The sequence below is a fragment of the Bos javanicus genome, chromosome 15 (genome assembly GCF_032452875.1).
Source record: "Bos javanicus breed banteng chromosome 15, ARS-OSU_banteng_1.0, whole genome shotgun sequence".
NCBI lineage: Eukaryota > Metazoa > Chordata > Mammalia > Artiodactyla > Bovidae > Bos > Bos javanicus.
Genome location: NC_083882.1, coordinates 25,005,082 through 25,077,170, shown reverse-complemented (window position 1 = coordinate 25,077,170; position 72,089 = coordinate 25,005,082). Strand labels below are relative to the sequence as shown.

At 40.5% G+C, this 72,089-nt stretch overlaps 1 protein-coding gene and 1 pseudogene across 1 annotated transcript; one reads left to right on the top strand and one right to left on the bottom strand.

The window, feature by feature from the left end:
• The first annotated feature begins 25,779 nt into the window (after nt 1-25,779).
• LOC133261764 (M-phase phosphoprotein 6-like) lies at nt 25,780-26,871 on the top strand (annotated as a pseudogene).
• Nucleotides 26,872-35,869: 8,998 nt separating this feature from the next.
• Nucleotides 35,870-46,689, bottom strand: REXO2 (RNA exonuclease 2). Its single transcript, XM_061440371.1, has 7 exons — nt 46,413-46,689; nt 45,313-45,396; nt 41,595-41,672; nt 40,877-40,988; nt 39,446-39,554; nt 38,206-38,259; nt 35,870-36,309 (listed from the first exon to the last, which is right to left on the bottom strand). The coding sequence occupies exons 1-7, from the start codon at nt 46,557-46,559 to the stop codon at nt 36,180-36,182; spliced, it is 714 nt and encodes a 237-aa protein (XP_061296355.1). The 5' UTR covers nt 46,560-46,689; the 3' UTR covers nt 35,870-36,179.
• Between the last annotated feature and the right edge of the window lie 25,400 nt (nt 46,690-72,089).

The following is a 72,089-nucleotide window of genomic DNA, read 5'->3' as shown; positions in this document are numbered from 1 at the left end:
GTCCGTGGGGTCGCAAAGAGTCAGACACGACTGGGTCTGACACAACGACAACAACAAATGAAAATACTAAAAGGTGCTTAAGAAGTTAGCATAATAATTCCAATGTTCATTTTAAAAGAAGGAACAAGTTTTAATAGCAAAAATTATTTTAAAAGATAATAGGACAATAGTAAAAGATGTATAATACTTGTTTCAGCAAGTATTAAAATATACTATAAAGATACAGAAATTAGAATAACAGAGCATTACAACAGGAAAATACAGAAAGAATCAGAACCAATTAAATATAATCATTTTCCTCTATGGTAAAAATGCCATCTTGAATCAAAACAATCCTCCATGGAAGGAAAATAAGGAATTAACCCCATTTAGCAGAGGAGGAAACTGAGGATCAGAAAGTAAAGTTATTTGCTCTAAGTCATCCATTAAGTTTATGGCAGAAAGTGAAGAAGAACTAAAGAGCCTCTTGATGAAAGTGAAAGAGGAGAGTGAAAATTTGGCTTAATGCTCAACATTCAGAAAACGAAGATCATGGCATCCAGTCCCATCACTTCATGGCAAATAGACGGGAAAACAATGGAAACAGTGGCTGACTTTATTTTTCTGGGCTCCAAAATCACTGCAGATGGTGACTGCAGCCATGAAATTAAAAGACGCTTACTCCTAGGAAGGAAAGTTATGACCAACCTACACAGCATATTAAAAAGCAGAGACATTACTTTGCCAACAAAGGTCAGTACAGTCAAAGCTATGGTTTTTCCAGTAGTCATGTATGGATGTAAGAGTTGAACTATAAAGAAAGCTGAGCATCGAAGAATTGATGCTTTTGAACTGTGGTGTTGGAGAAGACTCTTGAGAGTCCCTTGGACTGCAAAGAAATCCAACCAGTCCATCCTAAAGGAGATCAGTCCCAGGTGTTCATTGGAAGGACCGATGTTGAAGCTGAAACTCCAATACTTTGGCCACATGATGCGAAGAGCTGATTCATTGTAAAAGATCCTAATGCTGGGAAAGATTGAGGGCAGGAGGAGAAGGGGATGACAGAGGATGAGATGGTTGGATGGCATCACCAACTCGATGGACATGGGTTTGGGTGGATTCCAGGAGTTGGTGATGGACAGGGAGGCCTGATGTGCTGCGGTTCATGGGGTTGCAAAGAGTTGGACACAACTGAGTGACTGAACTGAACTGAACCCATTAAGTACCCAGCTAAAAACATTACTGTTATTGTTTTCTGGAGATGAGATTACAAATGATTATTTTTTTCCTACTTTGTGATGATCCTTTTCTATAATACAATAATAAGGATGATATGTTTGAAATGTTAAACTGATGTAAATTTCACTTCCCATTTGTTGTGTTATCCTGGCTCATCAACAGCATTCATAATTCTGAGGAGGAAAAGAAGTATTGCTCAGTTTTGATCTTCAAACCAGAATTCTAACATACTAACAAGAAGACCTGAAAGCTAGGTTTGGTTCGTTGTTTTCTGAGTGGACCTGCAAAAGGATATTTAATATCTTTCATATTTGAAGAGACGCCAAGTCTAGCCAACTTGATCGAAGTCTTACAAAATCCATAGAATAGGCAAGAAAGAAGATACAGCATTCCTATCACCTAGAGAGGAAAAGTAGAAAGCCCTTTGGCCACTGGGAAAAGCAGCTGGGAGAGAAGAGAGAGAGAAGTTATCAAGGAGAGAAATCAGTTCTGCCCCATACCTCCCACAGTCTAACCCTGGATAAGGTTTGCAATAAAAATACTCCAGATAGTTTGAGGTCACACCAAAAGCAAAGGGAGGACTCGAAATTTCCTTTCCATGTGGAACTCTGATAGAAGGATAGCTTGCAGGTGCACTGTGCCAACATACAGTAGAATGAAAATGATGACATAGGCAAACACCACCAAGAGATGGGGGAGGGAGAGGGGACCAGTGTTGTGGGGTCACATAAGAGCATCAACATCAATAGGAGTCAAGTAGGGGCTCAGGCATCAGTGAGACAAGATGCAGAACTTTCCCAAGAGCAACCATCTTGCATTTCCCTTGATAGAAAACAAGCTACACTGGCCACAAAGCCATCAACAGCAGCTGCAGAAAGGACAGAAGCAGACACTCAGAGATGACATGGCCTCTAGTTGTTTAACTCAGTTTGTTAAACCATAATTTTGACAAGGCCAGTGTTGTGAGTGTCCAGGTCTGTTAACTACCTTGTTTCAGAGCCAAAGTTTGCTTTCCTAACCTCAGAGTCAGTGGTGAAGAGTTTGGACAGTATTGTCTTTCACATTTGGAGTTACCCTAGGCTGTGGTCTACTTAAAGGCAGGAGATACTTTTTGCAGAGCGATGGGGCAGTCACTTGACAAATGGGTGAGGAAAAAGCAGGCTTGCAACCACCACTTGCCAATAAGCACAAATGGACATGTTATTTAATGTGTCTTTCAGCTGAAATCTATGCATAAATATTCTTAAAACAGTAGCTGTGCTACATTCCTCTACATGCCAAGGTAGGAAAAACACATCATTGATCTTTCTGATACTTGCAATTGTACAGGAAGTTCTGTAACAAAAACAGCGGTGCTGAATATTGTTTATGATGGGTGTTTGTTTTACCAGAGAGTGAAAAGATGGGAGCAAGGAGATTGAGGTAAGTTACCGGCTCCCAGTGGTGGCTCTGTGGAAGGGAGGACAGACTTCAGAAATCTGCAAACAGATTGAATAAAATGCCATCAACAACCCTCCGAAAGAAAAATCAATTTATACCTCTTATGAGATTCTACCCCAGGGGGTTGACTACTTCCCAAGAGTTTTTGAAAGTACATTTCTTCTATCTCAACTTTAAAATTCAAAGATTTTTTTAAAAATTTCTTTAAATATGATCTTTCTATGCTATTTGTCTTATTTGGGCTCATCCACCTTTTCAACTTGTGAATTATTTTTATCACTTCTCCTGTCACAAGAAACATTAAATATATTCTTCCTCTTCAAGTGTTCTAATAAACATATCTGTCATTGTAGTTTTAATTCTTCAGAGCTAGGGTTCTGCCCTTTTTAGGCAACATGCTCAAAATTTGATTATCTTATCATGTATTTTAAAACCTTACCAAAATCTGAGATGAGTTTCTTTTCAGTGCTGGGCTTACGTTGAAATTTGTTAAGCAACGAGGTGGAAATTTCAGGACACCAATCAAAGGGCAATGTTCATTCATTTCCAAGGCAGGACTAGGCAATAGTAAATATTACTTCACAGTTTTCAGCTGTCTGCCACAGTGACACATTTCCCCCACTCCCACAGTAAGCTGGGAACTCACTTGGTACCAAGGGTCAGATACCCAAGTTCTGTGCACACTATAAGGTAAAGGTTCTGACTTTTTTGCTCATCCCCTGGGACAGAAATAAATGGTCCTTAGCTAATCCAATCATAACTCTAGAATTTCATGTGAGGCAAGTTCAGTGGGCAGAGTTCCCTGTCTGATCTCTACTTAAACATTAAAACAGCAAGCAAACATCATTTATAGAGAGAGATTTCTCAAAATAATTAGCAAATATTGTATATTCTCTTATTGTAATAAATATCATTTATTTTCCTGAAAAGGAGCATACTGTTCTTAAGTAACTTAAAATTAAGTTATAATTTGATAATCCCTTTTTTGTTGTTGTTAAGCATAGGGGAATACAGTAGTGGGCTTCAGGCCCATAAAGGATGTTTAATAAATACCTCTGAAAACATTATAGAGTGAATACTCATCTACCAGGTCACTGAATTAATTAGGACTCTCAGTTGTTAATGACAACAGTCCACCTCCTATCAGTTTAAGGAAGGGTATTATCATGTTAAGTGGGATGCAGAAATTAAAAGTGAGAGCTGGACTCAAGGCTCACACTGTTTTCGAAGTTCCTCTCTCTCCAACTCTCAATTTTGCTTCTGATTGTGGGCCAGTGTCCTTCAGAGAAGCCCCTCACCATGTATGCAGCAGCAAAGGCAGTTACCCACAGACCCAGATGTATCCTTCTAGCTTAGCAACCACAACAGGAGCAAAAGATGTTCTTCCCCTAACATCCACATACCTGTTCTAGGAAGGAATCTGTATGGGCCATGTGTCCATCCCTAAACCAATACTTGGCCTAGCGGACCCTATCCATGTGTCCACAAGCCATGTGGTGGGGAGGCTGAGCACCAGGCCTGATGGACTGACAGTGCGACAGCTCACCCGGTGAAATAACGAGGGACTGGTTCCTTGAGCAAGTCAGACTTGGCAGATATAAGGCTACTACAGTCAAACATTTTAAAGTGATAAATGCTATCCTAAAAAAAAAAAATCTATTGTTTATCTATGATTAGCAACAGTTACTCATATGCGTGTGCTTCTACTGTCATGGAAGTGGATTACTTAAGAAACGTGTACTTCTGATAAGAAGCTGATATCCAAAATACGTTTAAAAACTCAGGGGGAAAAAATAGCAAAAAAAAAGAAAAGAAAACAACCTAGTTAAAAAATGGGCAGAGAATCCGAATAGACATTTTCCCAAAGACAACTTACAGATGGCCAACAGGTGCTGAACAGCACTAATCATCAAGAAAATGCAAATCAAAACCACAGTAAGGCATCACTTCACATCTGTTAGAATAGCTATTACCAAGAAGACAAGCAATAACAAGCACTGGCAATAACAAGGTTGTGAAGAAAAGGGAACCCTTGTGCACTGTTTGTGGGAATATAAATTGTTGGTTCTTCAAAAACTAAAAACTGAGAATTTCCTGGCAGTGCGGTGGTTAGGATTCTGTTCTTTCATTGCCAATGGCTTGGATTCGATCCCTGGTAGGGGAACTAAGTCCCTGAAAGCCACATGGTATGATCAAATTAAAAAAAAAAAAAAAAAGAACTACCATATCACCCAGCAATTCCACTTCTGGGTATTATTTGAGGGGATACATGCATTCCGATGTTCACTGCAGCATTGCTTACAATAGCCAAGAAATGGAAACAACCTAAATGTCCACCAACAGGTGAATGGATTAAAAAAAAACCTGTGGTATATAAACACAATGGAATCTTTTTCAGCCATTAAAATGAATGAAATCTTGCCGTTTGGGACAACGTGGATGGACCTTGACTACATTATGCTAAGTGAAGTAAGTGAGACAGAGAAGGACAAATACTATATGATCTCATGTACGTGTATAATCCAAAAACAAAGCAAGCCAGAAACAAACCAACCAACCCTGAGCTCATTTTATAGATACAGAAAACAGGCTGGTAGTTGCCAGAAGTAGGTGGAGGTGGAGGAAGCTGGGAAAAATGGGTGAAGGGGATCAAAAGGTACAAATTTCCAGTTGTAAAATAAGTAAGTCATGGGGATATAACGTGTACTACAGTGACTATAGTTAACAGTGTTACTATTTTGCTAATAGAGTAGATCTTAAAAGTTCTCATAGTAAGAAAAAAAAATTTTTTAACTATGTATGGGTACCAATATTAGCCAGACTTACTGCAGTGATCATTTTGCCATATATATCAAATCATTCCATTGCACACCTGAAACTAATTTAATGTTATATGTCAAATATGCCTCAATTCTAAAATTAATTTAAAAAGAAAGGAAGAAATGCCATTTCTCTGGTCCCACTCCAGATACTGGAGGTGTGGCCCACCAACCTGTATTGGACCAAACCTTCCAGGTGGTTCTGACCTAGACTAAAGTTTGAGAACCACAGACCTAGCTGTCTTTCTTATTTGAGTGAAAAGATTTGTTTTTCAGTCTTATGTAGTTAAGATCAGGGATTAGAAAATGTTTCCATAAAAGGCTAAGTAGTTAACATTTTAGGTTTTGTGGGCCAAGAGGCAAAATCATGGTTAGGTAGGTATTTATGTAATCTCTTAAAACACAGCCATTTAAAAGTGTAAAAACCATTCCTGGCTGGTGGGCCATTCCCACCAGAGCAAGTGGTGGGCCTGGTCAAGAGCTTGGGGTCAGGCAGACTATAAAAATATAAAAAATATTTTTAAAGAAAAAAGAAAAGAAATATGTGCTTCTAGATGCAGGGGGGAAAAAATCCACATGCAGGAGGAAAGATAAGGACTTATCATCCTGAAGAATGTCTCAGGAAAGGATAAACATCACCCAGAAACAGACCCAAGAGCAGCAAATAATGCAGTCATCATCATCCCCCTTGGCCAGCACTTCAGATCCTTTCCTACCAATGTTTTCATTTACAGGGTCAAAAAGCCATTGAATGTCTGCTCTGGAGAAGTCCAGACACCAAAATGAGATGGAAAATATCAATGATGTGCATATGGCTTGAGACTTGGACTGCTGGTGGCTGTGTTAACTCACTTATCCTGAAGGACATGTTTTAAGATCTCAATGTGAATGTGACTAATGCCTGGTGTCGACTTAAAAAATAATCACAACCTAAAAGTTGAGAGTTACGTTTTATCGAGTGAGAATTCTTAGGACTTCAAGCCCAGGAGACAGCATCTCAAGTAACCCTGAAAGAACAACTCCAAGGAGGCTGGGGAGGAGCAGGGTTATATAAAAGTTTTACAACAAAGGGCAGGTAGTCTGCACATCAAAATGTTATGATCAATTAAAAGAAGCCAGATATTTCAAACTAAGGAATGTAGTGCTTTTCTACGTATGGGAAGATGGAAGAGTCTGGGCTCCCTGAAATCATTCCTTTCATATGCACTCCCACCTATCTGGGGACGGAACCCTGTGTTTTTCACATCCTGAGCTCCCTTGGGGCTTACTTTAGAGAGTGGCTGCAATCTGATGGCTGGTAGATTACAGGTATTGTTCTTCTTTCTGAGTGCCCTTAGGGCTCACCATCTCACATCAGAGGGCTGTAATCACTGATGACTATGACACCCTTGTTTACTGACATGGCATGCAATAGTTAATTTCTCACTGGGATAAAACCATTGTATGTGGAACTAAGAATATCCACCCTCTGGATTGTGTGATTGGAAATAAGACTGAAATTTCTTTAACTTGCTTTTGCCAAATTACAAATTTAAGAAATCACTAAGGGCTACTAGCCACAGATGTCCACATGGGTACGACAGGCTCCCAGTTCACCTACCATCACCCTGGCCATTCCTTGCAATATCAACTGCTGTATATTGAAACACCCTGACATTGCTCACGCTTTGTTCCAGACCTTCTTCCCTTCTCATCTATAGCCTTTCTTTGGGTGATTTCATCCTTTCCATTCAATTACCATCTATCACCTTGTTGTTGCTGCTGTTCAGTCATCCAGTTGTGTCTGACTGCTTGTGACCCCATGGACTGCATTACGCCAGGCGTAATGCTGTCGTTCACCACCTGGAGTTTGCCCAAGTTCATGTTCACTGCATCAGTGATGCCATCCAGCCATCTCATCCTCTGATGTCCTCTTCTCCTTCTACCCTCAATCTTTCCATCAGGCACTTTTCCAATGAGCCATCTGTTAGCATCAGATGACCAAAATACTGGAGCTAAGGGCTTTAGCATCAGTCCTTCCAGTGAACATTCAAGGTTTATCTCTCTTAAGAGTGACTGGATTGATCTCCTTGCTGTCCAAGGGACTTTTAGGAGGCTTCTCCAGCACCACAGTTCAAAGGCATCTGCCTTCTTTACAGTCCAGCTCTCACAACCATAATGACTGCTGCAAAGACCATACCCTTGACCTGACCACACTCAAACCCCCAAAGAATTGCCAAGAGATCCTGAGTTCCAGACTACTGTGTCCAACTGCCTTCTAAACATCTCCCTGCGCCTGTCTCTGGGTCCAAATATAAACTTCTCAACACTACCCCTCAACTCCAATATGCTCTTCCTCCAATGTTCATTACCTCAAGTAATGATATGACTTTCCAGCCCATTGCCGGGATATGAAATCTGGGAGTCATCCTTGATACCTCCTTCTTCTCCAGCATCTCCATTCACATTCAAACGATTACAAAATCCTATTCCATCTTGTAAATTTCTTAAAACCATCCACTTCTCTATCCAAGCCACCATCATTCTTTCCTTAACTACTGCAGTAGCCACCTAAATACCCTACAACCTTTCTTGTCCCCTCCCTCCAGTTATATCAAATCCAGTTATATCAATCTCTGCCTTTTAAATTTTTCAAAGGTGATGAAGTCCAGAGAGTCCCAAAGGCATGTGTTGGGATTCACGGCTCCAGACCGCGCAGAGGAAGGGGGCTGGGGGATGGGGAGGGAGGCCAAGGGACAAACTCGCCTCGTGTCAGGCCAAAGGAGTCTCCTCCTTTTTGTAACCCAGGAAACCCCGCTCATGCATGTGAGGATCACGGATGTGCGTCGAAGCAGCCACCGTCCCTTGACATCTTCCCCTCCGTGGGAGGAGGTTTTCATTCCTGCCTGCCTTCAGAGAGACAGAAAAGGAGGGAGGGGCAGAGCGTTCCTCTGGCGCTGGCCGGCTCTTAAGTCACTTGAAACACTCCACAGGGCACCGAGGTTCATGTGCGGTGGGGTGAGGTGGGGTGGGGTGGGGACGGCGGCCTACTTCGGACCCCAGCAGTTTTCCCTCCTCTGACACTTGCCTGGAACCCATGAAAAGCTGAGCTGGTAACTGTGTGTGTGAGTGCATGCATGTACGCGTGTACGTGAGAGACGGCACGTGTGCGTGTGCGTGTGCGTGTGCATGGACGTGAGAGAAAAAGAAAAAAAAAAGGAAAGAAAGGGATTCACGGCCCCAGAGTCCTATAGAAGAGCTTGTTAAAACACTGGTACTTGAGTTGCATCAAACCCCCCAAAAATCAAAATTTCGAGGGGGGCTTTCCTGGTGGCTCAGTGTTTTAAGTGTTTTAAGAATCCGCCTGCCAATGAAGGAGATATGGGCTCGATTCCTGGTCCAGGAAGATCCCACATGCCATGGAGCAACTAAGCCCACATGCATAACTACTGAGCCCATGCTCCTGAGAGCCTGTGCTCTGCAGTAAGAGAAGCCATCACGATGAGAAGCCTGCACACCACAACTAGAGTTTTCTCACCGCAACTAGAGAAAAGCCTACAGAGCAACAAAGACCCAGCACAGCCAAAAATAAACAAACAAAATTTTCAAAATCTCTAGGGATAGGTCCAAGACACTGAATTCTTAATCCCAAATCCTCACTAAAGTTTACAGGCCCTCTGTAATCAGACCCCTTGAGGTCTCAGGCTAAGATACATACTTTATTCACCGACTACCCCAATACTTCTAGACCTGTACTCAAGGGCATTGATTCCTACATGTTAAACTGAGGCCCTGCCAGAGAGTAAGTTCCAGGAGGGAAAATACTGTGGTTGCTGTGTTTACCATTTATCCCTAGTGCCCAGGACAGTGGGGGCACAGCATCTGCCGTTTAATATTCATTGCCACTCAGAATCAAAGAGAATTTAGTGTAAAGGACTTTCTCCTTAAGCATGGTTAGTTAAACATGCCTGAAAACATCTTCATTTGTTGATCTAGTGCACAGACCAAGAAAAGAAAGGGCTCAGATAACAATGACTGGAGTAATTAATTAGTGGCCTAAAGGAGAAAGTTTAATCTTCGAAATCAAAGTAATTATTTGGAGGTTGATAACAAGCTCTCCTCCTGTCTCCAATGAGATCAAATGAAAAGAAAGAAGCTTTGGACTATGTTCAAAGACTTTCTGATCCTAAGTACTGTAACGGCACATAGGGGAAGACACATCCCCCCCTCCAGTTCCCTTTCAGAAAACTTGTAATCATAAATTCTTTCTCTGTCCTTTTGAGATATATGTAAATCCTTTTAAAAGCTAAATAAGCTTCTTGCCGGTTTTACAACTCTGGAATGTCTTTCTCAAGGACCTAGGAACCACCTTTTTAAAGTGTAAACATCAAGGGAAAGAGGGGCCCCCATCTCCCAGTCTCCATGAGAGTTCAATTTAGCCCTCTGGCTCCAAATTCTACCTACCTACCTGTCAGAGAGAGAAGAGAAACTTCATTATTCTTCCAGATGAAGATAATTAACAAACACAGGTGGTCACCCCAATTAACAAGTGAATCTAGGAAGAACGGTTGGTGATCAATGGTGCTGGCATGTCCTCTAACCTGAGGACTGCTTACCATTTATCTTGAGAACACGGATGTGGAGGGTTGTATCTGCCTGGCTAGATGAGAGGGGGAGACTTCCTTCTGCCTATACTTTCTCTTTAGCTGACTGCCTGTGATGTGCATTCGATTCTGCTTAAACCCTCATTCAATAATAAACTGGGGGTAGGAATAGAGGGAGAAGGCAATGGCACCCCACTCCAGTACTTTTGCCTGGAAAATCCCATGGACAGAGGAGCCTGGTAGGCTGCAGTCCATGGGGTCGCTAAGAGTCGGACACGACTGAGTGACTTCACTTTCACTTTTCACTTTCATGCATTGGAGAAGGAAATGGCAACCCATTCCAGTGTTCTTGCCTGGAGAATCCCAGGGACGGGGGAGCCTCATGGGCTGCCGTCTGTGGGGTGGGTCGCACAGAGTCAGACACGACTGAAGCGACTTAGCAGCAGCAGCAGCAGAAGGGTGGGATGGGGGTGCAGAGTGGAAGGGAGGCTCACGAGGGAGTGGATATATGTTTATTGATCACTGACTAACATCAGCTACCCTAGTGGCTCAGACGATAAAGAATCTGCCTGCAATGTAGGAGACCTTAGTTCGAGCCCTGGGTAAGGAAGATTCCCTAGGGAAGGAAATGACCACCCACTTCTGTATTCTTGCCTGGAAAATTCCAAGGACAGAGTAGCCTGGTAGGCTACGGTCTATGAGGTTCACAAAGAGCTGAACACAACTGATCCACTAACACTTTCATGGCTGACTCACATTGTCACACAGCAGAAACTAACACGACATTGTAAAGCAATTAGACTTCAATTAAAAAATTAATTAAAAAATAAAATAATAAAACTTTTCATCTTCAGCCTTTGTGGAACAGTTTTGTGGAACAGTTTCCTGGTGTGGCACGAGATTTTGTTTTCAACTCTTATTTTCCCAACAGTACCAACCACCAGCAAGACTGACCAAATGAAAGATGGGGAATTTGTGTCTGAAAAACTGTATACCAGCAGAGAAAGCAAACTGAAGCTGCTTATGAGTTTCTTCAGATCTTGTGCACCCAGAGGGCCCTACAGAGCTGAGTTCAGGTGAGATAGCCTGCCCTTAGGAACCAGTCTTTTCCACTTGCAGGTTACTTGCTCACTATACTCCTGTTCCACTGACTTCTCCCTCCTGGTCTCAGAAAAAAAAAAAAATTTTTTTTTAAACTTTGGCATATAATAACAGGCAGGGCGCACTCAGACCCAGATCCACAGAGGAGCAGATAAGCAGCCTGAGGGACTTAGTGAAGGAAGTGGTTATGATGAAAAGGATAAGATGTCCCAGAGGGACTGATAACCACAAAAACTTCACATTAAATGAACCCTCAGAACTATTTCACAACATAGAAAGAGGAAAGGCTGGAAGGTTGGAAGCTGATTCACAAATGTAGAGAAGAAGGCAAGCACTGTTCAAACTAATCTTGGTACGTTATAGAGAAACTAGCAAACACTTTCATCTTTAATGTTTCTAATTACAGTGTACTATAAATATTAGCTTCACTCATTTATTTCATTTCCCAATACATTAATAACTAAAAGAGCTAGTTAAAATGTTGAATGTTTTGACAAAAACTTTAAAGGTCACAGAACATCATAATCTTTCCCATTGATTTTCAAGATTGCTTTACATGGTTTTAGCGGGTGTGGTATTATATTATCATGCAAACCAAAGACCTGCTATATTTGTTGTTTCTCATTAAACAAGTTGGGCTTCTCCAGTGGCTCATATGGTAAAGAGTCTGCCTACAATGCAGGAAACCCAGGTTCAATCCCTGGGTCAGGAAGATCCCCTGGGGAAGGAAATGGCAACCCACTCCAGTATTCTTGTCTGGAAAAATCCCACAGACCCGTGGGGTTGCAAAGAGTCGACACAACTGAGTGACTTGACTAGCACTTTCACTTCCACTTTTCAAACAAGTTAGTACAAGTGCCTAAAATACCATCTGTCACACAGAAGTACTCAATAAATGCAACCTATTATTTCAAAGACATTACATTCTATTTATCACTTTTAATATAAAACATTTTAATGTCTGTATTTGTTGATCCTATTTCTCTCCTTATCTCTTGAACCATTCCAACCAAGCTTTTGTCCACACCCCTCCACTAAAATCACTGTCCTCAAAGTCACCAATCACGGCTGAATGGCTAAACCCAACAGCAGTTGTAAATCTTAATATACTAAATGTTAATATACTAAATCTTAATATACTAAACAGCAGCATTTAATTCAATTAATCACAAACTAATTTCTAAAGGCCATACTCTACTGGTTTCCTCCTACCATGCAGACTGATTTCCTTTGCTAGCGTTCTCTCTCTCTCTCACACACACACATACACACACACACACTCACACACTCACACTCCTTCTCAAAGCCATCAGCATATTCTGTCAACCTAGTACCTTCCAACCATTAGAATGAATTATCCTTGTTTTACAGATGAAGAAACTGAGCCACAGAAAAGTTATGTACTTCTCCAAAGCCATGCAATTAATTAGTTGTAGAAATGGGATTATACCCAGGTAGGCTTCCCTAGTGACTCAGTTGGTAAAGAATCAGTCTGCAATGCAGGAGACCCAGGTTCGATCCCTGGGTTGGGAAGATCCCCTGAAGAAGGGAATGGCTACCCGCTTCAGTGTTCTTGCCTGGAAAATCCCATGGACAGAGGAGCCTGGCGGGTGACAGTCCATGGGGTCCCAACAACACTGACACAACCAAGTGACTAAATCACCACCAGCAGGCTAGCTTTAAGAGTTTTAAAATGGGAAGTTTCCTCACCTCTAGACATCAAGATTTCCAAAAAAAAAAAAAAACCTGGTGTCTAATTTCAAGAGTGTTTTGATAAAGACAAAAATCATCATTTTCTAGCAGTTTCTTCCAACTAGGCAATTCAGAAAACAAATGTACACCCAACATAAGACATAGTTTTGTAAACCCAAACATAGCTTTATAGGCCAAAAGACAGCTTTAACAGTCTGTAATGGAATTTCCCTTTCGCTTTTATAAACTTTGTGTTGGTATGTATAATTTTTTAAAATTAGAATATCTTTTCTCTTTTTTGAATTTGCTTTCTTAATTCAAATGTATTGAAATGTTTTACCCATCATAATAAAGTGCCCTCAGTAAAATCAAACTTCAATTTTTTAGGAAATCCTAAGGACTGGGATTAAGAAAATTTGCCATTTTAAAACTGTGAGAACTTTTTCCATTTCTCCAGAAATAGTGGATTACTTCACTTTTAACACACTGGTTGTTTTGACAAAAACATTCTGGTTTTGCAAAGGTGGGGCAAAGAGCCTATTCTGAAAAAGGAAATGTTGAGAAAATGAAAAGCTAAAATTGCTCAGTAAGGAAGCAAGAAAATGAGATACACCTGATTTAATCTGATTTAGTCACTGACCCATTATTTCTGGGTTTCTTTGGATGAGATTAGCATTTGAATCAGTAGCCTGAGTAAAGCACGTTGCCCTCTTCAATGTGAGTAGGCATCATCCAATCTATTGAGGACCTGAATAAAATGAAAAGGCAGAGGAAGATACAATTGGCTCTCTGCCTGACTAGCTGAACTGGGGCATTGGTCTTCTCTGCACTCAGAACTTACTGGACTTACATCATCACTTGCCCTGGTTCTTGGCCTCCAGACTTCAACTGGGAAATATACCACTGACTCCCTAGTTCTCAAGACTTTGGGCCTGTACTGGAACTACACCACTGACTTTCCTGGGTCTCTAGCTTTCAGATCATAGGATTTTTCAGTCTCCAAAACTGCTTGAACCAGTTCCCTATATCAATCTCAATCTCTCTGAGAATAAGGGGTCATAAGAGTCGGACACAACTGTCTAAATAACAACAAAAATACATCTATATATTTGAAAATAAGTAAAAGATTTGAACAGGCATTGTATGAAACAAGATATATCAATGATAAATTAGCATAGGAAAAGATATTCAACATCACCAGTTACTTACATTAGAGAATACAAGATACCACTCCTGGTATGGTCTGAATGTTTGTGTTCTCTCAGTATTCAGATGTTGAAATCCTAACCCTTAGGTAAAGATTTTAGATAGTAGGGACTTTTTGGGTACTCAGGTCATGAGGGTAGAGTCCTCACGAATGGCAATAGGGCTCTGAGGCCCCAGAGAACTCCCTCACCCCTTTCAGCATGTGAAGTTACAGTGAAAATACAGTCGTCTACGAACCAGGAATCACGTCCTCACCAGAGCCCAGGATGTGATCTTAGACTTGCCAGCCTCCAGAACTGTGACAAGCAAAATTTCTTCTGTTTATAAGCTACCCAGTCTATGGTATTTTGTTACAGCAGCCCAAACACACTGATAACTACACACCTATTAGAATGTCTGAAATTTTTATAAAGACGCACCATAAACAAATACTGGAGAGGGAGTGGAGCAACTGGAACTCTCTAACAAAGCTGGTGGGAATGTAAAATGGAACAATAACTTTGAAAAACTGTTTGGCAGTTTTTTAAAATATTAAACATATTCTTACCATATGATCCAGCCATTTCATTCCTAGATATTTACCCGAGAGACAAAAGCAACTGTTCATACAAAGACTTGTTCATGAATGTTTATAGCATCTTTATTTGTAATAGCCCCAAACTGGAAATAACCAAATGTCCATCAAAAGGTGAATGGGATAAACAAATTGTGTATCTACATAATGGAATACCATCTATCAATAAAAAGAAATAAACAGCTGATATATGCAATGACAAGGATGATTCATGAAATAAACAATGATAGAAAACATATCCCTCCAAAAAAGTAATTACTGTATGAGTTCACTTACAAAAAAAACTCCAGAATATGCAATCTAATCTATAATAATAGAAAGTAGATCAAAAGTTGACAAAGATTGGAAAAAGGACCAGCAAGTGAGCGAAAGGAAAAACTACACATTATAAAGCAAGGAGAAATCTTGGAGTGATAAATGTGTTCATTATCTTGATTGTGGTAAAGATTTCAGAGGTATAGACATACGTCAAAACTTATGAAATTATATTTTTTAATTTGTGCAGTCTATTATATGTCAGTCAGTTCAGTTCAGTTTAGTCACTCAGTCGTGTCCGACTCTTTGCGACCCCATGAATCGCAGCACGCCAGGCCTCCCTGTCCATCACCAACTCCCGGAGTTCACCCAGACTCACGTCCATCGAGTCAGTGATGCCATCCAGCCATCTCATCCTCTGTCGTCCCCTTCTCCTCCTGCCCCCAATCCCTCCCAGCATCAGAGTCTTTTCCAATGAGTCAACTCTTCGCATGAGGTGGCCAAAGTACTGGAGTTTCAGCTTTAGCATTATTCCTTCCAAAGAAATCCCAGGGCTGATCTTCAGAATGGACTGGATGGATCTCCTTGCAGTTATACTTTAATAAGGCTGTTTACAAAAAACACTACCACTATATTTCAATTACTTCCTACATGTCCAACAGTTTTACTGTTGCTCTATATGTTTCAGGGTTCTATTATTTGACATCCAAAGTTTCATAACTAAAATATTTTCACTGGGGATTATACTTTTCCTTAAGAAAAAAAAATATATACATCCTCCTTATAAGTCATCTTATCTCAAATTTTATTTAGGGTCGTATTACTATAATAGCTCCTCTCTTTAATGCTTGCATTTATCTCCCTTTGGCCTAGCCTGTCAGGTAGATAACATTGGACAAGTTACTTTTCTGCCTGAAGTGTTGCCATAAGGGTTAAATGAGTTCATATTTGTTACATTATTTAAAACAGGGTTTCTCAATCTTGGCACTATCGACATTTGGGGCCTGATAATTCTCTACTGTAAGGGCTGTCTGTGTATTTCAGCACATTTGGCAGAATCCTTAGTCTCTACCACTAGATGCTGATAGGAGACTCTTCCTAGTTGTGGTAACCAAAAACATTTCAGACCTCCAAATGTCCCCTCGGGGGACAAAATCACCCCCAGCTGAGAACCACCAGTTTAAAACAATGCCTCGAAATAAAAAGGCTATATAATCTTCCCTGGTGACTCAGCTGGTAAAGAACCCATCTGCCAACGCAGAAGCAAGAGACAGGCATTTGATCCCTGGGTTGGGAAGATCCCCTGGAGAAGCAAATGGCAACCAAATCCAGTATTCTTGCCTGGAAAATTCCATGAACAGAGGAGCCTGTTGGGCTACAATCCATGGGGTCACAAAGAGCCAGACACAACTGAGCACGCACATATGCACTCACACACACACACACACACACACACACACACACACACAAGTACTTCTTCAATAACTGTTCTGAGGCTTTAGCAGTGGCCCCCCTCTTTAGACACAGGCCACTACACTATGGAAAAGCTCAGCTGTATCATTGCCCACATACTACTTGACGTGTCATGTTTATCCTGGGGCCCCTTGGTTCAACTGCTTTAGATGCTGCTGATTCATAACACAGCGTTTACTAGTTGTCCCACAGCCCTCACCTCTAGCTCTCACCCCTCTACGTGAGGGCTATCAGTGAGGTCCTTCCACAATCTCCCTTCTTCATTTCATGTGATAGTGATGACTTTTTAAAAAGCAATATTGAAGGGACTTCCCTGGTGGTCCAGTGGCTTAGACTCCTCACTCCAGTGCAGGGGGCCCAGGTTCGATTCCTGATCAGGGAACTAGATCCCACGTGCCACAACTAACTGTTCACGTGCTGCAACTTAAGATCCTGCACGCCACATCTAAGACCAGGTGCAGTCAAATAAATTTTTTTTTTTTAAAGCAATCTCGCTGGCCAGTTCTAATGTTTTCTTTCAACAAAGTGCCTCCTGTACTACAGTAGATGTTCTCTAGTATTGGGGCACATGGATGTCTATCTTCCCTACTTTAAGGGTTCTCTTGGATTTGTCCTATTTTGGGGTCATCTTAAGTCAATTTTGAGGTCATCTTAAGTCAATTTTGGGGATGTGGGAAAACCTGTGCTGAGGCTTATGTATTTCCTAGACCTCTAATCCCACATATATCTCCTTAAACACACACACTCACACACACTCTCTCTTTTTTGTTTTCCAAAGAGAAAAGATTTACCTTATCAAAAATGTGGAACATATTGGATTTTAGTTAAAAAAAAATGTTTAGAAACTCTTGGTAGGAATTAAACATGTTTTTAAAAAATCCTGCAATATTCTTTACCACCACAATATAAACATACTAGCAGTTCACAGATGTATTAATAAGTTAAATTTATGAAGCTCTGACCTTTGCCAAATGTCAGCATTATCCTTTCACTGTAGACAGAAGAGATGTTTTCCCTGGAGCTGTTTGATAAAGTCTGCACGGTGTATTTATGAAGTCACTTATGATAAAATTTTGTCAAGGAGTGAGGTCATATTTTCTAGACATGCTTAAATCTGAACTCACTATTGTATCATAAGGAAGATTATATTTCAGCTTTCTATCACATAGAAGCTGTCTGAATAGGTATGATATTCGTTGACTTATGGAATTGGAGAGGATCAGTGGTCACATTATTTAACCTTCAATTCAGTTCTGCAATCTGGGCTACATTATCTCTGCCAAATGATCATCTTCTCCCTGTAATAAAAGAAGACTAAACTGCTCTACATTAAATAAGATGAAAACTCTGGGGAATTTTTTTTCCTAATGAAGAGGAAGAAAGGAAAAAAGAACAAATGGGTACTAAAAAGCAAATACCAAATGGGGTGGGGAGGATTCCAACAAGAGATAATATCATCCTAAATATGTAAACAGGTTTTAAAATTTTTTAAATTGCTTCTACAAAATTACACAAGCAACTCACACAAAAGGACAACTGGACAATGTGTGGATATTCAAAAAAGTTGAAGATTAATTATAAAGACTAAAATACAAGTGAAAGATACAGAATAAAATATGTGAATGATATATTCAGAATAAAATATGTGAAAGATATATGTTTCAAATTGCCAAAAATTATTTTTGAATGATATAATCCAGTACTACTGACCAAGGGACAAAGAAATGGGCCCTCCCATACATTGCTGCTGCTGCTGCTGCTGCTAAGTCATTTCAGTCGTGTCGACTCTATGTGACCCCATAGACGGCAGCCCACCAGCCTCCCCCATCCCTGGGTCTAAATTGACACTAAACAATACATTAAAACACAAAAAATCATAGTCTATTATGTACATGGCCACAGTACTAAGAAACCTCAGTGTAACAAAACTAGAGATTAAAATCAAGGCTATAATGGGAAAAGGCTGGAATGGAGCAGAGAGTTTAAAAACTGCCAATACTAAAATTATTTTCACTGCATGAAATTTCAAAAGGTATTTTTATTCACCTAAGTACAATTTGTTATTTCAAGCTACAAATAAATGTATTCAACAAATGTCAAAAAGATTACCTTCATAGACTGTTTTCTATAATGTAGCACTATTATAAAACAGAGAGACAGACTGAACAATCCCATGTGCCCAGAAACTATGGTCTACTAAATAACTTTCATTTTAAAGAGAATATCATTAGGGAATTTTAAAAAGACTTTAAGCTAGATAAAAGCACTACGTGAAAAATTTGTGAGATGCAGCTACAGCTATATTTAGAAGGAAACATTTTGATATTAATAATAAAATAATAATGTTGAAAATTTTTATATGCCATGCATTTGTTAAAGTTTTTCTATTTAACTTTCTAATTATATTTTTATTATACTATAAAATATATACCAGTGAAAATAAAACATATATTTTTCAGAGAATATTCATTTTTAGGAAGCAAACACCTGGGCATAAAACACACCTTGTGAAAGAATATTTTCCCAAAACCTTAGAAGCTTCCTGTGTGCCCCTCTTCCAATCACATCCCCTCCCCCCAAGCCCATGAAAGGGGCCCGCTCTCTTGATTCTGACTTCATAGTTGTTCCACATATGTATACATTATACTGCTTACTTTTGGCTGCTCCTTTAACTTTACCTAAACAGAATCAAATTGCATGTATTCTTTTGTGGCCTGATTATTTTGCTCATCACTCTCTTCCAGTTCATCCATATTGCGGCACGTAGCTATATATGTTTTCACTGCAATATCATCTAAACACACAATTATACATTCTACTGATGAGAAATGCTTGGATCATTTTCATGAACACACTTATACTTGTCTTCTGGGGCACATGTGCAAAATTTTCTCCAGGTTAAATATCCAGAACCAGTGGATTCTAGAATTTGCACATATTTGAGTTTACTAAGTAATGCCGAATTACTCTGCAAAGTAGATGAGCCAATTTACATTCTCACCAGTAGTGCTTGAGAAGTTCCTATCACACCATATTCCCTTTTGCCCCCTGTTTTATTTATTTAAAATGAATTCTTGGGACCTCCTTGGTGGTCCAGTGGTTAAGATTCCACGCCTCCTTTGCACTGGGCATGGGTTTGATCCCTGATCTGGAAAGTTTCACATGCCCTGCATTGTGGCCAAAAAAAAAAATACAATGAATTGTTTTTAAAAATACATTTTTATTGGGGTAACATTGGTTTTTAACATGTTTCATGTACATATTATATTTCTATTTCTGTATATCCTATAGCTGCATCACTTTTTATTTTATTTTTTTTGGTGGTGCTGGATCTTCAACTGCTGTGCATGGGCTTTCTCTAGTTACAAGGAGCGGGTGCTACTCTTCATTGCGGTGCACAGGCTCTAGGCTCCTGGGCTTCAGGAGCTGGCGGCTCGCGGGCTCTACAGCACTGGCTCAGTAGTTGCAGTGCACAGGCTTCGTTGCTCCGAGGCATGTGGGGTCTTCCAGGATCAGGGACGGAACCCATGTTTCCTGCATTGGCAGGTAGATTCTCAACCCTAGACCACCAGGAAAGCAAGCCCTGCACCACATTCTTAATTCCAGGTATAATCAGACTTTATAATACTGCCAATCTCATAGGAATGTTTTTATTGTGCTTTAAATTTGCTAAATAATAATGAAGTTGAACATATTATCATGTTTACTGACATTCAGATTTCCTCTTTCACCAAGTACCTCTTCTCATGTTTTTCTCCATTTTCTGCTAGGTTCTTTCACTTTTGGTTATTTGGCAGGCATTCTCTCTATATACACTGGATATCAGTTTTTGTCAATTATATGTTTTGCAATTGTCTTTAACCAGTTTATGACTTGTGCCTTTAAGTTTTTATGGTAGCTTTCGAGAAAAGAAACTCATTTTAACAATCTTTTCTTTTACCCTATCTGTATGCATATTTCTGCATACAAACACATGTGACTATGCTTTATTTTGCTTTTAGCATGTATGTTTGACGGTGGTCTATTTTAGGAAATTCTTCCCATTGTGGATAATACAAAGATATTTTCTCTGGAATTTATCTGTGTATGGTGTAAAGTAGGAGTCCTAGTCCATTTGTTAAAATATGGGCACCTAATTATCTGGGCTTCCTAATTATCTGGGTGGCGCTAGTGCAGGAGACATAAGAGAAACGGGTTCAATCCCTGGGTCTGGAAAATCCACTGGAGGAGGGCATGGCAACCCACTCCAGTATTCTTGCCTGGAGAATCCCATGGACAGAGGAGCCTGGTGGGCTACAGCCCCTGGGGCCACAAACAGTCGGACACAACTGAAGTGACTTAGCACTCACGTAGCTTGCATCCAATTAATATTTATTGAAGGAAAAAACTATCCTTTCTCCACTGATTTGAAAACCAACTTGTTATATATGGAGAGTCATGTGGTTTTGTTTCTGGATTCTCTATTTTGCTCTGTTGGTCTATTTGTCTATCCCTGCAACAATACCATCACCTAAATTCAACAGCTTTACCAGTCATTATATCTATGAAGACTATTTCCCCAAACTTATCATTCTTCAAGAGTGGACCAAGGGCTTCCCTGGTGTCTCAGTCATAAAGAATCCGCCTGCCATTGCAGGAGACACAGGTTTATCACTGATCCAGAAGATCCCACAAGCCGAGGAGCAACTAAGCCTATGTGCCACAACTACTGAGCCTGTGCTCTAGAGCCAGGGAGTCACAACTCCTGAGCCCATGCAACCTTCAGCCCGTGCTCCGCAACAAGAGAAGCCACTGCACTGAGGTGCCCTCACACTGCAACTAGAGAGCAGTCCCCACTCAGCACAACTAGAGAAAAACCTTCACAGCAATGAAGACCCAGCACAGCCAAAAGACACACACAAAGAGTGGACCATAGTTAGGCCTTTGCTCAATCGCTCAGTCATGTCCAGCTCTTTGCAGCCCCATGGACAGTAGCCCACCAGCCTCCTCCATCCATGGAATTCTCCAGGCAAGAACACTGGTGGGGGTTGCCATTTCCTACTTAGGGCCTCTGAATCTCAATATATATTTAAGAATCATTTTATCAAAGGCCTACAAAATAAAAAGGTTGGGATTTTATTTTTATTAGAATTATACCAACTCGATAAATAAAATTGGGGGAAACTGACATTCACATAATCCTTAGTCTCTCTTGTGTATCTCTCTTCACTTAAGGATCCTTTAATTTCTTTCAACATAGTTTTATCATTTTTCTCCATTAGGGGCTTACGAAGCTTTTGTTAAATATATTCCTATGTGTTTTGTATTTTTCTATGCTGTTGTAAATGGCATGTTCTTAAATTTTCATTTTCTAACTGATGTTTGCTGGTATATAAAAATGCAACATGGGTTTTATAAATGGTTTTTTATATCTAGCCGACTTGCTAAATTCTTATTCTAAAAATGATTTGTACTTTCTTTTGAGTCATCCATATAGACATTCAAGTTATCTATGGATAATCAGTTTTATTACTTGCCTCCGAACCCTAACGTTTTTATTTTTTTACTGACTTTACGATGTTGGCAAGCTCAAGTATGATGATCAATAGAATTGGTGGTAAACATTCTTGACAAGATCCCATTCTCAATGGGAATTTTTGAACTATCAGCTAATATTAAGAATGATATTTTGAAAGCAATCAAGATGTCCTGTAGTATATGAATGGATAAATAAAAATTAGAAAAACTGTGAGAGATGTTCAGTTCATTTTTCAGGGGAGTATAACCTTAAAAAAAAAAAGAAAAACTTGAGAAAACCATAATTTAAAAAGACACATGTACAGCAGTGTTCACTGCTGCACTATATTTAATAGCCAGGACATGGAAGCAACCTAGATGGCCATTGACAGACAAATGGATAAAGAAGTTGTGATGCATATATACAATGGAATATTGCTGTTGTTTAGCTGTTAAGTCATGTCTGATTCTTTGTGACCCATGGACTGTAGCCCTCCAGATTCCTCTGTCCATGGAATTTCCCTGGCAATAATACGGGAGTGGACTGCCATCTCCCTCTCCAGGAGCTCTTTCAAACCTGAGGCTCCTCACTGGTAGGCAGATTTTTTACCAAGCCACCAGGGAAGCCCACGATGGAATACTATTCAGCCATAAAAAGGAATAAAATTGGGTCATTTGTAGTGATGTAGATGAACCTAGAGTCTGCCAAACAGAGTGAAGTAAGTCAGAAAGAGAAGAACAAGCATGGTACATTAATGCATATATACAGAACTAGAAAAATGGTACTGAAGGAACCTATTTGCGGGGCAGAAATAGAGACAGAGATATAGAGAACAAACTTGTGGACACAGTTGGGAAAGGAGAAGATGGGATGAACTGAGAGAGCAGCATTGATATATATACATATATACACTACAATGTGTAAAACAGATAGCTAGTGGGAAACTGTGATAACACAGGGAGCTCAGCTGGGTGCTCTGTGATGACCTAGATGCGTAGGATGTAGGGATGGGAGGGAGGTTCAACAGGGAGGGGATATTGTATACTTACAGCTGATTCGGACTTCCCTGGTGGCTCAGACGGTAAAGCGTCTGTCTACAATGCGAGAGACCCGGGTTTGATCCCTGGGTCGGGAAGGTCCCCTGGAAAAGGAAATGGCAATCCATTCCAGTACTATTGCCTGGAAAATCCCATGGACAGAGGAGCCTGGTAGGCCACAGTCCATGGGGTTGCAAAGAATCAGACACGACTGAGCGACTTCACTTCACTTCACTACAGCTGGTTCATGCTCTTGTACAGTAGAAACTTACACACTGTTAAAGCAATCATCCTTCAATTCAAATTTTAAAAACTGACAAGGACAATATTTAAAAGAAAATTACAGGTCAATTTCATGAATGGACAGAGACACCAACTCCCTAAATATCAGCGAATAGACACCAACTGAGAGTTTGAAAAAAAGAACCCTAATACTTTTATTAAGTACTTTATCAAGAGATTATTCTAGAAATGCAAAGATAATTTAATACCAGAAGATCTATAAATTTATTTCACCACAGCAATGGAGTAAAGAAGAACCATAAAGAAGGCTCAGCACTGAAGAATTGATGCTTTTGAATTGTGGTGCTGGAGAAGACTCTTGAGAGTCCCTTGAACTGCAAGGAGATCAAACCAGTCAATCCAAAAGGAAATCAACCTTCAATATTCTCTGGAGGGACTGATGCTGAAGCTGAAGCTCCAATACCTTGGCCACCTGATGCGAACTGCCAATTCATTGGAAAAGACCTTGATGCTAGGAAAGATTGAAGGCAAAAGGAGAAGAGGGCAGCAGAGGATGAGATGGCTAGATAGTGTTACCAACTCAGTAGATGTGAATTTGAACAAACTCCAGGAGACAGTGAAGGACAGGGAAGCCTGGCATGCTGCAGTCCATGGGGTTGCAAAAAGTTGGACACAACTTAGTGACTGACAACAAGAAAATACATCTCAAAACACATGGGAAAGACATTTGATAAAGTTCAACATTCAATTATAATTTCTTTGTAAAAACAAAAAATAAAGCGAGGATAAAACAGAACTTACATAACTTTTTGAAGGCTATGGATTAATGCCCTATAGCAAACATCGTAATTAATGAAAAAAATTTGATGCTTCCTTTTCAGGCCAATAACAAGTTAAAAATGTATCACCACAGATACTGTTCAACATAGTATAGGATATTCTAGCCAATGTAATTAGACAGGAAAAAGAAAGAATAAGCATCTATCTATAGGATAGACAAAGACCAGTGTAATAAAGTTAAAAGCCCAGAAACAAACTCATCTGTTTATGAAACTTGGTGTGTGACAGAGGTGGTATCTTGCATAAGTCGGTGGAAAAGGATAAATTATTTAGCGTACAGTGACGGAAAATTTGTACACTCTATGGAAAAAATAAAGTTGGATCCTTACCTCACATAATCTCCAGATGTGGACTCCAGATGTAATAATACTAAAAACCAAAATGTAAAAAGAAAAACTAAAATACAAAGCTAATAAAAGGTTATATAGGAGAACGTCTTCATCTTCTTGATGTAGAGAACAATTTCTTACACAATATTCTCAAAGAACAAACCAGGAAAAGTGACAGATGTTACAATAATAAAATCAAAGGTCTCCATTTAAAGAAAGTCACCACAAAGTCAGCAGGTGGGTAACAGATTGGGAGTAAATAACTGAAATGAAAATCATTGGGATAAAAAAAAAATCCCACTGGAAAGTAGACAACAGATATAAATAGGCAATTTACAAAAGAAGAAGCCAGACAGCAATACATACACATGAAGACATACTCAAACCCACTCATATTCAAAAGAACACAAATTAAATAAGGAAATACTATTTTATACACATAAAAATGGCAAAATTATAAATCCATGCAATTCAAATTATTGACAAAGGCCTAGGGAAATGGTCACTCTGTATTTCTGGTTACAATTAAAACTGCTGCAGTCATTATGGAGAAAATACCACCAGTGCTTAGAGAAATTAAGTACCAGGATATCCAATAACCCTGAACTCCTACTCCTGGCTCTATACCGCAGAGAAACCCCTGCCCAGACACACATACCAAGATATTCATGGCAGTATTGGTTGTGGTACCAATAAGGAAAATGAAAAATGAGCATATAAAGAAATACTTTAAAAAGTGAGATTATTATAGCCTCATAAAGAGCTTCCCAAATGGCACTAGTGGTAAAGAACCTTCCTGCCAATGCAGGAGATGTAAGAGACAGGGGTTTGATCCCTGGTTTGGGAAGATCTCCTGGAGGAGGGCAACCCACTCCAGTACTCTTGCCTGGAGAATCCCCATGGACAGAGGAGCCTGGCAGGCTACAGTCCACAGGGTCACACAGAGTCAGACACAGGGACTTAGCACGTGCACACACGCGCACACACGCGCACACACACACACACAGCCTCATAAACAGTATGGCTTTAAAAAAAAATGAGCGCTGCATCATAATACCACGAATTAAACACATTCATACAATATCATGTGCATTAAGGGAAAAAAAGGTAGAATGGAGAAACACAGAGCCAACAAAACATAGATGAGAGAATATAAATGGAAGTAGAAATAGGGAAATTAATATACAAAACAAGAGGGCTTTTGCATAGACCAATAATAATGTGCGGTGTGAATTAACTGAAAGGTAGAATTCAGTGACTGGAACGGATGGAATTTAATTCAATTCAGTAAATGTGGGACCCAAAAAAGAAAGTAAAAAAAAAATTTTATAAATCTGAGGGGAAAAAAACAGATCTGATAAACCTTTAAATGTATATACTTATAACCTTTTAAAAATTCATTACTATTGGTCTCGAACTAGCAATTTTGGTAACTCTGCCACTTGGTAAGAGTAAACACTGCCACTAGAATAAACAAAAGGATAAAAAGAGGACCGCGGCGCCCAGTGGGAGTCAGTATGGCAGCCGAGCGCAAAACTAAGTTGTCCAAGAACTTGCCGCGCGTGAAGTTCATGCAAAGGGGACTGGACTCGGAAACCAAGAAACAACTAGAAGAGGAAGAAAAGAAAATCATTAGTGAAGAGCACTAGTACTTGGATTTGCCTGAGCTGAAAGAGAAAGAGAGTTTCATTATAGAAGAGCAGAGTTTCTTGTTGTGTGAAGATCTTCTCTATGGAAGAACGTCATTCAGAGGATTTAATCCTGAGGTTGAGAAATTAATGCTTCAGATGAACACCAAGAACAAAGCAGAAGAAGTTAAAGAGCAAACAGTGGAGCCCGATGTGTCAGATGAAGAAATGGCTAGAAGATATGAGACCTTGGTGGGGACAATTGGGAAAAAGTTTGCTAAGAAAAGAGACCTTGCCATTTACGAAGAAGATGAAAATGGAGACATAAAACCAATTAAAGCAAAGAAGATGTTCTTAAAGCCCCAAGATTAAAGTGGAGGCCTTAAGATATGGCTCAGGGATGAGAGCATATTTTGGAACTCAACTCTGCAGGTTCCTCTATAGTTATTAGTGGCGTGATGTTTATTTGTAAAGAAATGTATACTTTTGGAAACATGCTGTTTTTGGAACAGACATGTGATGGATGTTATACATCCTTTGCTTAATGGTGTTCATCAAGAGTGGACTTTAAACCCTTGGTCTTCAAAATGTACATAGGTATGTGGTAGCTTCCTAAAGAATATTTCATCTCAGATTTTTTTTTTAATATAACTCTCCAGTCACTGACCTTAAATTGAATTCGTGAAAACTAATACCAGTGTTTAAGTTGCCCTTATGTTTATAAACATGTCAAGTCAGTTCATACATATATTTTGGAATCATGTCATGAGAATTTATTATATGTTAATTCATCAAGAACAAACTTGCCTCTTCAGGCTAAGTATTTTCATGCTACAAAGTCAATGTCAATGTGTGGAATTATGTTTTTTGTTGTTGTTTAAGCCTTAATTTTTAGACATGGTTCTATAATAAATACCTGTTTTCATATAAAAAAAAGGATAAAAAGAACTAAATTTAATTTAAAAAACCTAAGTGGCCAGTCATTCAAATAAAGAGTAATGTGTTCCTATGAATTACTACAGCTATTTTCCTGTTAGGCTCCATGTTATATCCAAAACACCACCACTTTACAACAAATAGAGGTTCATGTAGTAAGACTCTCACACTGTACTCCCCAATCAATTCCTCATGTTATATCCATCTTGCTTTATGAAAACATGGATGTATCACGAGTAACCCCAGAACTCCAGCCTTCTGGGGTCACATTTTCTTTAAGATTTAAAGAAAGGAGGGACTTCCCTGGCCATCCAGTGGTTAAGACTCTGCGCTCCCAATGCAGGGAACATGGGTTTGATCCCTGGTTTGGGAAACTAAGATCCCGCAGGCTGGCCAGCATGGCCTAAAAAAAAAAAAAAAAAAACTAAAGAAAGGAATTCGAGCATCTTCTTCTATGACAGGAAATTGAAGTCCTCCTGAATGTTTGAGGGTTCCCATGAGAGGCTTCTATGCCCTGGCTGCTGTGACTTGTCACATTTCACTGGTGACTACCGCTCTGTAGCTGCTCTTTGAGAACCAATGGCCAGCTTACTGCTACAGCTTAACCTTCTCACTTCTCTCAGCTAACTAATGCTGATGCTACACAGATAGGGATTTAACAGATTTCACTGCAAGTATAAATTATAACACACAAAAAGAAAACCTAAAATTATAAACTCGTCATCACAGCTCCTACAGTTCATCAGCCCAGGGAGCTCCCTTTGGCCATATTTTTTTTCCTTCATAGTCTCCTGGAATATCTGTCCAGTTCTGAATCCTTTCTACCATCTTCACCTTCAGGCCCAAGGAGACTACCGGGGTAAAACAAAAAAATGATTTGACTTATAACTCTCTGAATTCCTCCCCCTTTCTCCAGAAGGCAGAGGTTAATCTTCTTCCTCCTGGAATGTGGGCTGCACTTAGCAACTAGCTTCAAAGAATTTTGAACATGGAAAGAAAAAGAGTAAAAAAAAAAAATCAAACCTAAGTCTCTATACGATACTAGGAAATCACCTAAGTTAAAATTTTAGGTATAGCAATATCATGATTACTGTTTTGATTTTTTAAGAGTCCTTACTGAGCTATGTATCGAAATATTTACAGAAGAAATGACATGCTGTTTGGGGACTGCTACGGAATAATCTGTGAGGGAAGAGACCAGACGGGGTGCAGATGACATAACAGCAGAGTGACCTGTTCAAGCTGCATCAAAGTCTATGGGGGTTCACTATACTGGTCTTTTAACTTGGACATATGTCTTAAATTTTCTATAAACAATTAAAATAAATTCCTGCTGAGATGTACCCTCTCTCAATGAGAACCATTTACATTATTAAATGTTAATCACTTTGTATCTCCAGTTGACTTACTTGCATTCTGACTGCTTTACCCACATTATTAAAAAATACAAGAATATTATAACTATACAACCAAAGAGGCATTTTGATGATCTTACTAAAGCAGAAAGAAAGAGAGTGCTAAATCGTGTCCGACCCTTGCAAGCCCATGAACTGTAGCCCGCCAGGCTCCTCTCCATGGAATTCTCCAGGCAGGAATACTGGGGCGGGTTGCCATTTCCTTCTCCAGGGGAACTTCCCGACCCAGAAATTGAACCCAGGTCTCCTGCATTGCAGGCAGACACTTTACCAACTAAGCTACACAGGAAGCTTCCTAAAGCAGAAGTCTGTTCCAAGAGGATTTGCTATCACCTCTGACACAATCTGCTACCAACTTTAAATATTTATGGCAGGAGACAGACATTTTAAAGTTTGCCTCACTGAGTGGCCTGCTACATATATTAATAAATACAAAGGAAAAGGACAGGCCTCACTATACTAACAGTGGTCTTCTCTTTACAGTGTGGCTACTTTCTACAGTATTCACTTGTTATTGTATAATCAGAAAAAAAAAAACTGTCATATAAAACAAAAAAAAAATATAGACGAAACAAAAAAGAAAGACTGTGCAAAAGATGATGAGAAAGGAAGCCTAGAAAAAGCAACCAGTGACTCCCAAATTAAACGTAAATTCAGTCTTATTCTAAAAAGTGTTCTTCATTGTGAAGCAAAGGTACTGCTTTATCAAGCCTCAGCTGAACCCATGCAGAACATGCCTTGAGACTTTCTTGAGCCTATTCTAAATTTACTCAGTAGGCTTTTGCTTACATACTTATTTTTCCAGTGCCTCGATGCTGGAAAAAGGGCTGCCCGATACAGCACACATTAACATGGTATTTTAGCCACTAGAAAAGGAAACCGCATGTAAATGGATCAGCATCCATCCCGTGTGTGTTTGCTGGGAGTAAGTTCCTCCTTAAGGCCCTGGTTTACTGCTGACTACTGATGACATCAAGTCTCTGGGCCAAGAACATGGACCCTAAAACTTGGGCGCCCAACTGAGATCCTGCTCCAGACCCTGTGAGTTGATCAGCTGACCATCATTTCCAGTGACACCCACCTCTCACTCATGATCACCCTCTTTTAATCTACAGTAAGGATGTGCTGTAAAAATCTTATACTCAAAAAAAAAAAAAAAAAATCTTATTCATTCACTCAGCACTTGCAGAGCCCTGTTAAGAAAAGCCTAGAATGCCCCTTCTCCCTTAGCCCTCTAAGCTCCATTGATCCACCAAGTTCTCTGCTACCTCAAGGCCATAGTCTTGTGTGCCTCCTACAGCCTCCTGCCTCTCTTTCTGGACTAGACGAAAATGCTACCAGAAAAAGGCAAACTGCACTAGCCATTCTACTTAAAGTAGTCCTTTCTCTTCCCCAACCCCACCGCCATTTGTCTTCACCTCAGCACCTTCTCATTTAATAGCACAATAATCTTTTTCTCATGTATTATCTGTCTTGCTCTCTAGAACATAAACTCTATGAGGGCAGGGTTATGTCCAAGTCCTGACTAGACCCTCAATTTTTAAAACAATACACAGCACAAATCAGAACCTCCAATAAGTATGTGCTGAAATAATAAGTAAAAAATAAAACCTTATTCATAAAATTGTTATTTTCTCAAGATTAACTAAACAGTACCTAATTTCTCCAGATATCTGGACATATGCCATCCCATTTAAGTACTTTGTTTTCAGAGAAGAAATTCCCAAGGCAATGACCATCCCCTCCATATAATTTTAGAACTGTTTTATCAAGGGGCTGTAATACTCCATTCCCACGGGCCTTTCAGGAACTCAGTGTTTAAAAGTATTTGTCATGTTTTTCTCAAAAACCAGTGTTCACCTCCAGAAACGCTTACCTATTATATATTCTTCAAACCTAAACTAGCTTTAGGACTTAATTCAAATGAAGTCACTTGAAAATTTTCCAGAGTTTCTGTATCTGAAACTCACATAACTTTCAAATTCATACCTGATGCCTTCCCACTGCCCACCCATCCTCAGGAAACCGGTGTTCAAACATCAAAGACTTTACAGCTAAGGGTCACACAAAAACAATTTCAAAACGTCAAAACTGGAAAAACAAAAGTTTCAAATAACCAAGGAATTCGCAGCATTCCTAGAATTACTTGGAAAGGCTATCCAAGGCCAACATCAGTGTAAAACACAGAACGAAGCGTCTCCCTTTGATGCTCTGATCATGAACACACCACAGTTTTATCCCAAGTAAACCACCGTGAGCTGCTTGGGTAGCTTCCAAGTCTTTTCATTGAATAACTTGCAAAAAAGAACAATTTGGGTTATACAGAATGTAACTTCTCTCTCTTCTGCTCCTCCAGGTGAGTGTTCTGGCTAAAAGTCCCAGGCCTACATACACCAGTGATTCCCAAACTCTAGCCTGAACACTGACACAGGCCCAGGATGAAGTATGTTTTCATAGCTTCATTTTTTACACATAGTAAAAACTTTCAGTTATTTGAATATTCTATAGAGACTGTCAGCTTTTATTTTGCCAAATAAGGACAATAAAAATACCATCTCTTTGCACCATCATTTCATAAAAGACATTTAAAAACATATAAAAAACTTAATTTCAGAATAAAGGACAGGCACTTAAATATATTTAGCTTTGTGAAAAATCCAATCATGTACTTACTATTTTTGTGTGTGTGTGTGTGTGCTTTTGATTGATTAAGGCTTCCCTGGCGGCTCAGAGGTTAAAGCGTCTGTCTGCAATGCGGGAGACCTGGGTTCGATCCCTGGGTCTGGGAGATCCCCTGGAGAAGGAAATGGCAACCCATTCCAGTCGTGTCCAACTCTTTGCAACCCCGTAGACTGTAGCCCACCAGGCTCCTCCGTCCATGGGATTCTCCAGGCAAGAATACTGGAGTGGGTTGCCATTTCCTTCTCCAGGGGATCTCCCAGACCCAGGGATCGAACCCAGGTCTCCCACATTGCAGGCAGACGCTTTAACCTCTGAGCCACCAGGGAAGCCTTAATCAATCGAAAGCACAATAAAAAAAATAATAAGTATATGATTGGATTTTTCACAAAACTAAATATATTTAAGTGCCTGTCCTTTATTCTGAAATTAAGTTTTTTATATGTTTTTAAATGTCTTTTATGAAATGATGGTGCAAAGAGATGGTATTTTTAATGTCCTTATTTGGCAAAATAAAAGCTGACAATCTCTATAGAATATTCAAATAACTGAAAGTTTTCACTATGTGTAAAAACTGAAGCTGTGAAAACAAATACTGGTCATCTGAGGACAAGGTTTGTCCCTGGACATGTAAAGTCAACCCCCACATTTCTGGAAGCTTGTATTTATCGTAACTCATTCCAACAGGAGCAATGTTTACTCCTATCCCACTCGAGGGAGGGCTAGGAATTTTCCTCAGTGCTCCTTACATCTGTCCTATTTTTCAGTTCTAAAATTGCTTTCTGAAAAAAATAATAATAAAATTCCTTTCTGCTAGTTGTTAACTGTGAACAAAAAAATGACTGGGCTCTCATGCCAACCTATCTCACAGAAGACTGTAAGAGAGTAAGAAGGCAGAGGGATGTAACAGGGCACTTTAGAGCCCCTAGGATGGTAAAATGAGAGTGTGTATAAGAAAAATGATTTGGACAGAACACAACCAAGACAAGTAAAACTATAAAATGAGACACAGTCTCTAGCGATGAATTCCATTGCTCAGTTTGAATTGTGAGCTGGTGAGATGGAATGCAAAGCAGAAAAAGTTTTTCCACAAAAACAAAATGGGATTGGGTTCCAGGACATCCTAGATTGGCCATTAACCTAGATTAACCAACAAGTACACTTCACTTGGAATTCAGAAACCTCTCCCCCACCCAACTCATGTGGCTAAATTTGGGGAGAAAGAGGAAGCGGCTAGATGCTCCTCCAGGATATTAATTTGTTAAATTTACTTTGTCTGTAAACAAAGCCAGCAATTCCTCCTACCACTCCAATGCTGACCTAACAGAAAACACCACCCTGAACTGCCCACTTCCTGCTCTTCCAAATCAAGGAAACAAAGGGAAGTTACTCCTCCCAAGGGCACAATCGAGGGTCCCAGATTCAGTGCCTCCAAGTTGGCTCCCTTTCTGAAAATGAGTCATGGTCAGTTTTGCATCTTTTGGGGGACAAAATATACATTAAATATACATAAAATGTACCATTTTTTGCCATTTTTAAGTGCACAGTTCCATGGCATTAAGTACATTCATGTTGTGTAACCCAAATCTACAATGTATATGGGCTCCCCGCCACCAAGGATTCTGCAAACTGTGTGTTTTCATCTGCACAAGAATATTTTTTTGCTTCACACTCCCCAACCTTCCCATTTTCTAGTGCTTGTCCGTAACGTGCGACTCTTTTTGCACCATCGACTACCAGTGAACACCTTTGTAACTCGGGTGCAAAATTAAACGTATTAAATTATCCTGAAGACCAAGTTAAGTTTCAGGTCCTAAGCATTCAACTTGGCAAGTCAGTTATAAAAGCAACTGTTGCATCTGCCTGTATTCTAGTGGAATGAAAACTTTTAATCCCTTCTTTTCTGCAGACTTTTTAACATATATATTAACAACTTGGATATTGCTGACACATAGAAATGATATTTAAGGTGTATAACTTAATGATTTCATATATATATATACACATATGTGTGTAAATATAGTGTGTGTGTAACACACATGTATGTGTAAATATAGTGAAAAAAATCACCACCAGGCTAACGTATCAATCAACTCTATATAGTTGGCCCTGTGTGTATGTATGCTGATTTAAGGTCTCTTCTCCTAGTGTATTCCAAGTATGTCTTTACCCAATAGATAATACTCAACTAGGGAGGAACTCTTCATTTACATCACCATGGTCACTATGGTTTTATCAGGAACCACATAAGGGAGGGTCAAAAGGTAAAAAGAACCACATAAAATTAAAAAGACTTTGTTAGAACAAAACTCAATTAATTTTCACAGTAGCTACACAGCATCTGTCAACAGATACAAAGCATAATAGCTTTTGCTTCATCAATAGATACAAACGATAATAGCTTTTACATCAGTCTGCTCCATAGAGCTTATCCTTGCAACAAGCAATTTTCCACTCTCCTTGCTACTTATTAATTTTTCAAGACAGGCATTTGAGTGTACCTAGCACTTTCATACACTATCACAAGGCGATCAATACGTCCAAATGTACTTAATGGCAAAATTGCACTTGACCACTGTAACTAGCTACTCATTTTTTTTAAGGCTTACACATGTAAGAACACCAGTTGTGTCACAGGAAACTATCAATTTCCCCCATGAACTTGTCAGCTGGTTTATTAATAAAGGGATACATTGTTTTTTAAATGAGAAAACACAGGGGTCTCCAGCTCCATTCTTGTCTCCTATAGCTAAGCTGCACCAGAAAAGGGGGTCTCTCTTGCCCACACATTCAGTACAACGGCCAGATGACCATGAGCACTCAAGGAATACTGACTGGAGACTATCTTCATCATACTGATTCATTCACCTCCCAAGTTTAATGCAGGGGAAGCATACCTGGATGATCCTAAGAATACAGCTTGTAGGATAATTATAGCACACACAGAAGAAACCCCAAATGAAGAGCCCCAGGAGCTCTGGGGTGGCGAGCTCTGCTAAACACACACACTGGTCATTTTTAAGGCTGGTTATATTTAAGATAATTTGCACTGCAGTTCATTTCACAGAAATTACTTCCTAGCTTCAGGAATCCCTTGTGAAATCAGTTACCAGCACTACAAATTTAAATTTCTTATATTTAAGCAGACTAATGAATAATGAACTAATCACTGAACCATCATGTCTTCATACAGACCTGCATCGAACCAGATTTGCTTATCTCACAGGCTGCCAATTATTTTACTAAAAATTAACACATGCTCCATTAGGAAATAACAGAGAATTCTGTTACAGAATTAAGATACAGAACAGAGGATTAAATTAGGAAGCTGGCCATTCATGTGACAGAAGATTTAAAATGAACAGTAGGAGTTACAGAGTCTCAAGAAAACTAAACGGTAGGGCTCAGTTAACCTGATGAATAAACAGGCCAGCTTGGTGGGAGAAACCCACGGCATTAAGAGTAGTATCTGCTTCCCCTGAATCTTCTCAAGCCTAGAGTTTTCGTATCTATTCTTGCATTAGAATATATAACATTCCTCACAGCCAAGTAAAGACACAGACCACCTTGTCCAATTTTGGTTAGAAGTGCTAGGCCAGGTCAAGGTCATCCTGTTAGTGAGGTCTATGCACACTCTTCAGTGTCACAGTCCTGGGCATTAAGTGAACACCGACTTAAGATAAAGCCCCAGCAACCATAGCTACGGATCAGAGCAGCCTTCCCAGAGATCCTGGCCTGAGTCAATCCATCACCATCACAATCAGCCATCAGGGCAAGGTGCCGGCTGTGGACCAAGCACTGAGCTCAAAACCATGGATAGTGTGTAGTTTAATCTCGACAATTCTTTGAGTTAGGTACTGTCGTCCTCACTTTAATGAGGCTTAGAAACGAAAACTCACTCAGGATGTTACAGAGCTTAGATATGAACCCAGAATTTGACTCAAGTGCCCAGTTCGTAACTACCACACAATCGTGTCTTCCCATCCACTGAAGGTGATACTTGTGCCACTCTGAGAAATGGAAAAAGCACTGGTCAGGAAAGTCAACAGATTTTAACGTTCCCATCAACTCATACTTGCAATGCTTGTCAACCCGAGCCTTCATTTCCTCATTTAGCAAAAGTTCCACTAAAGCCTCTCTCCACTCATAGGTTGTTGTATAAGGTAAAATAACTTAGTGAAATTATGAGATAATCAATTCCAATCTACAGTCCTGTAACTCTCTGTAACTCTCACATGAGGATCATACCTCTATGTTCATATAATGGTCATGTAATCGAGTTAGGATGAAATCTAAGATCACCACAAAAGGCTTCTAGTCCAATGTCCTCTAGGAGAGGGAGGGTAGCTGCGGGCCTTCCCAATTCTGACTCCTTCTTTCATGGGGCATCAGTCTGAAGGAGATTTGATGTACAGACAGATGACTCTAACGTGCCCTCTGACTGAGGACTCACCTTACTACTGAACTCTAAAACACACAAACTTAGGAGTTAAGATATTCAAACTGAAATCCCTCCTCAAATATTTTCTGACCATTATACCTAGGGCAGCCAGTTATTAACATTCTACCAACTTCGCACTGTGGCTTCCTTGCACACATTATCTATTCAGTAACCCTTGAACATAGTAAAGAGTAGCTATTCTAGAGCTCTGTTAGTTCGGTAACTATCACTAATCATGGGCCCAATTTGCTTCTCTGAATCTATCTCCAATTATTCTATTATTAACTTGTAAAGCAAGACAGAGTAAGTTCACTTCCTGCTGAACAGAACTGAAACTTGGTTCACTCCAAATGGCACTATGAGAATGTAAGCATTAGGCACACCACCTGAAAAAGAAAAAAAAGAAAAACAAGACACATCCTTTTCCAATCCAACTACTAAAGAATTGATAGTACAAAAAGGATTGCATTTCAATAGAACTAGCTTTATTATTTTTTTTTTTTTTAAACAAAAGAAATGTCTAAAAGCAAATACAGGTATGTACCAAGGGGTGGACGTGACCTGGTACTTAGAAAGGAGTTGCTGTGTCAAAAATGAAAACAGCATGTTAGGAGAAAAATAATTTTCAGGTGCTGTCTGCTTGAAAAATCTGGAGATGCAAGTTAACTGAAGGAAGGTGATCGGCCAAGCAAACAGCGTGAGCCCAGGGGAAAAGAAAAAACCACCAGAAGCTGCTTCCAGAGAGCCGCGTGGTGGCGGCACGAGAACCGGCATCAACTCACAGTCTTCTCATTTTCCCCATTTTCTATAATTTTCCTCTTCTTCTCATCTGTTTTTTTCTTGAAGATGTTATTTCGGTAAAACTGAAGTTCTTTGATGCTTTCGCTAATGTCATCAAGTGCCCTACAAGCAAACACACCACGCTGAGTTGAAATGTCTGAAAATCAGAGGAGATGATCACCATTCTTCAAAGGTATAACTTTTTATAAATAACTTAAGAACAGTGGGTACTACTGTAAATGCAACTATCTGATATCAACAAGGAGAGGAACGCTTCAGTAAAACAAATTTAAGTGCTTGTTTTTTTAAAAAACTGTTTGACTTCCAAAAAAAGGCATCTACAATTTAACAGATAAAGGTTTCCCAAACTGCTCCATAAAGCAGTGAAGTGTTCTGCCGGGGGCGGGGGGTAGTTCCAGGGTCAAATAATTTAGGGAAAACTAGATTAAACATTCCCTCTTTTGAAGTTTTTTTAAAGTATTTAATGTACTGGTGTGAATTTTTAATTCCCCAGAGGAGGTTGTATGGTAGATACGATATTTCTAAAACTTAAATCGACCACACTTGTGGGATTCCCAGCACGTGGCATATAGTTTGGGAGACAGTGAGCGATACTTAATGATGTCCTGCACAAAATACTTTCATGTACTCAAACGTAACTGGTGACTCAGCCATCATAATAAACATCCACAATCAGACAGCATCTAACCACAGAGGACCTCCCTCCTCTGTCGAGGCGATCTATACTATCATTAGGGGCTGCCTGCTTCATCTAACAGCCTTCTTTCTTCTCTAGCATGCTGTTTCTCCTGTGTTGCAGTCTGAGAAATCAGGTACTCAACATTATTACAACAGCGGGCAGGTAAATCAATTTGCTTTGAAGATGGGCTGAGGGCCGCTTCTTGAGATCAAACTGCACGGACTTTAGTGCAAGAGTTTTATGAGTTATTTTCCTGATTAGGGCAACAGTTTTGCTTTCTTTCCAGGTCTTAGGCATATGGAGGAGAGCTGAAGCTGTCAAAAATACAGCCTCTGGTTAAATCAAGGGACACTACATCTTAGCCACCATAATGAAATTTAAAAAGAGCTGAAAACCCCAAGTCCTTCTACAGCCCACTTTGTGGCAAATCCTGACCCACTTGATGTGAGGCTATTTACAGTCACTGGTTATGCCACGTGGTGTGAATATCTGTACATTTTACTGTAGCAACAGCCACGTGTTTGAAGATGAATGCTTCCCCAGACCTCGTTAGGGCTCTTACTCCCTTTCTAAAGCCTGAAAAATTCTGAAATCCAAAACACCTTGAGCCCCAACTGTTCCAGACCTGTATTATTGTGCTGTGGTCCATGAAAGCCCAATAAAAAAACACCATCAGAATGCCAGGCTCTTTAAAGCAAGGACTTGGTCTTCCTGTTTGGCTAGAACCGTGCCTGGCACACAGTAGGGACTCAGTACACGGAGGAAACAAACGCTGCCCTTAGAAGCCAGCTGCTACATCTCCCATCACGTCTTATGTCCTTCCTGAAAGGCCACAACACCAACAAGTAAAAGAGGACTCTAGATACACAAGATCTTTAAATTCCCTGTGTACTTGGGCCTAAGGTTGCAGACACAATAAGAAAACAATCTGAAAAACTAAGAAGTGTCAAAATCAGGCTAACTGCCTTGTACAACTGTACACAAAGTGCTCAAATTTTAAATAGTTACAAGCCCATATGCTTGCTGGGAAGAAAATACTGCTCACTACTAGAAAAATTACACCATTTCACATACGTTCCAGACTAAGTTATCCACAAGTTTCAAAACAGAAATAGAGATGGTAAGACCATACATTATCTCACAAGTGAATGTTAGAAAACTGACCAGAATTCCTGATAATCTTAGCAAAAGAAAGTTATCTTTATGTAGTTGTCCTTTACTTTTCCCCCAAGGGATAAGTGACATTATTTCAAACAGTCAGGAATTTGGGGTTTATGTACATGTCAGATGACCAAGCACTTAAAAGGACCCAAACTTACCTGTGAGAAGCAGCCTTCTTTGGTGCAAATTCGTATTCTTCGGGATACCAGCGTCTATACACAGCAAAAACGGAACTCTCAAAGGAAACTGTCTCAAATGCACTGAATAATTACGTCCTTCAAGTAACGTAATAACACTGAAAAAGGCTTTTGGGTTCTGACTGTGGAGTTGCCACCTTGTCTGAGACTCCATCTCCCTCCTTCACCTCTCTTCATTCTATAGATTCTTTTCGGGCAAGATCATCACTATGTAAGATTCCCAAATCTGTGAACTCCAGCCTTGTCCTCTCCCTCGCTTCTGTCACGGGTATCCAGGACAACTCCACCTAAAATCCACCAGACATTTCCAACCCCACACACACAGGGTCACTCACCATCCTCAACACCTCCCTTCCCCCAACAGCCAAATCTCCTCCTCCTCTTATGACCCCCTTTGTCTTTGAACAGTTCCATCACCCACCAAGCTGCCCAAACTAGAAACACTTTATACCTCCTCCCTGTCTTCACACCCCCATTCAAGCACTCAAGGCCCTGCTACTGATCTTCTCCAACACGCTACATCCACACAGCTTCTGCCACCCACTGCCATTTCCCTAGCTCCCTCTCTCCAAGATGGTACAAGTCTTTCTCCCTCTTTTCTTGCCACGTTCTAATCAGAATTATCTCATCATATCACCCTTACCTTCCTGTACCCTGTATCTCCGAACCTCTGCCCATTCTCTGGAATGCTCTCTCCTCACCTTAAATACCTGGAAAACGCCCACTCTTCTTTAAATCTCAACTTGAAAGCCATTTTCTATGTGAAGTTTCCACTAACTCCCCACCTTCCTCACTCTTGCAGTTGGGTGCTCCTTCTCTCATGCCCGCAAAATTCTACACACACTTTTCCCTGACCGAAGTCATCACACAGTACACGTCCCAGGGGGATTTTTTTTTTTTTTAACGTTATCTGTCAGTTCACTAGACTCTAAGCATTTAAGGGCTTTATGTCCCTAGCACATTGGCCAACATGCAACACAGGGATGGGTGTTCAATAAATTTTATGGATTAATGAAATTTATATGGAAGATTTTTGATGTTCTTTCCCCAGGACTCACCAGTTCAAGCAAGAATAGGATGAGGAAGTTATACACCCAACTGGCCCCGTTAGTTCTACAGCTCTATTCAATTACTCTGCACAAATTCTAAAGTAAAACATGCTAAATGAGGCAACTGAATGGATCCTAAATACAGCCCTTACCTGCACAGCTCTTTAACAGTGCTCACATCAATTATTCTATAATGAAGATGTTTCATGAACTGGGGCATGTATTTGTCAAGAAACTTCTTATCTGCATGAACTGAATTTCCTAGAAAGATACGAAGCATACGTTATCTGTGTATTTCTAGTGGTACACAAGAGGACGTAAAAATTCATAAACCGTATTTAATTGGAGATGATTTTTTTTTTATAAATTCAAACAATGTGTAAAAGCATCTCAAAACTTCTAAATTAGGTTTGAGTGTATCTGATTAGATTACAAGTGCAGATTTCAGCATATTTAGTCTCAGTTTAGCTCATAATAAATTTATAAATGGCACTCTACAGACAAAAGGATGAATCTACCATTCCACATACTTAAAATAATGCTCAAATCTGTTACTTTTAAAGCTAATACCAGATGTGCAAATTTTCTCCCAGTATCATAAAATCCACACCACTAACACTAAAAATTTAACTGAATCATATAAGTAGATAAGCCTTTATTCACATTTCAGTTTTAATCATATCCACATTCATGTTTCCACACAGTAATTTATATTTTAAAAAAACACTAAATTTTTAATAAGAACTTTAAAATAGACTGCATTGGCTAGGGGGAAATTTTATAGAATACATGCTCTAGTTCTTAAGGTCAAAACTTTTTATGAATATTTCAGAAAAGTGTTAGTAACTATACCAGTTTACATTTACAAATACAAATACACCACCACAGGACATTAACCTCCCTTTGACAATGACAGTTGTTTCAAAATACTAGCAGAACTGGCCTATTCCTTTAAAAAGTCAGTGTCACAAGGGGAAAAGACAGGTATACATTTTTGATTAAGAGACTAAAGAGGCAGAATAACCAAACGAAATGCATGAGTCTTGACTAAATCCTGGTTGAAAAACAGACATTTCAGCTATGGACTCGATATCAGACTATGTTACTGAATTATTTTTAATCACCTTAAATGTGACAAGGATCTTGTGGTTACTTAAATATAACAACGAGCTCTTGGTCCTTATTCTTAGGAAATGCTGGGTGAATTATTTAGGAATTAAGTGTCATGATGCTTGAAATTTACTTTCACATGTCCACAAAAATAAGACAGATAAATATGGCACAAGGTTAACAACTATATCCAACTTTGCTGTATATTTAAAATTTTCCCATAATAAAAATATGTGGGAAAATGTTATTGAGCTAATTTGGGTATCCCAGAGCTCATGTCAGGTTTCAGGGCATTTTCCCTGATATTCATGTATAAATTATACAAGGCAATTTGAGCACAAAAGTAAGAGGCATAATCCAAATCAGGGTAAGTAGAAGACATGACGATCTGGGTGGATCTTTCTGGAACCACAGTCTCTTGAACCGCTATAATGGAAGACTATCTACACGGCAGACACAGGACTGGATTTTACCTGCAAGTGGACAGAGCCCTGGAGGAGTCTGCTGTCGTACAAAGGAGAGAAATTCATACTCTGCCTGCTGCAGTGTCATCGTACTCTCCTTCACTGCTTTGGTTAGACCAGACTGCAAGAGAGAATCCCCAGCCCCACCAAGACACACGAAGTCAGTTTTCAAAGGCATCCAGATATGAAACTCCACTTCTAAAGAGGGCATATATAATCAGAGACGGACCATTTACAGAGCTCAAGTTCAAACTGAAACTGCCATCTTTGCAGTGATTTTTTTTTTTTTTTAAAGAATCCAAGTCAAATAAGTTATGTTCCTGATAGTTAACAGCATTTCCCCATGGTCAGAAAACATGGTGCTCAAGGTCCAAGGATACAACCTCTGGGAAGAAACAACCAGTAACAGGAGAGCAGCGTTCTCCTTTCTCTGAAAGTTGATATCTAACCTTATCCCAAAGACTGACTTGAGCAACACTTGATAATCCGCAATGCCCTCAAGACAGACTGAGTGCAGGAGAGGCAAAAAAGAGGACATTCGGAAGAAGATGGTCTCAAGAGATCCCAAAGATGAAGTGAACAAGCAAACAGTTTCCCAGACTTGCCAAGCAATCTTCGTCTATCCCTTCTAAAAATACCGTCCAACAAGGGTCTAGGACTCAGGTGTGGGGGCAACAAGCTTGTTACTGATCCCCAAAGTGGCAATGCTACCATGTGGTAATGTTACCTTCCCATGATGCTCCTTGCACCAGTCTGACATGCTGTCCAGTAACTCATCTGGCTGTTTTATAATCAGGTTAGGACCCTGTGGATAGGAAAAGCTGTTAATCATCCAGAACCACTAGGGATACACTTGGTTTCTGAGTTCAAGCTGCTTTAAGAAGTAAACATATATACCAGAGAAAGGAAGAAAGATGAGGGCACTTTGCTAACTCTAAAAGTGGTCCTCATTCATTCCAGCATTGTTTACGACAGTAAAAAAATGACGAACGCACATGTACACAACTGAAAACCGAAATGCCGATTAATGCCTGTTATGGAGAGTAAAGTAAATCAGAAAGAGAAAACGCAAATATTGTATATTAACACACACATATGGGATCTAGAAAAATGGTAGTGATGAATCTATTTGCAGGGCAGGAATAGAGACACAGACATAGAGAACAGACTTCTGGACACAACAGGGGAAGGAGAGGGTGGGACGAATTGAGAGTAGCAGCAGTGAAAAATACCCGTTACCATATGTAAAGCAGATAGCTAGTGGGCAGTTGCTGCTTGACACAGGGAGCTCAATCTGGTGCTCTGTGACAGCCTACAGGGGTGGGATGGGGCAGGGCGTGGGAGGGAGGTTCAAGAGGGAGGGGACACATCTATACTTAGGGCTGATTAACACTGTCCTATGGCAGAAACCAACACAACATTGTAAAGCAATTATCCTCCAATTAAAATTTTTTTTTTTTTTAATAAAGGACATAGATACCTATCAAGGGTTGGCAAACTATAGCCTCAGCTTCTGGCACTTTTAATTGCCAGCAAGCTAACAACAATTTTTACATTTGTAAAGGGGGTTGTAAAACACAAACATGTGACAGAGAGGTATGTGGTATCTAAGCCTAAAATATTTAATATTTAGTCTTTTTTAGAGAAGGCTTTGCCAACCACTGACTATAAACAGTTCCTATCTTGCCAAGTAAAAAACAAAAAGCAAATTGCAGAACAGTATATATATGCTTAGGAGTTCACTTACACTTGTTTAAAAGAAATGCACACATTTGTATATGCATACAAAATACTAAAATACTACAAAAGTACAAAAACGTTGGGGAGTAAGATCAGGCAAGAGAAGAATAGCTGTTGAAAAAACCAACAGCTCACAATACATATGTTTTGCATAAAGCTACACTGTTTAATTTTAACAGTATTTTCACATTTGACAGTTGAAAAAGTAATTGGTGGCATCTGAAAGATTACAAAAAAGAAAACCTGACCCTGAAATTCTCAGCTCCAGTTAACTGAACAATCACCTGAGAGTCAAGAGTTCCAGCAGACACAGAAGCTCAACTTGTGGCATTAAAGCAAGTCACCTCCTAGTCTCTCCTTCTGGGAGATGGAGATAACAGACCACCCCTCCCCTTTCCCTGACAGGGATGTTACCAGGATAAAAGAAATTACAGATATGAATATTTGAACTGAGGGGGAAAAAAAAAAGGCTCTAAATCCAACGTATTATCACTACAGAGGTGGTCAAAGTAGTTTGCAGTTACTGAGAGGAATGGCAAGACTTTGACTAAAATAGGCCTGACAGCTATAAGGAGTTTTAGCCAAACAAGAAAACGGGCAATGGCAATCTCCATGAAGAAGCAAAAATATGTGCTCTGATAACTTTTTTTTTTTTTTGAAGTGTAGTGGATTCCCAGTGTTGGCGTTAATTTCTGCTGTGTAGAAGAGTGATTCAGTTATACATATGTCCTTTCCCATTCTGGTTTATCTCAGGACATTGAATATAGTTCCCTGTGCTATTCAGTAGGACCTTTTTTATTGGTTGTCTTCTTATTTTTTAATTTTTTTTTGGCTGTGCTACACAACATGTGGGATCTTAGTTCCCTGACCAGGGATCGAACCCACAGCCCCACCACCCCACCCTGCACTGGAAGCAGGAAGTCCTAACCACTGGACCACCAGGGAAGTCCCCAGGACCTTGTTTTGGCAACACTTTTTTTTTTTTAACAAAACCAAAAACCTCATATCACAAAACACAATTCTAAAAAAACTATGATGGAAAAAGCCAATGTCTATCAACTTAAGACTATATAACTTAACTCTAGATCACAGTATGGCACACTAAGCTACCTACAGAAAAATTTCTGGGGTGGGATGTCTGTTCTTCTAACATAAAACATCTTCCCCAGACTTGTATACAAAAATAAAACATTTTCCAAAGAACTGACACTTCAGTGCCAACAGGCCCGTAGCAATTTTTTTTTCTTTTTTTTTTTTTTTAACATCCTTATCCTCATCCGACTGGGTCTATTTACAAATGCCACACTCATCTGCAGCTGTGAGACTACAGACCCAAATTTCCTCCAGGGTACATATCAAGTAACTGGTCCATTAAACTGTCAGTATTTCACATTATATCAACAGTCTGAGGGGAAAACTCTTCTCCAGCCAAGGGTAAGTAAGGTTGGTGAATAAAGACACTTCTCTTCACTATTCACCTCTAGAAAATTCCAAGTGACAGGAAAAAACAACCAAACCGAAAACTCAAGAGTTATATAAAGTTGCCATGTTGGGAGGGGTAGGGGTGGCTGTCTATTTAAGAAAAAAAAAAAGAGGTAGTTGCTGCTACGAGAAATACAAAGTAGCATGATTCTCCCTCAGCTGATACACCAGGAGGAACTTCACAATGTCTGCCTGTCTGCCTGGCAATCCACAGAAGTAACAATTTATCTAAAATGGCTCCTCCTCCCTTACCCCACCAAGAAAATAAGTGGAAGTCTTAATGTTCGATCTGTGAAATGTATCCAGTGCCAGTAACAAATCAATCAGACGCTGCAGAAACTAACAAACCTGTGTTAGTTAAACCTGTGCTCCTACTCTGGAGTTCCTCACTGCCTCTAATACAGCTGATAGTATGACAGGATTATTTAGGGCCTTCACCCTCTACCAATCAGATGCTGTCATATACTTATTAAATGCTTTGTGAGTGGCTGAAAAGCAACCTGCAACAGGTGTGTTTTATTTGTTTTGCTTAATGTTTCAGTTAAAAGCAGCATGTTAAAACCTCAATCATGCCCCTTGTGTCAACAGGAGAGTTCATGGCTCTGTATCAACAGAAATTCTAAAATCTTAATAATGATCTAGATGAATCACATGCCCTGGCTGAAACGGTAGATACTGGATATATGAAGTCTAGCTAAAGCTAAGGTTATGATACAAAGAAGTCAACTTTGGCATGAGTCACCAATCCTGGCGTGACTGTAGTCGGCTGTCTCATTGGTTGGGAGCCCTTTACTCAGACTGCCTGGTTAAACTCTTGGCTTGTCCAATAACTAGCCAGATGGCCTTGGGCAAATTACCCAACAACTCTGTACCAACACTTCTCTCTCCATAAAATGAGTATAACAGTACTTACCTTATAGTTGCTGTAACAATTAAGAGTGAATACATGTAAAGCATTTTTGTGCCTGGCACATACTAAGCTCTTAATAAATGATCGAATTTATAGTTTCGAATTTTTGCCATAACTCTTGAAAAATACTAGGCTCTGAGATGGATTACTTTGGTTCTAGTACCAAGCCCACCATGACCCACAACATTATTTTGGACCTTAATCTATATCAGTTTTATTTTTTAAATAAAGAGATGAGGGGGGTGGGGAGAGACAATTTTTAGATTTCCAAAACACTGTAGACAGTATGGCCATATTACAAGGCATCACCTACTTCAGCCAAAATGTTGAGATCAGAGTCAGTTATCAGACAGGCCATCTCAATAATCTGGTCCTTCTCAATGTCCAATCCTGTCATCTGCAAAAAAAAAAATATATATATATATATATATACACACACACACACACATATAGCAAAATATATACATACACACACAAAACCATCTTTACAGCCTACTGCACCCAAGTTTATTTAATAGGACATCCCTCAAGCATATTTAACTTAAATTCCACAGCCAAGATAGAAGAGACAATACTGCTCCTTAGGCAAGTCCTCAAGGCACTCAATATGGGCTATTTATTCAACAACCATTTACCAAGGGCGGGCTACATGTCAGGCGTCCAGTCCTACTCTGGGGTAGATGCAAAGTTAGCAAAATTGAGTGCTGACAGCATTCAATTTTGGAAGAGTTAGACAACTAACTTCACTGCATCTCTGCAGAGTTTACAAAGTTTTCATATTAATTACAGCACTTGATCTTCATCACAATTCAATGTTATTATCCCCGTTTCAAATACGAGAAAAGTGAGGCTCAAGGGAGAGGAGAATCTTTGGCTGAGTATGGAAAACCTAAAGGGATCAGAACTGGGTTGCAGTCCCAGCTTCGACCCTCACTAACTGCACGACCTTGAACGAGATGAATCCTCTCTCTCTCTCTGGGCCTCAGTTTTCTCCTTTATGGAGTGTGGGGTAAGGCTGAGTCATCTCCGGAATCCCATCTGGCTCTAACCACCTAGGGTCCCGTAAGGCTGGGGAAGTGGGCTCTAGCAGAACTGCTGTGCCCACCCCCTACCCCAGGGACCCGAAGCCCACCACCGCGTTAGGGAGGTCCACATCTGGGTGGAACTGGGGGTTAAGGGAAGCCATATGGATGACACCTCCCTTTGGAAAAGAAACCCCACAGTCCCGCACAGTCTTCAACACCCGCAGGACTCCGGTCCCTCGACCTGCCCCGCGCCGCCCGCAGCCGGGAGGCGCTTACCTGCCACACCTGAGATCCAGACACCGCTGCTCTCCCAGGACACGCTCGGCTACTCGGTCCCACCCAAGAAAACTCACTCGTCTCCCCTGTCCCCCTGAGCGACCTGACTCACCTCCAGGTCCACCCAGACCATCCGCTGAGCCATGCTCTCCCCCGCCGCCATGGCTGCGCCACCTTCGCGGACACCCCGAGCCCTGAACTGCCCGCGAGTCCCACCCACACCTCGCAACAGCCTGGAGCCCAGGGAGCCGCCTAGCATCACCCGGCACGAGCCGCCACGGCCCCAGCCTCTCAGCCGGCGCTGGCGCAGGCGCGATAGTCGCTAAACGTCGCAAACCCGCGGGGAGGCGCAGGAGTGAAAACTACAAGTCCCAGCAGCCAGTGCACCGACTCTACCTGAGCAGTCCGGCTTAGCTGCCGCATGAGCTGTTGGGACTTAGAGTCTTGCCTGCTGTTGCGCCCGATTGCCCCGCCCCCGCCACGTGTTTTCGGATATTACTGGACGCGCATGTTTTTCAGAACTAAGTTTATTCTCTTCCAAGAGTTATTTCCTGAATTTGGATGAGTTGCAAATCGCCTAGCTGAGAAAGAGCTCTCTTACTTTAACTCGAAAAATACCTGGTTACCTATTTATTTCAAATGTGTCCTTCTTTTTTTGCTGTTTACCGCCCCCCCCCCTTATTTTTTTACTTACCTGTCACTCCACACACAAGCGACAGCAGAGCGGACAGCATATGCTCTTTAAGCTGGAAGACCATCTCCACCTTTAGAAATCCTTAAATGAGATCTTATCGGAGTGATTACTTAGCCCGCTTTAGGTGCTGAATAAAATCCCTTTCCTTCATTGGCAAAGAGTTACTTCTTATTCCTTACGGAGGGACTTGCCGCCGTGGTCTGTTTCAGTTCACCTGTTAGGTGTCAGTGGTAATGACTTCCTACTCCACCCTTACAAGTTCTCATAGTTAAATAGTCTGCTTGTATAACAAATCTATGCAACAAATTAAATTAAAATGAACTAAAAACAGCTTTGCCCGCTCTGCAGTCTGCTTTGGTTTTGATGAAAGTTTTTAATCTCCACTAACAGCTATAGTTTCCATTATTTCCATGAGTAGAAGTGGCCCCCAAAAGGATCTTTCGACCCTGGAGTGTCAAACTGCATGAATCTCTTAAACCTTTGGCTATTCAGTAGCAAGTTGGAGTGCTGAGTATGACTTTGTCACAAAACATTGGTCTAGGCCTGGAATTATATCTTCTGTATATTTTTCTGAAAGCCATATTGCCTGTAATTACAGCGTTGGTGGTCCATCGCCCAGTAATTCATACCCAGTGAGCTGGTTTTGTGAGAAAGAAGACATGTTGCCTAAGAAGAGCCATCAGTATAACATAGTGTCCTGGATTTCACCTTCAAGTTCTCTGTATACCCAACCCACCGCCTGCTAGGGCACCCCAAAAATCTCTTCAGAAGATCATCAAATCACGTGCAGGTCATGTGTGTGTGTGTGTGTGTGTGTGTGTTCTAATAATGAATCACATTGTTTTCCTGTAGCTTTTTACTCACTTACAGCTTTTTACTCACTTTCCTGTAGCTTTTTACTTACTTTCCTGTAGCTTTTTACTTGGAGAAGGCAATGGCACCCCACTCCAGTACTCTTGCCTGGAAAATCCCATGGATGGAGGAGCCTGCTGGGCTCCAGTCCATGGGGTTGCAAAGAGTCGGACACGACTGAGCGACTTCACTTTCACTTTTCACTTTCATGCACTGGTGAAGGAAATGGCAACCCACTCCAGTGTTCTTGCCTGGAGAATCCCAGGGACGGGGAGCCTGGTGGGCTGCCTTCTATGGGGTCGCACAGAGTCAGACACGACTGAAGCGACTTAGCAGCAGGAGCAGCAGCTTACTTTATAAGAAAGAGTGTACAAAAAGTAAAATTTTTTTTAAATTTTTTTTAAGAAATAGTCTGAACTTCTTCTTTAGTTTTTTCTTCATTTTAAACTTGATTCATAGAAAGTAGAATCAGGTGAAGTATGTAAACTTTTATCAATTGCAGTTTTTATCCTCCTGAAGTATTATTATATCCTTAACTTTTCAAAGATCACCTTTTGTTTTCAAATTTCCTACTTTAACATTGATCAGTTTTGTTACAAATCACAGTTTAAGAAATGCTATTCACATTTAAGAACTTGTATCCTGAAAACTTATGATCATAATCTTAAAATATTAGGTAGTTAAAATTATGTATGGACATTTTCGAAACTTCAGTTTTCATAGTAATGTACTTTCATCATAACAATAAAGACACACTTTAGATGACTGGTATTATAATGTAAGGAGATTTATAGTTTATTGGGTTTTGTGTGTAATAACATTAGATTGAAAGCAGAGCAATGCATGCACCAAATTCACAAATCCAAACCATGTAAATAAGTAGGAGGGAAGGGAGTGCCCTGGTGGTCTAAAAGTTAGGATTTTGGGCTCTCACTGTTGTGGTCAATCCTTGGTCAGGGAATTGAAATCCCACAAGCTGTGTGGCCAAAAAAAAAAAGATGGAGGGCAGACAGAAGAATATTGGGCCCTTGAATCTGAAATCAGCATTGTCCCACAGTGGACTCACTCATTTCATTCCATTTTCATTTCATAACAATTTATCTCAAAGCTGCACCACTCTGTTCAGAGATTATGCTTTTTCACTTCTATCATGAACCTGTAAGAACTACTTTTGTTGTGTTGTTGTTAAGTTGCTACAGTGAAAGTGAAAGTCACACAGTCGTGCCCAACCCTTTGTGACCCCATGGACTATATAGTTTATGGAATTCTCCAGGTCGGAACACTGGAATGGGTAGTTGTTCCTTCTGTAGGGGATCTTCCCGACCCAGGGATCGAACCCAGGTCTCCTGCACTGCAGGTGGATTCTTTACCAGGTGAGCCACCAGGGAAGCCCAAGAATACTGGAGTGGGTAACCTACCCCTTCTCCAGGGGACCTTCCCAACCCCGGAATCAAACCAGGGTCTCCTGCATTGCAGATGGGGTGGATTCTCTACCAGGTACCAGGTAAGCCCTTTGCAACCTCATGTACTATAGCCTGCCAGGCTCCTCTGTCCATGGGATTTCTCAGACAAGAATACTGGAATGGGTCACCTTTTTCTTTTCTAGGGGTTCTTCCTAATCCAGGAATTGAACCCACACCTCCTGTGTCTCCTGCATTGCAGGTAGATTTTTTACAGCTGAGCCACCAGGGAAGCCGCTTTTGTTAATTAACAAGGATAAAATGCCAAGAAATCTCGTTTTCTAAAATCATAGACTATGAGAAACTTTGCTGTTTGAAGTAATTTCAGAGACAATGTAACAGCTCCTCTTAAAGAATCTGGGCCATGTGTGTCACTTTGACACAGAGAAACTGCCTCGATTTTCAGTGCAGGGGCAGAGATTCAGATAAGAGTTTTCCAGATGCAGCATTCCACATTTATCTTAACTTTGTAGTTTCTAAGGAAACAGGACCTGAGTCAGCTTTTCAACAATGCCGGTAGTTAGACTGTAATGTTCCTGTCCCTCTGAGCTTAAGGGCACAAGGGCAGGAGTGGGCACAGCAACTGTGCTAGACCCACTTCCCCAGCCTCAAGAGGCCCCAGGTTGTTTGAGTTAGAGGGGACTCTGGCAGTGACTCACCCTTACCCCACATCCCATAAAGAAGGAAACTGAAGGCCAAAGAGAGAGAGAGGATTCAACTCATTCAAGGTCGTGCTCTGTTCATAAGGGTCTGAGTTGGGACTACAACCTACTTCTGATCTAACAGGACATGGCCAAGACTGCACCAACCCTCTCCTTACTTAAAGATCACTACTTCTGTTTTAAGTGTTTTTTTATCTTCATTTTTTCAGTTGTGGTAAAATATCATAAAACTTCCCATTTTAAGCATTTTTAAGTCTGCAGTTCAGTGGCATTAAATCCATTCATACTGTCATGCAAACCATCACCACCGTTCTCCAGAACTTTCTCATCTTCCCAAACTGAAAATTCCATACCATTAAGTACTAATTCCCTGTTTCCGCCCACACCCTTCTCAGCCCCAGGTCACCACTGTTTTACTTTATGTCTCTATTAATTTGACTATTCTAGGTACCTCATATAAGTGGAATCATACAGCATTTGTCCTTTCATGTCTGTCTTTTATCACTTACTGTCCTCAAAATCCATCCAAGCTGTAGCATGTGCCAGAATGTCTTTCCTTTTTAAGGCCAAATATTATTCTATTGTATGTATTTACATCTTGTTTATCCATTCATCAGCCAATGGACACTTAGGTTGCTTTTGCCCTTTGGATACTGTGAATATTTACACGGATTTTTTTTTTTTTTTCTTTATTGCTGCTTTCTTACCAGGACTTCCGCAGCCCTGCTTTGATCTTCTTACCTGCTGAGCAGAGTTTGCTGTGATCATCAATCCAAAGGTAATCCCTACCTCTCCTGGTTCTTCTTTAGAATTGTCCAGACCCTATTTTTAAAAAGTCCTTCTGTACTCCTTCTGAGAGACCCCTAGTTCCTCATGTTAATTGTTACAGCAAGATCATAAACCTAATATTGTTACAGTTATGTCTCAGTGAGCTTTATCTGATATGCTTTATCACTGTCCTATTTACCTTGAGTTTAACTTCCAGAATACAATAATTTTTATATTTGTGTAGGACTAGCACAGAGCCTTATAGTAATGGTAGTAATACTAGTTAATAGTCAGCAAAATAATGTGACTACCTCACAGCTGTAAATTGTCCTACTGTTCATAAAGCATTTTAAAATAGGCAGTAGATGCCTCATGAATAACTGTTTGGTGATAATATCTCTTATTTTCCTGCCTTGTGATACCTTGTCTTGAGAAATGTCGACGTCAGGTTTACTGCTGATAACAGATAAATTGCTGTTTATTTCCTCCTAGTGATTTTTGGAAGGAATAAAGGATGATAAACCTTTTGCCTTTAAACTCTACCACTGCAAAAAAATTCAAGCCAAATATAATCTTGTATAAAATGGACGCTCTATAGGTTTTCATGAAATTTGATTTGCATCTTATCTTGCTTTAGTCCAAGAAACGTGTATGATACTTGATACTTAATAGTGACTACTTAGTATGTATCAAACAACTGTCCTAGAATGCCAAAGGGAAAATATATTTGTTAAGCTGAAATTATACCAGACACTAGAAGTATTTAAAATATTGATGGTTCATTTTAGGTTTAGAGTTTATTTTTTTGTTTGTTTCTTTGTTCTACAGATAATGAAACAGCTTTAATTTTTCCATCTGTAAAATAGATTATGTGATGACTACATAAAAACATAGAGCTTTCTAATACATTATACAGTAGCTGCTCATTTATTTTTGTACAAGAATCAGGAGATACAATTTAATACAAGGAAGATGAGGCCAATGCTTTAAAGAATTACCGAGCACTATGGGGATGTAGGGAGAGGGCAATGGCAACCCACTCCAGTACTCTTGCCTGGAAAATCCCATGGACAGAGGAGCCTGGAAGGCTGCAGTCCATGGGGTCGCTAAGAGTCGGACATGACTGAGCGACTTCACTTTCACTTTTCACTTTCATGCATTGGAGAAGGAAATGGCAACCCACTCCAGTGTTCTTGCCTGGAGAATCTCAGGGGCAGGGGAGACTGGTGGGCTGCCGTCTATGGGGTCACACAAAGTCAGATACGACTGGAGCAATTTAGCAGAATGGGAATGTAGAGGGAAAGGGTCAACTTTGACCAAAGAGGTGCAGGATAGAAATTGGATTAGATCCTGAGAGAAGAGAACTTTAACAAAACATATTAAGAATAAGAATATCCCAGTTAGACAGAACATCTTAGATGTAAGCAGCTAGAATGATTAGCCTTTAAAATGAGAGAGAGGGACTTCTCGGTGGTTAAAAGTCCACCTTCTGGTGCAAGGGACAGATGCGGGTTTGATCCCTGGTCAGTGAAGATCCCGCATTCCTTGGCGCAAACACTCGCACCACGACTACTGAGCCCGAGGGCTCGACACGACAGGACTGCCGAAGCCTGCGGGCTCTAGTGTCTGAAGTAGCCGCACAGCGCAACGGAGACCAAGAGCAGCCAAAAATAAAGTAAGTGAGAGAGAAACTAACAGGAAAACACAAATCACAGAAAGAAAAAGTAAGAATCGGTGAGTTCCATTTTGGAATGGTTGAAGTTTCAATGTCCCTAGTGTGGACAGGATAAGTTGCACTTCAAAGGGAACAACTAAATGGAGATATCTAGCAAGGAGAGAGAGAGAGATCTAGCAAGAGATATCTAGCAAGAGAGAGAAACCAGTAGGAAAATACAAATCACAGAAAGAAAAAGTAAGAACTGGTGAGTTCCATTCCAAAATGGAACTTGAACAAGGGCGGGGATAGAGACGTGAACTTGGAGGTCATGTCCATAGAGAGCATAGCTGAAGCTCGAGGAGAGGGATTGCAAGTTGTCGACAAAATACAACCATAAAGCCCAGGCCAAACTTGAGAATTTCAAGTTTGTGCAAATTCAAAAATCCGATTAGCATATAAAGAGGTTTTGTACGCTTTGGGACATACTAAATAAACTGGTGAAGCAAACCTACTGGAAGTCTGTTTCTGGGACTGGTAAGGAGAAATCAGCTAAAGGAAGAAGCAGTCTGAAAGAAATAGCACAGTGCAGTGCTGCTGCTGCTGCTAAGTCGCTTCAGTCGTGTCCGACTCTGTGCGACCCCATAGACGGCAGCCCACCAGGCTCCCCTGCCCCTGGGATTCTCCAGGCAAGAACACTGGAGTGGGTTGCCATTTCCTTCTCCAATGCATGAAAGTGAAAAGTGAAAGTGAAGTTGCTCAGTTGTGTCCGACTCTTTTCGACCCCACGGACTGCAGCCTACCAGGCTCCTCCGTCCATGGATTTTCCAGGCAAGAGTACTGGAGTGGGGTGCCATTGCCTTCTCCGACAGTGCAGCACAAAAGCTGACAAAGTCAGAGGAGGAAAAAGAGGGATGCTGACAGAACAGCAACAGCCAGTAGCAGATTTTTTTCCCAGTTGAGTCCCTACTGGAGTCATGTCTAAAGAACAGGTATTCTAAATAGATTTTTTTTTTAACAAAAAGCACATTTAATAATGGTATCACACAACCCTACATGAGTTCTCTGCTAGCCCACAGACACACAAGAAGACGAACCTGAAGCAAGACAGTAACAGAGATGAGGAACAGAGAGAAAAATTTCTTCTCACTCCTGATATTTCCTTCCGCGTGGAGGAGGTGTCAGTGGCATAACAGTCCTGGCCTCTCTTATTTCTCCATAAAAAAGTTGGGTAAGGGCTTCCCTGGTGGCCCAGGGGTTGAGAATTTGCCTGCTAATGCAAGGGACACAGGTTTGATCCCTGCTCTGGGAAGATCCCACAGGCCTCAGAGCAATTACTGTAAGCCATAATTACTGAGTCCATGCTATAGAGCCCAGGCACTGCAACTACTGAGCCAGAGAGCCTTAGAGCCCATGCTCTGCAACGAGAGGCCACTGTGATGAGAAGCCTGTGCACCTCAACTAGAGAGTAGCCCCCTCTCTCTGCAACTAGAGAAAGCCAGCTTGCAACAATGAAGACCAGGCACAGCCAAAAATAAATGAATCTTTTTTAAAAAGAATAAAGATGATAGGGTAAACTTTCAAGATTTCAGACAGATATTAGATGGACATGGAGAACCCAGCACAAAGGCAATATTTTAGGAGTAGGTGAACCTGTTTAGGAAGCCCAGAAATAACCAGGTAGGAGGCTTTGCAGAGAGCTGAGGTCCCATGTTATTCAAGTAGAGGGCAGCAGAAAGTTAAGTTTTTGTCAGTGGGATCCCCTTTGCACCCATACAGCTGTTGAGATTTAACCATCTCCTATACTCTCAGCTTCCCTGGTGGCTTAGCTGGTTAAGAATCTGCCTGCAATGCAGAAGACCTGGGTTCAGTCCCTGGGTTGGGAACATCCCCTGGAGAAGGGAAAGGCTACCCACTCCAGTATTTTGGCCTGGAGAACTCCATGGACTATATAGTCCTTGGGGTCACAAAGAGTTGGACACGACTGAGTGACTTTCACTCACTCCACTATGCTCCCAGTTTACTGGGTAATCTCTGTCTTGATAAAAAGCTTAAATCAAGTAGTAATTGCATGGCAGCCAAACTTCAAGAATTCTTTAATTTTGAATAGTCCAAAGTCAATGCCAAATTATTGGACAAAAGATTTTGGGTATAAATATTCAGTGTGGGCCAACCTCAGTTCATTTCTATTAATAAGTCATTAAACAAGTTGACTTTAATATCTTTAAAATTCATTCCTCCTTAATATAGTCATAACACTTCTTCCTTTGAAGAATTATTACAAGTTTGAGGGAATATACGTAAAGGCAGCATGATTTCTGGCCCATGGTATTTCAGTTCAGTCTCTCAGTCATGTCTGAATCTTTGCAACCCCATGGACTACAACACACCAGGCTTCCCTGTCCATCACCGACTTATGGAACTTGCTCAAACTCATGTCCATCAAGTCGGTGATGCCATCCAACCATCTCATCCTCTGTCATTCCCTTCTCCTCCCTATATCAATCTTCCCCAGCATCCGGGTATTTTCCAATGAGTCAGTTCTTCCCATCAGGTGGCCAAAGTATTGGAGTTTCAACTTCAGCATCAGTCCTTCCAATGAATATTCAGGACCGATCTCCTTTAGAATGGACTGGTTTGATCTCTTTGCAGTCCAAGGGACTCTCAAGAGTCTTCTCCAACACCACAGTTCAAAAGCATCAATTCTTCAGTGCTTAGCTTTCTGTGTAGTCCAACTCTCACATCCATACATGACCACTGGAAAAACCACAGCTTTGACTAGACAGACTTTTGTCAGCAAAGTAATGTTTCTGCTTTTTAATATGCTGTCTAGGTTGGTCATAGCTTTTCTTCCAAGGAGCAAGTGTCTTTTAATTTCATGGCAGCAGTCACCATCTGCAGTGATTTTGGAGCCCCAGAAAATAAAGTTTCTCACTGTTACCATTGTTTCCCCATCTATTTGCCATGAAATTATGGGACCAGATGCCATGATCTTAGTTTTCTGAATGTTGAGTTTTATGCCAACTTTTTCACTCTCGTTTTTCACTTTCATTGAGGCTTTTTGGTTCTTCTTCACTTTCTACCATAAGGGTGGTGTCATCTGCATGTCTGAGGATATTGATACTTCTCCTGGCAACCTTGATTCCAGCTTGTGCTTCATTCAACCTGGCATTTCACATGATGTAGTCTGCATATAAGTTAAATAAGCAGGGTAACAATATACAGCCTTGATGCACTCCTTTCTCTATTTGGAACCAGTCTGTTGTTCCATGTCTAGTTCTAACTGTTGCTTCTTGACCTGCATACAGATTTCTCACGAGGCAGGTCAGGTGGTCTAGTATTCCCATCTCTTGAAAAATTTTCCAGTTTGTCATGATCCACACAGTCAAAGGCTTTGGTGTAGTCAATAAAGCAGAAGTAGATGTTTTTCTGGAACTCTCTTGCCTTTTCAATGATCCAGCGGATGTTGGCAATTTGATCTCTGGTTCCTCTGCCTTTTCTAAATCCAACTTGAACATTTGGAAGTTTGCAGTTCACATACTGTTGAAGCCTGGCTTAGAGAATTTTGAGCACTACTTTGCTAGCATGTGAGATGAGTGCAATTGTGGGATAATTTGAACATTTTTCGGCATTGCCTTTCTTTGGAATTGGAATGAAAACTGACCTTTTCCAGTCCACTGGCCACTGCTGATTTTTCCAGATTTTATGGCGTATTGAGTGCAGCACTTTCACAGCATCATCTTTCAGGATCTGAAATAGCTCAAATTCCATCACCTCCACTAGCTTTGTTTGCAGTGATGCTTCCTAAGGCCCACTTGACTTTGCATTCCAGGATGTCTGGCTCTAGGTGGGTGATCGCACCATTGTGGTTATCTGGGTCGTGAAGATCTTTTTTGTATAGCTCTTCTGTGTATTCTTTCCACCTCTTCTTAATATCTTCTGCTTCTGTTAGATCCACACCATTTCTATCCTTTACTGAGCCCATGTTTGCAAGAAATGCTCCCTTGGTATCTCTAATTTTCTTGAAGAGATCTCTAATCTTTCCCATTCTATTGTTTTGCTCAATTTCTTTGCATTGATCACTGAGTAGCACTACCCATGGTAGGTGCTTAATAAATAGTATAAATAAATCATTTTATTCTTAATAAGCCCTCTCTACTCACTGTTTGTAAACACAGATCATTTCTGATCATGTAGGCAGTGTTTGAGAAAGCAGATTGTGGCAGAAACTGATCATTATCTAGCAAATCTGTGTCTATTTTTAGAAGCATCATCACTACTAACATGTTTTTGAGTTTTAACAGGACACTTTGCCAATCTTGTGGCTGGATGTGGACATGTGACTGAGTTCTAGCCAATGACATTATGGAATTTACAAAAAATTTCTTAAAGGAATTGATATAACTGGGAGGTGTTATTTTACCCTTCCTGCTATCTAGAATTTTGGTGTGGTGGTGAAGCCCCAGTGTCTGTATTGGAACACGATGTGATCTGGAGCCTGGAACTATTGGTGAGGATGGTGAAGCAGAAAGATGGGAACAACCTTGGTCTCTTCATGCATGGTGACTTAAGGGAACTTCCGTACTAACTAGAAACTTGGTTAGGTGAAAAGAAAAATTCCTACTCTGTTACACCATAATTTTTGAGTCTGTTCTGTTTTATGTGCTTTTGTTGTTTGTTTTTTAATAACTGAATGTGATCCTGAACCTTTATAGAATTCACTTTGGAAATTGCCTATAATATTTAATTGGTGGGTGAAGAAAGGAATTCAGAAAGACAAATAACTGTTGGTCAAAGTGATAGGAAGAAGTTCAAGAAAATGCAGCATTATGGATAAGGAAATAAAATTATTTTAAGGCGGAATCAAAAAATTAACATAAAATTTTCTCTGCCATTTGAGCCGTCCATTACCCTCTCCCCTTTAGTGTGCATTATGCGTCTGTTGGAGAAGGCAATGGCACCCCACTCCAGTCCTCTTGCCTGGAAAATCCCATGGACGGAGGAGCCTGGTAGGCTGCAGTCCATGGGGTCGCTAAGAGTCGGACACGACTGAGCGACTTCACTTTCACTTGCATGCATTGGAGAAGGAAATGGCAACCCACTCCATTGTTCTTGCCTGGAGAATCCCAGGGACGGGGGAGCCTGGTGGGCCAACCGTCTGTGGGGTTGCACAGGCTCCGACACGACTGAAGCGACTTAGCATCAGCAGCATGCATCTGTATTATATGTTAACCAGATCTCCTCAGGAGACACAGGAATGCCTACTCATAAAAAGGAAAAAAAAAAGCGATTTTCTCCTAGTGCCAGCAAGCTTACTCCTTAGGAGATAACGTTCGTTCCTTGATCCTATAAGGGATCACAGTGACCACTACTCACCTGCTATACTATGTAAACGGTCAGTATATTACTTTCACATATAGCCCTTTATGCATATCCCTTTTCTCAAAAGCTTATGTGACTGTGCATTGACCGCTAATAGATGGAACAGTCCTCAGACTGTCTCCCTGGTTGTAATCCTCAGGTTGGCTCAAATATAAGTCTTTCTTTCTTAGATTGATTATTGACTTTTTTTTTCTTTTTTTCTATCGAGACAGAAAATAAAGGAAGAAAAAGTTTGAACAAAGGTATGACGTCATTGGAAACAATCTCTGGATGAAGCCTAAAAGATGTCACTGTATTTGGTCATTAGAGCACAAAATTCTTCTGCAACTTAGAAACAAAAGAGAATCTGCAAGTTGAGAAAGTAGGTGATAAAGGCCCTTTGTTGATATCTTGTAGAGAATGGAAGATAAATGTTAATAGAGAAAAGAAATTTGTTTAGAGTAAAAATTACATTGTATTTGATAGGAAAAAACTGAAGAAGTTAAAGGGAAAGAGGTGAAGAAAGGCATGAAGCTAAGAAAAGGATACAGGCAAAGGATAAAACACAGCTGTTGAGACCAGGCTTAGAATTATCATTTTAACAAATAAAATCCTCTCCTTTGAATGAATACTGTTTGGTTAAAATAATTCAATTGTCCTGACAAATTTTTCAAACATAAGTGCTGAGGACAATTTTATTTCTATATGGGAAATTAAGTACCATCTTCAAACACTTACATTAAATTTTAAACACATATAACAACACAGCATTTAATTTTGAAAGGGGAGAAATCTTGCAACAACAACAAAACTTCATGTGGAAACATAATTGTTGGGAAAATTGCATCATTATCTTAAATCAAATGGCCTTTCCATTTTTTTAAAATTATCAGTAACAACAAATAAACTAAAAGTAAACTAATAAATCAGAAGTGTGTCTGTAAAATCAGGCCTTCTTCAGAGCTTATCATTTACCTTTGAATTTTAGTCATCTTGTGCCACAACCAAACATTTTAATGATCAATTTCTGTTTCATCTAATTGCACACATTTGATTTTATTTTATAAAAGTTATCAAAGGGATACTGCTAAATTTAAGGGGAACCACTGATCAAAACTGCCTCTTCAGGCCAGGTACCATAGTAACCACTTGCCTGACTTGTCTTAATTACAAGAGGTCGCAGTAAGGAGTGAGGAACTAACTAGCTACTATCCACTGGAATAATTCAGGAAAGCTCAAAAACAGAGAGGAGATGCCAGTCCCTGTGTCCACCAACCTCCCAGAATCCTTCATGATGGAATCCATCTTGGTTGAACAAGGCATGGGCAAGGAAGGATTCTGAGCCAGAATGATTGGCCAGAGACAACTCAGAAACTAACCCCATCACCATAAAATCCAAAACTGCAAGCCACAAGGCAGAGTGGTTCTCCTGGATTCCCTTTCCCTGCTGCTCTCAGTTCAAGCACCCTTTTCCAAAAAAGTCTCTTGCTTTATCAGCACATGTGTCTCTTCAGACAATTCATTTCCTAGTGTTAGACAAAAGCCCACTCTCAGGCCCTGGAAGGGGTCTCCCTTCTTGCAACACTCATTAACTGTAAACTCTAAAAATTCCTCAGTACTATCATGTTCTTGGAATTTATTGTACCTATTTTGCTTCCTATAAGAACCATAAGAAATAAGTACTGTAGGTATGTATTTCACATCAGAGAATACTTTGATTACTAATTCCAAATATTCTAAACAGAAACACATCTTTCATTTTCTGGCATCTAATTTTGCACTGATCTTAAAGTTGTCTTTGGATTCCATTCTAAAGGGAAAAGGAAAGGACTAAAATAATTATTTTCACTTGTTTTGGCCCCATGTAAACAGTTGTTTCCAAAGTAAAACACTTCATCTTGCGGGGGGTCCGGGTGGGTGGGGGGGGGGCATAAAAAGAATACATGTGTTTACCCAAAAAAAAATAAAACAAAAAAAGCACAACTTAAAAATAGAGAATTATGTTTTATTTGGCCTACTAAGGACTTAAGTCTAGAAGACAGTCTCTCAGATCGCTCTGAGAACTGTTCCAGAGAGACAGGGGAGGAGCCAGGATATGTGGACATTTTTGTAACAAAAACCAGGAGTCAGAACATTGAAAAATTACTATTAAAAACCAGGTATCTCAAGTTAATGAATTTAGCACTTTACTGTGTATGGGAAGATGCAAGAGTCTGGGCTCTTTGAAATCATTCCTTTGATATGCTCCATTACAATCTATGACCATTATCTTGTTTTCTCCATCCTGAATCCCCTTAGGGTGCTCAATTAGGGGTGGGGTGGGGGAAATGGGGTATACATGCAGTAGCTGATGGCTTGACACCCTGACATCCTTTGTTTACTGATACAGCCGGCAATATTCTTTGTCCACATGTGGTACCACAGTTGTTAAAGCTATGGGTAGGAAAGCCCTGAATTCAAGTTCTGGCTGTACCAATCATTAACTAGCAATGAAACTTGTCTAAATCAGATTTTCTTCACTCATAAAAGTAACAACTATGCCCTACTTTTTAGAATTGCTGTAAAGATTAAATTAGCTCGTGTGTCCACATCACAAACCCTAGATAAATGACTATTTATCATTAGTAACTATGATATTAATTATAAATATTTGTTAATATTTGCTTTAACCTAAGAAAAGATATTTTGGCAGATATTTGAGAATTTCTGCTTAATAGAAACTATTTTTTTCTTCTTCTTAGACTTTTCTTAAGATTCCCTAAAAGCATAGCAAACAGAGCACAGGACTTCTTTCTGTTCAAAAACTACCATCTTCCCCATTCACTTTTGTATGGTTTCCAGAAAAGTCTCAGTTCAGTGAGACCAGAAACAGAACTATACATTATTTAAGGGACCTCTTCTTGGCACTGGGCTTCTTTCATTAACCTGTTTAAGTTGACTCTGTTTTTCAGGTTACTTGGTTTTAAGAGCTGCTCAAAAACTGATTATCTATTTCTTCCTTTAGGAAAAAAAAAATGTGGGAGCTTTGGGAACAAATAGATTAAATATAGATTAAATGTACATATATGTAGACAGATTAAATATGCTTAAAATAGAATTATCTATATGCAAATAGCAATGGAAACAATCTAAGTGTCCATAAATAAGTGGATAAATAAAATGTGGTTTTGTGCATACACACACACACACACACACACAAGGGACTATTATTCAGCCAAAAAAGTCACAAATCTCTGCTACATATTATGATATGAATGACCCTTGAAAATATTATGCTAAGTGAAATAAACCAGACATAAAAGGATGAATACCGCACGATTTCACTTATATGAAATATCTGCACTAAGCCACTTCAGTCGTGCCCTACTCTTTGTGACCCTATGGACTGTAGCTTGCCAGGCTCCTCTGTCCATAGGATTCTCCAGGCAAGAATACTGGAGTTGCCATGCCCTCCTGCAGGGGCTCTTCCCAATCCAGGGATCAAGCTTGTGTCTCCTGCATTGGCAGGAGTTCTTTACCACTAGCAGTTCTTTACCACTAGCGCCACCTGGGTAGCCCATACGAAATGTCTGCTGCTGCTGCTGCTGCTAAGTCGCTTCAGTCGTGTCCAACTCTGTGCGACCCCATAGACGGCAGCCCACCAGGCTCCCCTGTCCCTGGGATTCTCCAGGCAAGAACACTGGAGTGGGTTGCCATTTCCTTCTCCAATGCATGAAAGGGAAAAGTGAAAATGAAATCACTCAGTCGTGTCCAACCCTCAGCGACTCCATAGACTGCAGCCCACCAGGCTCATCCATCCATGGGATTTTCCAGGCAAGAGACTGGAGTGGGGTGCCATTGCCTTATCCGATGAAATATCTAGAACAGGCAAAGTCATAGAGACAGAGAGTAGATTAGAAGTGAAATATCTAGAACAGGCAAAGTCATAGAGACAGAGAGTAGATTAGAAGTTACCAGGGGTGGAGGGGCAGGGAGGAGCAAAATGTTATTATTGCTTATTGGGTGCCGGGGACCATCCCCGGCTGATCCAGTGTATTCGAAGCGGGGACGGCATCGGCGACCTATTTATTTAAATATTTTATCAAAGATATAAAGAGTAATAGGATGAGGATAGCTCAGTAGGAAAATTCAGTGGAGAAAAGAGGCTGAGTAGCTTGGTTTACGCGGGAGACCAATAAAACTTCAAGACAAGAAGTTTGCACCACTTGCGTAGGCCGCAGGCGTCCTTCACTGAGGCCTCCCCTGTCGGATCTTAGAAGCCCAGGCATAATTAGCAAGCATGGCGGGTTCCGCGCTCCAGATGGAGACTTAGCCAGAATTTGGGAGAGAGAGCGACATGGGGAGACCAAGTTTCGTTGAACAAGGCCCGCACTTTATTTTCCAAAGTAGTTTTTATACCTTAAATTGTGCATGGAGGATAATGGGGGAAGGGGTGGAGTCATGCAAGGACAGCAGCTCCTGGTCCTAATCGAAGCCAGGCTTTCAAACTTATCATATGCAAAAGTTCAGGTGAATTACATCATCTTCTGGCCAGGAGGCCTGTTAACATTTTAAGAAACTTATCTTTCTCTAAAGGTGATTATTCCAAAGTCAGGCACCAGCCTCCAAAAAAGCATTGGACAAAGCTGCATTCCTATAGGGCAAAGGTGAGGTGGGCTCAATCAAGAAAAGAATTAACTCAAGGGTCCAAGGTTACAAACATTGAGGCTACTACTTAACATTTCTATACACCCATTATATCAATCAATACACTGCCAAGGACATAGTAGGTAAGTAGTATGGAGACTTAGCAGCAAACATTGGCCCAATAAGTGAAAAACCCTTCACCAATACAATTTCTAATCAATTTTTTAACTACTCAAAGGAATCTGTGTTTAGACAGTTTAGAACATCTCCTGCCTCTCACAGTTGGAAGGCTCTGAACAATCACATGTGGCCGGAAAAACCTATTCAGGCAGGCTAGAGGATTTCCAAAGGAGTTTGTAGGTTAAACACTGTCACACCCAGGAATTATTAACTGGAGCTGTAAGCTAACTCTTTTTTCAGAGGGAGGTAGTGGGGGACAGCCCCCCGTAAAGTCAGAGGTGTAGGTGAGAGCACAAAGCATAAAGTAGGCAGACTCTGGTTTTGGGGGTAGATGCTCGAGAATTTCCAGGGAGACTCCTGAGGCTTGATCCAGCCTTTGCGTATGCCGAGCCTCCTTCCTCATGACCTTTGCCACGGGCGGAGCTCGCTCCCCGCAATTGGGTAGAGTTTATTTTGAGTGATGAGAAAGTTTTGGAAATGCATAGGGTGATTGGTTGTACAACACTGTGAATGTACTAAACACCACTGAACTGCATATAAAATGCCAAATTTTATGGTAAATATATTTTACCACAATAAAAATTCAAAGGAATTTGTCCTTATGAATAGGAACTATAAATTTTAATTTCAAACCAGCAGATCATCAAATTTGGGGGAAAGCCCACTCACCTTCTTAAAATATATACCAAGAGGACCTTAAATCTGAGACTTGATGTGCTTTCACTCTAGGAACAAATTATTTTACATTCAGGCAACATAAGGCAAGTTCTTCCTATACTAGTTTACAAGCTTCACACAATCACAGTCAAACCATACCTGAATTTTTCTTCAAACCTGAAAAACAATGTTTTCTTGATCATATTTTTAATTCTGAAAAAATATTTAAGGCATTTGTAATAGTGCTGGTGAAACTGTCTAGGAAAAACAAAGTTGGATCAGAACTTCATACATACAATATACTAAAATTTTAAATGGATTAAACAGTTAAACATAAAAACAAAGTAATTAAAAATTCCTGGAAACAATATGACTGCTTCATTTACTTTGGTTTGGGAAAGACTGTATGGCTCTCAAAATAACAGAAGAAGTCATACAACAAAAGATGGTTAGCTTTTACTCCCCTAGTCCACATACGTGCATGCATGGACACAGAAAAATGCACAGAGAGACACACAGACACACACAGAGACATACACACACATCTACTCTTTATTTCAAGACTTCAAAAAAACATCAGAAGCATAATCGGCTAACTGGAGAAAACATTTACAAAAAGCATTTCAACAAAGCTCTAGTATTCAATACAAAGAGCTTTCCCAGATAAGAGGAATCAAAACTCTAATAGGAAAAGGTACAAAGGATATGAACAGATATATGAAGAAATATAATTGGTTGATACAAAGAAGCAAAAACACCCAATCTTCTTAATAATAAAATTAATTTAAAAATCAATAATTACCATTTTGAAAGAAATACGAACAGACTGGCTTAAAACTGGACAAGCTGATAATAGTGTTCACATAGAAAAATAAACACAGAAGAATCAGCCAGCAAAATTCTGAAAAAGAAGAACAGTGGGGTGGGTATGGAAGAAACCAGTCCTGCAAAAATTTAGGTTCTAGGACATAAATAGACATTTAACTATAAACTATAGAAATAGATTTAATACAATAGGGGAAATTTTAGAATATGGTAATGACATCTTTTATAAAAGTGGGGATTAATAATTTGTTAGCAACTGGGCAGCTATCTGAAAAGAAAAATTAAATTGGCTTTTGACTTTACAGTTTAGACCAAAATAAAATTTAAATGAACTAAACATTTAAATGGGAAAAAATAAAATAAAATTGCCAGTGGTTGTGTTTAGTGGTATCGTTTGCAGAATTCAGGTCCTGGAAGAATGATGTGACAGGATGAATTTTTAAAAGATGGTCACAGTACCTTTTGTCCTACATTTTCTTATAATATAACCCTTCTCTGAGAATAATCACGCTCTCATTGATCAGTGAACTCTGTGCCCCTCTGCTTGGAATGTGGGTAGACCATTGTGACTGCTTTGACAACAAATGTGATTTCTAAAGCAAGATCATAAAACACCATGTACTTTCACTTTGCTCTCTTGGGATGCTAACTCTTAGAACCCAGCCACCATGCTGAAAGGAAGCCCAAGCAGGCCCACGTGCAAAGAAACCAAAGTACCCAGCTCACAACCCTGGCTGAGTGTCCAGCCAAGAAGCAGCACTCACTAGACAGCTATATGAGAAAGCCATCTTCAAAGTGGATCTTCCAGCTCTCACGTGAGTCACTTCACACGGAACTAAATGAAACACAGAACAGCCATCCCTGTGGAGTCTTAGGCAAATAATTGATTTTTTAGCCATTGGATTTTGAGTCGGTTTGTTAAATAACAATAGATAACTGGAACAAAATGGTACATTCATTTTTACCTTCACCAACAGGAACTCTTATTTCTTAGCAAAGAAATGTCAGTGCATCTGAGGAACATTACACTTACTATTGTTTCAACAAAGAAATTATAAGATAGACTGCTACTGAAATAAAGCAAGGTAATAAGGCACATGAAAGTGATAACTCTGAAAATTTGCTGAAGGATGATATTCTTTACCAGATACATAAATATGGTATTCAAATAATCGCAAATCAGTATCTCCAGATTACACTCTTGTTGTTTAGTCACTCAGTCATGTCCAACTATTTCTTGACCCCAGCCCACCAGGCTCCTCTGTCCATAGGATTTCCCAGGCGAAAATACTGGAGTGGGTTGCCATTTCCTTCTCCAGGGGATCTTCCTGACCAAGGGATCAAACCTGTGTCTCCTGCATTGGCAGATGATCTCTTTACCACTGAGCCACCTGGCAAGTCCAGCACAATCCTTAGACACAGTAAATCCTCAATAAGTGAAAAAAAGTTATTCCCATCTCCATCTTAATATACCAAAGCCCAAACCAATATGATATATATTCATTTTAAATTTCTCAGTCTTGCTTTCTCCTTAGAAGTGTGAAACGAAAAATATTTTTCTCTCTCTAGGGGTGAGAGAGAAACACCAAAGAAAGTGGCAATGCATTAAGGGTGTTTTCTTGGTGGGGTGCATGGGAGTCAGAGATAACACTGTCAGGGTGGCTTTGTACTGTATCATCTAAGCTGGCAGTAAAGAACCTGCCTGCCAATACAGGAGACGTAAGAGACTCGAGTTCCATCCCTGGGTCGGGAAGATCCCCAGGAGTAGGGAATGGCAACCCACTCCAGTATTCTTGCCTGGGAAACCCCATGGACAGAGGAGTCTGGTGGGCTAGACTCCACAGGGTCACAAAGAGTCGGACATGACTGAAGCGACTTAGCATGCACACATCTAAGCAGGAACTCTGGTCCTCAGAATTCCCTTCCATATCTAGTTCCCATTTGGCTGTGGTGTTGTATAGTCAAAGAATCTGACTGGCCTTGGTTCCTGGTTCCTGGGAAGGAATCTAAATTCTTGGAATTTCCCATGTGACAGTAGTGTCCTTGTTATCTATGGCTGGTGAGCCCTTAGTTGGTTTCCCGGATGGGCCTGGCCATACTGGAAAGATCAACCATGTGGTTAGAGGGTTGGGATTTGAGCCAAGTGATATCAATCCAACCTCCTCGGGGTGGAGGGGGGCGGTGAAGGAGGAGGGAGGGAAATTGGGGTGGTGGAGATTGAATTCAATCACATGGCCAAGAATTCAAACAATCAGAAACCCAAAGAAACTCTGAATGCAAAGCTCGGATAAGCCTCCCAGCTGGTAACACTCATGAACATGCCAGGAGTGTAATACTGCCTGACTCCACGGGGAGAGGACACAGAAGCTTCCCATTTGAGACTTCCCGAACCCCATCTATGTGCCTCTCCTCTTTCATCCTGTTTTGATTTTTATCCTTTTGCTACAGTGAAACTATGACCATAAGTGCAGCTCTTTAGAGTTCTGTGAGTCATTCTAGTGAATTATCAAACCTGAGGGGGTTGTGGGAACCCCCAAATGTGGAGCCAGTTGTTCAGAAGTACAGCTGCTAAATCACTTCAGTCGTGTCCGACTCTGTGCGACCCCATAGACTGCAGCCCACCAGGCTCCTCCGTCCCTGGGATTCTCCAGGCAAGAACACTGGAGTGGGTTGCCATTTCCTTCTCCAATGCATGAAAGTGAAAAGTGAAAGTGAAGTCGCTCAGTCATGTCTGACTCTTAGCAACCCCGTGGACTGCAGCCTACCAGGCTCCTCCATCTATGGGATTTTCCAGGCAAGAGTACTGGAGTGGGGTGCCATTGCCTTCTCAGAAGTGCAGGCAGCCTGGCAATCCAGGAGCTGCAGCTGGTATCTGAGGTGAGGACACAGAGGACTAAGCCCTGAACCTGTGAAGTTTAGCCTGACCTCAAGTAGTTAGTGTCAGCATTACAATGTAATTCACCACAAGAAAAATTTACTTGAGATCCAGAAGGGAAGCAGCAGGCATGTTTTCTACACTGTGGTAGCCTGGTAGAGGCTGCCAGGCACTGTGGTTCCTTAAACACATTGCTGCTAATCTCCTGGCTCACCTTGTTGGTGTGGGGCAGCACTCAGCCTGCAAGCTTCAGGTCATATGAGTCACCTAAGGTAGAGAATGGGAGACATGCAGGCTCCAGTTCTTCCCCCCAGCAGTTTCCAGCTTGTCCCTGATCCTGTTCTTATTCAGCTTTCCTTCCCAATTGCTGGTGTGGCTAGCTTATAATGATTTCAGGCCAACACCAGACGCGTGTAACAAATTCCTTCACCAGCAACTGCATCAAGTTGGATCCCTATAATAAGTTCTTTTTCCACTGATACTTTTACTTCTGCCTCTCTGATTTTACCTTGACTGCCACAACTGGTTCAGTCTATCCACTGATAGAAAATCACAAATTTAAAAGTAATTGTTCAGAACTTAAGGAGAAGCACTACAGGAATAGAAACATAGGGTTGTCAATACCAACTTCATGCTAGAATCTTTAAAAAAAAAAAATCTGATACCACACTTCTCCCTGAGATTCTACAGTAGAGTTTAGACATTGAATTGTTCTGTGAAAGTTCCTGGGTGATCCTAGCATGCATCTAGTTTATGAAATGCTGCCCTGGAGGGAAGAAAAAGAACAAAGAAAAGTTAATCAATCTTATATACACACAAGAAAGTATAACAAAACATATCTTAATACCAGTCACTTCTAAAATCAAAAAGTTTTAAAACTTAACTAATAGACATAGCAAGCAAATATTAGTAAAACTAAAGACATGAAATAGTCATATAAAAATAGAATTCATAGTTGATAGCATGAAAGTGGATCAAGAATATTTACATTGATAAAAGTTATAGTACATGTAAAGAAATGTCCCACAAAATCTGGGAGATATACTTGGAAAAAACAACAAAATAAAATCACCTCTTTTAGAATGAAAAGATCAAGAAGAAGAAAAAAATACAAGGTTCAAAAAACATAATTAACAGGATTTACCTATCATACTAGAAACATGTTTAACTCCATTCTAAATTTAACCCAATAAAATATGAATGTGAAAATTATGGTAGTTTCCAGTAAACTAATTGAATACTTTGTAAAGATCCAGAAAGGATAAATCATTATAAAAATTTGCTATCAGTTTAAGTGTGGCTCAGATGGTAAAGAATCTGCCTGCAATGCAGGAGACCTGGGTTTGATCCCTGGCTTGGGAAGATCCCCTGGAGAAGGAAATGGCTACCCACTCCAGTATTCTTGCCTAGAGAATTCCATGGACAGAGAAAATTGGCGGGCTACAGTCCATGCGGTCGCAAAGAGTCAGACATGACTGAGTGACTAACACATAATGTTTGAAAGTAAGTGTACGGTGTTGGTGTTAGTCACTCAGTTGTGTCCGACTCTTAGTGACCCTGTGGACCGTAGCCCACCGGGCTCCTCTGTCCATGGAATTTCCTAAGCAAGAATACTGGAGAGAATTGTCATTCCCTTCTCCAAGGAATATTCCTAACCCAGGGATTGAACCCAGGTCTCCTGCATTGCAGGCAGTCTTTACTGTCTGAGCCACTAGTCCACTTGTACATTAAAAAAAAAAGGATGTGAATCCTAGAAAACCCAGATACTTCACAAGTGTTTTTCAAATGTCTGTGGAGTGGTTATGAGAGTTGGGAAAAGAAACACCAAGTGGGCATCACACCGTGCAGGATGAAACGCACAGGCAGGAGGGTCAGCTAAGAATGATGTGTGTGGTTTCAGCTTCTCTCAGCAGCCTCTGGAGAGCTGTACTAGAGCTGTAGGTTCAGCCCTGCTAGCTCAGGCAGGCAACCTAGAAAGATCCTGTGATCATTCAGTTCGTGAACTGGTTTGTCTCTCTACAAGTTTTTATCACATTTCCTGTTCACAAGCCTATAAAATCAGACATCACAATAGAAGTATGTAGTGGAAAAGCCATTTAGAAGTAACTAAATATAATCTTCTCATACTGTTCATGGGGTTCTCAAGGCAAGACTACTGAAGTGGTTTGCCATTCCCTTTTCCAGTGGACCATGTTTTGTCAGAACTCTCCACCATGACCCATCTGTCCTGGGTGGCCCTACAAGGCATGGTTCATAGTTTCATTGAGTTAGACAAGGCTGTGGTTCATGTGATCAGTTTGATTAGTTTTCTGTGATTGTGGCTGTCATTCTATATGCCCTCTGACAAATAAGGATAAAAGGCTTATGGAAGCTTCCTGCTGGGAAAGACTGATTGTGGGGGGAACTGGGTCTTATTCTAATGGGCTGGGCCATGCTCAGTAAATCTTTAATCCACTTTTCTGTTGATGGACAGGTCTGAGTACCCTCCCTGTTGTTTGACCTGACCCAAACTATGGTGGAGGTAATGAAGATAATGGCAACCTCCTTCAAAAGGTCCCAAGCACACACTGCGGTGCTCAGAGCCCTCGCCCCTGCAGCAGGCCACCGCTGACCCACACCTCCGCCAGAGACTCCTGGACACTCACGGGCAAGTCTGGGTCAGTCTCTTGTGGGGTCACTGCTCCTTCCTCCTGGGTCCTGGTGCACACAAGTTTTTTGTGTGTGTGCCCTCCAAGAGTCTGTTTCTCCAGTCCTGTGTAAGCTCTGGCAGTTCTGTGATGGGGTTAATGGTGACCTCCTCCAAGAGGGCTTATGCCACACCCAGGTCTGCTGCACCAAGAGTCCCTGCCCCTGCCGCAGGCCACTGCCGACCCATACCTCCGCAGGAGACACTCAAATACTCAAAAGCAGGTCTGGCTCGGTCTCTGTGGGGTTTCCTGGTGAGCACAAAGTTTTGTTTGAGTCCTCCGAGTGTCTCTGGCAGGTATGGGGTTTAATTCTAAATGCAATTTCACCCCTCTGACCGTCTTGCTGGGGCTTCTCCTTTGCCCTTGGGCATAGGGTATCCTTTTCTGGTGGGATCCAACACTCTCCTGTCAATGGTTGGTCAGCAGTGAGTTGTAATTTTGGAGTTCTCACAGGAGAAGATGAGTGCACGTCCTTCTACTCTGACATCTTGTAGTTTTTAAGTCTAAATTCAGACTTAAGTTGAAGAAAGTAGGGGAAAATCACTGGACCATTCAGGTATGACCTAAATCAAATCCCTTAAAATTATACAGTAGAACTGACCAATAGATTCAAGGGATTAGATCTGATAGACAGAGTGCCTGAAGAACTGTGGGCAAAGGTTCGTGACATTGTACAGGGGGCAGTGATCAAGACCATCCCCAAGAAAAAGAAATGCAAAAAGACAAAATGGTTGTCTGAGGAGGCCTTACAAATAGTTAATAATAGAAGAGAAGTGAAAGGCAAAGGATAAAAGGAAAGATACACCCATTTGAATGCAGAGGTCCAAAGAATAGCAAGGAGAGATAAGAAAGCCTTCCTCAGTGATCAATGCAAAGAAATCGAGGAAAGCAACAGAATGGGAAAGACTACAGATCTCTTCAAGAAATTTAGAGATACTGAGGGAATATTTCATGCAAAGATGGGCACAATAAAGGACAGAAATGGCATGGACCTAACAGAAGCAGAAGACATTAAGAAGAAGTGGCAAGAATACACAGAAGAGCTATACAAAAAAGATCTTCATGACCCAGATAACCACGATGGTGTGATCACCCACCTAGAGCCAGACATCCTGGAATGCAAAGTCAAGTGGGCCTTAGGAAGCATCACTATGAACAAAGCTAGTAGAGGTGATGGAATCAGTTGAGCTATTTCAAATCCTGAAAGATGATGCTGTGAAAGTGCTGTACTCAATACGCCAGCAAATTTGGAAAAATCAGCAGTGGCCAGTGGACTGGAAAAGGTCAGTTTTCATTCCAATTCCAAAGAAAGGCAATGCCAAAGAATGTTCAAATTATCCCACAACTGCACTCATCTCATACGCTAGCAAAGTAATGCTCAAAATTCTCCAAGCCAAGCTTCAACAGTATGTGAACCGCGAAATTCCAGATGTTCAAGCTGGATTTAGAAAAGCCAGAAGAACCAGAGATCAAATTGCCAACATCTGCTGGATCATCAAGAAAGCAAGAGAGTTCCAGAAAAACATCTACTTCTGCTTTACTGACTACACTAAAGCCTTTGACTGTGTGGATCACAACAAATTGTGGAAAATTCTTCAAGAGATGGGAATACCAGACCACCTGACCTGTTTCCTGAGAAATCTGTATGCAGGTCAAGAAGCAACAGGTAGAAATGGACATGGAACAACAGACCGGTTCCAAATCGGGAAAGGAGTACATTAAGGCTGTATTTTGTCACCCTGCTTACTTAACTTACATGCAGAGTATATCATGTGAAATGCTGGGCTGGATGAAGCACAAGCTAGAATCAAGGTTTCCCAGAGAAATATCAATAACCTCAGATATGCAGATGACACCACTCTTATGGCAGAAAGCAAAGAACTAAAGAACCTCCTGATGAAAGTGAAAAAGGAGAGTGAAAAAGTTGGCTTAAAACTCAACATTCAGAAAACTACGATCGTGGCATCTGGTTCCATCACCTCAGGGCAAATAGGTGAGGAAACAATGGAAACACTGAGAGACTGTTCTGGGGGGCTCCAAAATCACTGCAGATGGTGACTGCAGCCATGAAATCAAAAGACGCTTGCTCCTTGGAAGAAAAGCTATGATCAGCTGAGACAGCATATTAAAAAGCAGAGACATAACTTTATCAACAAAGGTCCGTCTAGTCAAAGCTATGGTTTTTCCAGTGGTCATGTATGGATGTGAGAGTTGGACTATAAAGAAAGTTTAGTGCTGCAGAATTATGCTTTTGAACTGTGGTGTTGGAGAAGACTGTTGAGAGTTCCATGGACTGCAAGGAGATCCAACAGTCCATTCTAAAGGAGATCAGTCCCGGGTGTTCTTTGGAAGGAATGATGCTAAAGCTGAAACTCCAGTACTTTGGCCACCTCATGCAAAGAGTTGACTCATTGGAAAAGACTCTGATGCTGGGAGGGATTGTGGACAGGAGGAGAAGGGGATGACAGAGGATGAGATGGCTGGATGG

Bases quoted from the DNA above. Each gene is read 5' to 3' on its own strand.
- REXO2 (XM_061440371.1), bottom strand. From the start codon at position 46,559: ATGCTAGGCGGCTCCCTGGGCTCCAGGCTGTTGCGAGGTGTGGGTGGG. The intron at 40,989-41,594 runs GTAACATTACCA...TCTCTCTTGCAG, and splicing joins GCAAGGAGCATCATGGGAAG to TCTGGTCTAACCAAAGCAGT. The intron at 39,555-40,876 runs GTAAAATCCAGT...GTATCTTTCTAG, and splicing joins AGGGCTCTGTCCACTTGCAG to GAAATTCAGTTCATGCAGAT.